The sequence below is a fragment of the Chelmon rostratus genome, chromosome 9 (genome assembly GCF_017976325.1).
Source record: "Chelmon rostratus isolate fCheRos1 chromosome 9, fCheRos1.pri, whole genome shotgun sequence".
In the NCBI taxonomy this organism is placed as follows: domain Eukaryota; kingdom Metazoa; phylum Chordata; class Actinopteri; order Chaetodontiformes; family Chaetodontidae; genus Chelmon; species Chelmon rostratus.
This window is the reverse complement of record NC_055666.1, coordinates 9,943,177-10,009,186: the sequence shown is the minus strand read 5'-3', so window position 1 is coordinate 10,009,186 and position 66,010 is coordinate 9,943,177. Positions and strand designations below refer to the sequence as shown.

Below are 66,010 nucleotides of genomic sequence, written 5' to 3'. Positions count from 1 at the left end.
GAAGTGGAGATGAATGCTCTTCCTGAGGACTATGTTCATCTTCTTTAATTATCCCATCGGGAAGTCTGCTCCCCTGCTTAGCCCTTGTTCTGTTTATCAATAATTCAATATGTGGCCAGACAGGGTTCCAAGCCTGCTTTGCTGAGACCGGCTACTCAGATATTATTTACCAGTATTAAAACTGGTAAATGTGCACAAAATTAAGCACAAACCTCCCACAGTCATTTCATGATGTTTTGCTGGTGTGAAATTGTGGACTTCATGGGCCAAATGACTTCTTTCAGCTAGATTCTGAAGTCTGATAACTTCAAATAAAACCACAACATCATAGATAAAGCCAGCTGACTTACTTCTTTTATCCACCACAGAAGAGATAATCATCTTTACAGAGGAATTTAAATAACATCGATGGCGACGTCGCAACTTCAGATTTCAGGTGCAAGTGAAGTGCAGAGACTAAGAGATGCCATCAGACTTCCTACACAGTTTCTCAAACTAACAAAAAAAAAAGGTCACATCAGTTTACAGCCTCTGCAGAGAGTTACAACACAGTTGGCTTTCCCATATTTACCATAACTCAGATTACAGTGTTTGGGCCATCTGTGGAGTTTAATCCCCATCGCATGAGTCCGTGCGAGTCAGTATTTGAGCGTATCTGCGTGCATATCTCATGTCAGCGAGCATGTTATTAAGTTACCAGAAAGTGTTGGAGGGCTAGGTCTCCTTCAGTGCAATAGAGGCCATGGGGGAGATTGATGACTCACAGGATCTCAGGAGGGAGAGCGGGCACACAGACCTGTAAGGAGACACGGACAACGGTGAAGGCTACAGATGGCACTGCTCTGCAAAGGCTCCAACACGGGGTAGAGACCTCCCACGGGGCAATGTATAGATGTCACTACAAGGCGCTTGTTCAGTTGACATTGTTGTTTCCTATCTGAGTCACTTCAGAAGATAAAAGACGGATCTAGTCTTAAAGTTATGGTACTTTGTAAGTTTAGGCTGAACCAAATCTGGGGAAAAGAGGACCGTATGTACAGAATGTGCAGTAATACAAACAGTAACTAGCATGTAAGGTCATGCTGTTCTTCAGTCTCAGAGGACAGCAGCAGTGTGGAGCCAAGACGTGTTCATCTAATGCCTTTAAAAAATCATGTCAGCGCACACAATACTAGGCTGCTGCTGTGTAGGGGGTGAGGAGAGTTTTCCAACAATAACACCCTGAGAAATAAAAAATCCACAGGGTTGAGAGTTAGAGACAGAAAAACACACAGGGTGGGACAGAGGGAGAAAAAAATGTTTTTCAAGCCTTAAACATTAAAAGAAATTTAAAAAAAAATCCTGCAGTCTATCGTTCTCATTTCTACGGTGACTTCTTCCCCTTGTGGCCATCAGGGCCCCAGATCTTAAAAATGAAAAAACGAACAAACAAAAAAACCCCAGCCATAACCCCAGAGAAAGCTTTCTGTCTTACAACCTCAAAGCCAAAGCTTTTAGGTGTGTCTTTATGCTTAAATAGGTCATGTTGTTTGGCTGACCTGATTGAGGGGCATGTCTCTTGAAAACAAGCCGAAAGAACGTAACAAAAGACAGAAACTGCTAGAGGTGGGATTCCTCTTAGCACAGAGGACGACAGGTCTGCCTCTGTGTGTGTGTGTGTGTGTGTGTGTGTGAGCACACATGTTTCAGTGAAGATCAAGTTCTCCCATTGAGGAACCTGTCAACTTGTTACTGTATCTGAGCCTGGATTTCATTGATCAGCACAAAGAATGGACTTTACAGCAAAGTGATGAAGGCCGACTGGGTGCCTAACTATATTATGATTGTTAACCCTGCACGCATCATAAATAAATACAGTGAGCAGATAGAAATACAAGAGTCAGAATGATAGTCACAAAAAAAAAGGTGTTCTGAGATGCAGAACCTGAAAATCCACAGTAAAGATGGAGGACAGAGCGGGGATTGTTTGGGGGAAACACACCTGCTCCACAGCTTTGAAGAAGAGATGAAAGCAGGTCCTCTAATTACAGCACTTCGAACACAAATATCAGTGCTTTTACTCCTCTGGCCCGTGAGGTGTGTGGAGTGAAACAAACAGATCTCCTCTCACTCTCGCCCTCTTTTATTTGTCATAGCTCACATTACAGCCACCCTTGTGAGAAGCGATCCTCAAATGTGAGTTTTTCTGCTGTGCGATGAAGCGCGTGCTGTATCTCAGCTTCACTCCTGCGTGCAGTTAGTTGGTGAAATGTTCCTCTGAATCTCAGTTTGGCCTAACAGGCTGGGACAGGAGAGGAGAGGGCCAGTGAGAAATCCCAAGCTGGCTCTTCTGTGTCTTCTTACACAATGTCTGACTGCTTTGTTTTGCCTGAGACACATTTTAACAGGTTCACTGGATTCATAAACTGCACGATCATGTTTAATGAAATGCCAGTGTGATAAGTAATTCAACGGAGAGAAGAGAGGTGAGGAGGACGGCACAGCACTTATTCTCAAGCAGATTCAATCTTCCTCTCAATCTGAGCAGAAACACATGCAGTGTTGCTTTATGATGCATGTATAAGGACCCGAATGCCTCATGCAACACACAACACTGAACTCTACAAATCCCCAATCCCCAAATCGTGCCATTTACCACCAGCACAATGGAACAAGGCATAAGAGTTTCATCTTTTATTCACTACAGCACTCATGATGAATTAAACAGACATTATCTAAGAGCCTGTAAGGATGATAAGATGATATGTTGTTACCTAAAGTGTTCTGAAATGTCTTTTAAATGCCAAGAATAAGTTTATTAATATGAGAGTAGCCAGGACTGTTTGGCCTCGTTGAAATCAGTGAGCAGCAACAGATGGGAAGCTGCTACACCTAGTGGATTTATGACAGAACTGCAATAGGAGCAGGGCTTATGTACTGACGAGCTGATTGGATCTCTTTCAAATCAAATTACAAGTTCATGAAGAGAAAATGTAAGATTTCTCAATTAGATAGAACAGATCAGTAACAATAGAGTTTTTTTGCACGACGTACGGGTGAAAATAAAAGTAGTCCTTTAAGGCAACTGCGTATGAAAAGAGTTATCAGCTGCTGCCAGGTGTTGCTCCTGCCCATCCATACAGGCCTGAAGTGATCGTCTCCCAAAACGATTACAGTGTAAGAAATGGGGGACAAAATCCACAGTCCTGCAAAAATGTATTCTACAGTTCAGCCAAAGTTTCAACCGTTTAAGCACAAAATTTCCTCTTCAGGTTAATGGAGCAAGAAAAACACTGTCCAGGCAAAGACCTGGAGGGAATTTGGCACTAAAAAGGCTGTAATTTTGCAAGATATGCACTTGATTTGTCTAATTCAGACTGCTGAAGCCTCATAGTATCATCATCTGAATTCTTCTGGACCCCTTGCTCTCTTGCCTGAGGATATAAAGCTTGCATGACTTCAGCTTCCATTAACCATACTGCCTGTGAAACTCAGATTAGCTCAGTCAGTATTTAAATGATTTCTCAAGGACTTTTGGGAAAAAAAACAAATGCAATTTGTGCTGATTTTGATTCATTTTACACGTTTGTATATTTATGAATCCAGTCACTCTAAAATCTCGCTTTTCTTTAGCAGAGGTCAGCTGCTCCACTTTGGGCGGTGATCATTTTCTCCACCAAGGTTTCACACTGAAAACATCTGAAACTGGAGGCTGGGGTTATTGGGTAATCAAAGCCATTAAAGACCTCACTATCAGAGTAATGCCGAGTTAATTTCAAAATGGAGGGGAACAAATGGACTGTGAAATATGTGCTAATGGTAACAAGCTTTTCCCAAGTTTACAGAAGGGGAGAGAAAGGGAGACCATAGAATGCCCTGTGCTGTTATCACTGAGTCTACACATGTAATTTCACAGAGTTTTGGAGTCAGAATTCAGGGACAAGGACAATTAAACCAGGGACTGCCTGCTATATAATGCTGTGTTGTAAAGTTCACAGAGAGAGACTGAGGTCATTTAAAGTATACGGTTTAAAAATACAGCTCAGATCAAACGAATAAATCCCAACCTCTGTGATATCCAAGAGCAATACGAAAACACATGTTTGCAATTAAGACAATGTGAGATGTGCTATTTGCCGCAAACATTCATCTTTGCAAACATAATTTCACATCTTTAGAGGAAATTTGGCTGAATAAATATTCATTAAAGAGTGCAACAGCACCTCTCATTCAGGCCACCCAGTTCAGCATCCACCCATACGATACATACAGCGGATCTGAGCTTTCCGCCTCATACATGTGAGGTGCGGACAGCCATACAGTATTCAACCTACAGCTTGAAGCTCTAAAGCAGATTAGTGGGTTGAATAGTTCAATGGTTCAACTAATATGTTTTGGTTCGCCGTGCACAGCTTCCTTACTTCAAAGGTGCAAATGTTTTACTATACTAAGGTGCCTTGGAGTATTTTTGTTTCAGTTCATCTTAAGAATACAACCACAGCAACTCGCTTAATACGTGCTAAGTATGTAAGATTGCTCCACTGTTGTTAGGCCAAGATGATTTACTGATTATTATAGTATGGACAGCTAATCAGCTTATATTATACAATAAACTCTAAAGTGTGAACTGCAAGTTTTGCATGCTTTCACAAACAAAAAATCCTGAGTAGAGAGAGGAGATGCAGAAAAGGTGACCAGTCTCCACAGCAACCTTTTATGATCAAGAGTTAAAAATCCAGCATGTTGTAAAGGTCTTTTTCCCACATTACAATTTGACATGTAGGAAAAGAACATAACAAAGTTAATGTCAGAACGTCATGGTTTACTGGGCTAGAACGGAGCCATTATTAATGTTGTTAGTAACACTTGTGCTTTTTCTACTATGAGTTGAAATGTCTGCTGTGAAAACTGTAAGCCCATAGGAAATGACAGTGATCAATAGCACCAAATGTCAAGAAAAAATCTGGTGGAGCTCACAGTGCTGTGAAAGGGGGAAACTCTATGACTGCAGATGCGACTGATCTCAAGCATGTCTGTTTGCCACAGAGATCTGATCAAGAGGCTTCCTGCCACCATTTCTAACCGCTCTGAGCATCTGCAGTAAAAAAAAAAAAAAAAAACGCAGCTTGCTAGAACCAGAGAGCATCTTTGCTGGATGTGGAGCACAGAAGAGGAGGCAGCTGGAAGTCAGGAGCAGAAGGAGCTGAAACTCCCTTTAAAGGTTATGTATCATTAGACAACTGCATAGTATGCCACAAACAAGCAAAGAGAACAAAACAGAGAGTTAACGAAAAGCTTTAATGTAATGTGACAGACATAAAATATTACCTTTTAAAAATGTAGATATGGATCATGAAATATATCAATCTAAGGGCTATAATAAATAAATATGCGTCATTCGGGAATGCTTTGGCTTTTAAGCAAACATGCACTTCATCAGGCCAGAATGTCTCCAACAGCAGCCTCTTATTATTTTTAGGGGAGTAGAATATAAAACAGCCCTGCATATTCAAGGCTACAAGTGAAAAAAAATAGTCCAAATGCCATAAATATTAAACTATTAGAAGAGAAAGAAACAAGTCAAAAAGGCTACAATACATGCAATCGGGTATTCAGGCCAATAATCAGACACATGGGGCCTGATCAATATTCCATTCATGATCAGTGACCTCTGCTGAATCAGCATTGGTAAACACCAAAGAAGGATCTTTGAGATGCTGTATCCTCGTGCCTCTCTTGTGAAAAGTAAAAGGACTTTCAGAAATTCTCTTTGGAACTTGAGACCAGTGAAGATCATGAAGCTTCAGCTCCACTTTAGGTCCTCACTCAGGTCTTTTATAAGGTGCAAGACTTCATGATACACTCTTGTCCTCAGATCCACAGCACTTTGTCTGTGCAATGCTGCTTCCTCTCAGGAGAGGTGGAACAGGCTGTGGCCAACCTGCGAGGCGTACATGGCCAGATGTGCAGCAGGGAGAATGGGGCTGCGGCCGTACGAGCAGCCCAGTCCGTAGAGCGCTGCAGATCCAGCCTGCAGGTTAATACTGAGGGGGAAACCGAAGGATGAGATGCCTGGGTGGAACACAGCTTTGGGCCCGATGCCAGCCGCTACTTTGAGTTTCTCCACCTCGGCCTCCTGAAGCCTCTTGGCTTTAGCTCGCCGGTTTTGGAACCAGATCTTGACCTGCGTCTCGGACAGCGACAGGGAGGAGGAGAACTCGGCCCGCTCGGCAATGGACAGGTACTGCTTCTGACGGAACTTTCTCTCCAGGGCCAGGAGCTGCGTGGTGGTGAAGGGAGTGCGAGGCTTACGGTTGGTTTTGTGCTTTCTCAAGGGGCAGACTGCTGGACTGAGCTGTCCTAGAGGACATAGGAAACATGTGAGGCGGAGTTTGGTGTCCAGTTAATTGCTAATATACTATTTCATTGGTTTAATACCCACAAAACTGAATACGAGCTAAAATGATTAGTCAATTATTCAGTCGACTGATAGAAAATGACATGGCAATACATTTGGATTATATCTTATAAAGGAAAAATGCTAAACCTTCCCTATTGGCTGCTTCTCAAAAGGTTTGTTTGCTGCTATTTTAGATTTTATATCAATAAAAATGATTTTCTTTGAATTTTGGAGTTGCCTAAACTTCAATTATAAAAATTTGATTAAATAAATGTACTTATTATGAAAGACATGTCATCAGACACTGGCCTAAAGAGAAGTAAAAACTACGAGAAAAAGTTATGAATATTTAAAAATTACATTCGAATATACAAATTATGTTTTGTTCTGCCTTTCCTGTGTGTACTCCTTCACTTGCTTACTTACTTCCTGTGTACTGATTTCTACATTTATTAGACTCATGCATATCTCTCCTTAAGTATTATGAACTCAGAGGCAGGGATTTTTAACTCAAACTGTTCACACTTTGGATTCTTCTTTGAGTGATTTAAGGAACCCAAAGACGTCCAATGATTATATAAGCCGTTATTTAACGGTAAATCCGTATCATATGTTTGAAGACATTACCCCGGATCACTTACGGGGCGGTGTTGACATCTTAACGGGGCTGGGTATCCAGGACGCACAGTCCCCTCGTTCCGATGGCTCTGATTTGATGGGTACTAAGTGTCTGGTGAACTCTTCCGGCCTGTGCGCCTGGTGATCGGTCACAGTGTAACTTCCCTCCCTTCTGTCCGTCGCCTTCAGCGGCCTCCTGTCCGACATGAGCGCCTCCACGCTGAACGGCAGGCACGACACCTGCGCCAAGCGCTTCTTCAGCCGCGGTGGCTGGACACCGCCGTCTCTCCGGTCTCCGGGGGAAGCCATGCTGTCTCGCTTGAGGCCGAGATCGATGTTTATTTCCAGTCCCGAAAACACATAACTTTTCAGCCACGGAGTGCAAACATTCAGCGTGCGCAAGTTGAGGTGTTACAAACTTGACGGAGTCGGTGCTGGAAAAACTTCGGGAGGCGCTCGGGACTTTGAGCCAATGATGCGTCCTGATCCCGGGGTCGGGGGGAGACTTGTGATTGGACGGTGTGTTTGGGGTGCTCTGCATCGGATCCCTGCGGTGCCACACCCCCAGCTAGACAGCCGGTCAGCTGCACATCAGCCTCATTTAGCAGTAATTACGCTGGGAGAAGATTGTTTCTGGAAAATAGCTCACACTGTTTTATCATAATTACTGACAGCAACAGCCTGTATTTTATGCACTCTGCAAACTGCAAACCCTTAGTTGACACTGAAAGCACGGGAAAATAGTCCTGAATTAATGTAAAGGAATTTCGGACGAGGCTGAGGCTTGGTATTTTGTGTGAAAAAGCCCTGCTAATAGAAGTAAATCAATCCCCTGTCTGCTAAACTCTACTCCATCCTGCAATTAGGCTGCCGGATTGTCCTGGCAGTGTCTCCGAGCATCAGCAGCACCGGGATGAAAAGCATCAGTGTGACATCTGAAGAGCTGTACTTCCACTGAACAAAAGCTGACAGAGCTCCTAATTCAAGCCCTGACTCGCAGGACCTGACACACCAAGTGTGGGAGTAATCACAATGGTAATCAATAAGAATCACAGTGCTTTTAAACTTCAGATATCACTGTGCAGCAACCACACACTTAAACGTGAGAGTCAGTTGGGAGATGGATTATGGTTTTGGGCAGGCTTTAAAATGACTGTCATTACATTGTTATTATTAACACCTTGTAATTAGGCCTGTGGAATCCGGTTCTTTTAAGCAGGATTTAACAGTAATGATGGAAAATTGCTACCTTCCTGAGGTGTATGGCGCCCGCTGCGATTAGTCCCAGTCTCTGCTGTCGGTGGAGACAGAGGCGTCTCATGACTGTTTGAAGCTCATACCTGTAGTGCTCCAGAGTATTAGGAAACATCAGCAGCAGCTATAGACTTCTTAAACATGGCCCTCTAAACACTGACTGACAGGATAAGGCGATGCAACATCCTGAAAACCAGCCAAGGGCAGGGATGTTACAACTGACGTAAAGAGGTGAAGAGCAGACCCTTTAATGTCACTCCGAGAGAGATTTAATGCTCATTCAGCCAAGGAAAGACGTGCACAGCAGCTGATGCAAAATTAATGTGCTTACTGCATGCTGTGCCCTATAGTCTGCTCCCAGTTTCTATCTATACTCTCACGTCTGTCTCCTCGTCTGCTGTATGTGTCTCTCTCTCATATACAGATGCCCACGCATGCAAAGGCCACCTGTGAGGTGACTGGAGTGTGCTGTCCAGAGCTCTGTGATCTGTGTGCTCTCTGTAATCAGCAGGATTACAGTGGTATCAGGGGCTCGACTCCTCAGCGTCTCAACATCATTAGTCTCCATATGAAGCAAAGCACTCGCACAGCGTGAGCTCACTCTCCTGTAAACACATGCAAATCAATTAAGGGGCCTGACTGTCATTTCAGTGTGCTTCCTACAGATGGGTTTATGGTGGGCATGGACACGTGTGTGTGTGTGTGTGTGTGTGTGTGTGTGTGCATGTTCAAAATTTACAAAAAACTAATAAGGACTTGTTGGAAACGTTTAGCCACAGGTTGATACAACAACTGTATTTCTGCAGAATCCAATTAGCTGGAAAAATCTAGTTCAGGGGTAACAAACAGTAAGGTGGTTGGAAAAAAATATTAGTATTTTTTCAAAATCACACTGTATCAAAACAGGAATGGTGAGCACTGCAGTTTCAATTGGGATTTAAGATCAAGTTTTCATGCTACATATTATGTTCTGGAAAATAAGTACAACATTTGCAACATGTAATTTGCTTTGCATACTGCCAGCGGTGAAGGGGTGGGTGGAGACAGGGGCAGGGACAACGTAGATCCAGCATACTACATGAAGCATAAGGCACATCTAAGCCAATGTAAGGAATGAAGGGACACTTTGACGGTTTTTAGGGGTTTAATCAATGTCTGGAGAGAAAATCAGTAATAAGCAAAAATGGATTGACTTCTAATTCCAAAATAGAACATACACTATCAATGCATTTTATCACTCAATACTGGGACAGGATAGGGGGACACACTACAGAAAAGGTAAGTAGCAGCTAAGTACCCTCCTGTGAAGACATATGTCAACATTCTGTGGATTTCTGTCATCAGTAAACATAAGTCACAGAGACTGCGTGTCAGCGAGCCGTTTGATCCAATTTCTTGACAAGAGGCAGGTTAAATTGGACACCTGAACGAAAGCTGTAATATCATTAGTTTAAATAGTAATACTCACACTGGTAGATGAAGTTAGGGTTTTGGCTATCGTGACTGAAGTTACAGTACCTGCAGTAGAACCAAGGTTAGCAGTAACAACAATAGCAGTATATAGGAGTTTTGATTAGCAGCAGGGAGGTACACTAAGGGTAAGTTTTTTTTTTTGTTTGTTTTCAGTGTTTAATCAGAATATAATCTCTAAGAGTATTGATGTGTTTGATCTTAATTAGCTAGTTAGCACATTTCCAGACAACCAGAAGAAAACCAGATTTCTAAATAATTTGAGGGTGATCCAGCAGTGCATAAGATGCCCCCTATGATCTTCCACCAGTGTAAGTTGTCTTTGTAGTCTTTCCTGCAGTAACCAGGCCCAAATAGCTTGCTGCTGTCCACTGGTCTCAGCACTGGGAGAGTTCCTGCTGGGTTTGTCTCCCATTGTGGGGGAAGACACACAGGGGAAGTCACTGACAGAGCTGGTGCAACCTGACCATCCAAGTGTCTCCGTACAGAGCAGAGCAGCAGCAGACCAGAGAGCTAATGTCCTCGGCTCACACTGATCGCCCCAAACACCAATTAGCACTGCTCTCTCTTCCGCCTAGCTTCACCTGTATTAGTTCTGCTAGCAACAGTGTGGAGTACACACACACACATGCACACATAAATGCACACACACAGTTAAAATGTGTACAGTATGCAACTGTAATTCTTTGTTATCGTGAAAGTCAACACAAGTGCTCTTCTATAAAAATCCACACACATTTGGGGTAGCTAGATCATGAAAAAGAAGCTTTTACAGGCACCTTTTATCTATTCTCTATTATATTTACAAGATACAGAAAATTGTAACCATTGAACCATGTTGTCATGTGTGGAATATTCCTGAATACAAAATCTTGGTCCTTGGTCCACAACTTGGCATCTGACATGTGAAATATGGTCATTAACCTTCCACGCAATTTTTCAAAGTGAGATTTGCGTGTACTTTCCGGACATGCTTTATCATGCTGACAAACTAGTATGACACACTAACTACTGCTTCACACAGCAACCCACAGACTTTTTCGCCGTAGCAATCGCAGGCCAATCAAGACAGAATCAGTATTTCATTTTATAAACTACTTATAAAAAAGAGAGGGACAACCATGGACAGCTTCAAGGTAACTGATGTTTAATGTCGCTTTAAGTATAGGGTAAGATAGCTTACAGCTAAAAGTAAAATTAGCTCTCAAGCTGTTTTCCTAAACCTAAGAAGAGGAACTTATTCGGGGTGCATTTTGACCCGCATGCCCTTAGATGAGTGTTATGAAGCTGACACCCACCACTCCCAAAATCGTTTATGTACTGCAGCATGGTGGTTAGTGTGCTGTCTTCAACTGCAGTTCCATTTATTAATGCATGTGACTACACCGCTATACTTTGAAAAAACACATTTTGGACATCATAATAGTCAAAGACACAGAGAAGAAGACTATCATCAGTAGAAGCGGATTTTAGTTTAATTTTTAAGTTTAATCAGTGTCAGATAGTGAACTCCCACAAGGATCCATGGTGGGAATTGATTAGGTTTTTGCCTATATCTAACTTTTCCAGACATTGCCATACAAATGAAAGTTGAGACACAGGACCATAGTCTGGCACTATTACAATTTAAGTGAGGTAACAAAACAATTTGAAGGTGATCAGATGTGGTTTCTCATTACTGCCTCTTCAGGCCCCTCAGTGAGTGCAATCACAACTTCACGGCTGGTTGGTGGATCTGTCAGTCTGTCTGCCTGTACAGTAAATCCACATCTCACCAGAACAAATTACAGTCACGCAAATGTGAGTGTGATAAAGTATCTCTGAGTGTTAAAGTGTGTCAAACTTTTAAAACCGAACCCACATTTACTGCAAATCGAAAACCACAAAAAGATTTTCAGTAATATGACCTCACACATTTATCATTCAAAACCTTTTCCTGAATATGAACTGAGGCTTCATTCACACTTATGTATCTTTGAAATACATTAACAACCGGGAAATGTTAGTCATCGTGCGATTAAGATCATAGGTGAATATTACACATGCGACTACACTGAGTGTGTTGCTGCATGGTTATTTAGGTTGAGGAATGAGGAAATAACAGTAACACTCTTTCTCTACCACGTGAAAATATTGCAGCCATTACTACTGCATATGGACTATTGCTTCAATCCAATCCTACTGAACATTAATGAACATCGTTAGCCATAAAGAGAATATGTGTGCTACCACATGTAGACAGAACGCAAAGTCCATAAAATAAGCAACGTCCTTAGTTTCGTTTAGACCTGAATGGTATTTATGTTTTCAGTCTCTTACCCCCACACACACAAGCACGAGCACCATCTGCAGCGAGTGAGAGTGGCGCCCCTCTGCATGGCTTTGCCGGCTCCTCCGGGCAGAGTGATTACACTGTAGTGTAGCTACAAGCAGGTGATCCACAGCTAAAACATCATCTTTCCAAATCCACCTGGCCCTCAATTCTCCAGGCCTCTGGAGATGGTTTTACAAGTGACAGAAAGAATTCACAGTTACAACACACTAAAATATCCAATAATAACGGTACCTGGAAATCAGTGTCGTACCCTGATAAGAAAAGAGTAAAGACTTTAGAACTCATAACCTGATGCTAAGTACCACATTAGTATTAAACTTCCTCTGTTGCTGTTCATCTCTACAAATTACAAAGCATTAAATAAATCTATGTATAAAAGAAAATTTTAACTTAATTTTTGTGGTAAAGATAAATCTCGAGATTAAACATAATTGACAAAAATATAAATCTATTGAGGGTTGTTTCAGCTATAAGGGTTATTTGTTAGGTAATTTTGGCAAATTCTTGAATAAAATTAATTTCTTAGTCTGAAGTGAATACTGTATAATGGCCATTAAAATGAAGAGCAGCCTTCAAATTAACCTGTTTATAATCATAAGAAAACATTACCTATCAATTGCATATTCACAGTGATTGAGAAAAGGTTAAAGACAACATGAAACTCAGATCAAAGTGACACATCATTGTACTGTATTTGCACTGCTGTGTGTCTGGAAGAAAGCCTGGTTGGTTAATGTGTCTGTTCCCAGCAGATGCCACCAGAGCTGCAGGAGACACATTAGTTGAATACTTGACAGCAGTTTGCTCTTGGCTTGCAAAGTGATGCTGCCTGATAACTAAATTAAGGCTGATGAAACTCAACCTTCAAATTTCAACACCCTGAACTCTGTCTGGTAGAAAAAATAATTAAATGCTATTAAGGAGCTGGTGTTTATATAAAACACATGAGGCACCACAATCACACTGTGGTTTAGCAAAATGTGATGATGAAAATTCTTTCATTCTGTCAGGGAGGAAATGATATGAAGTGCTGAAACACACTTGCAAAAATTATCTGGCTGCTTCTGCTTACTTGTTTGGTCTAGTGTTAACATCAGAATAAACAAAAAAGAGAAGTTAAATCAAAACCTTATGTTAAACATTTAATAAGAGGGTGCATTTACCACGTTGTATTAGCTATATCAAGACTTATTTCTAATGGTCTAACAGCCCTGGGGATTTTAAGATTTTTTCAAACATTTTTTTTTCCTCTTTTAAAGCTATTCTAATACATATTTTTAATCACGCTAGAAGCTATGCTGCTACTACTGTTTAGCTACCTGCTAAACAGCAGTATGGTAGCATTGATACTGTGAGCATGTTAGCATGGTGATGTTACCATCTTAGTCAAAGCACCACTGTGCCTAAGTACGACCCAGCAGAGCCACTGGCATGACTGCAGACTCTTAGTCTCGTGTCAACAATGGATGAAATGACTATGTGTAATGGGACAGGGGGACCTGTGGTGACACTCCAACTGACAGTTATCATTGTACTTCGTACAGCCAGCTCTCTGGAGCATTTTAGCATATTTTCAGCCATTGTTTAGGTTTTACGGCCAGTAACTTAACTGTTTTGGTTCACTGCCATTGCTGTCACCAGTGTTGTTTCCAGACACAGCAGACAGCTGTTTTCAGCAAAAAGATCTGATAAAGCCACTGTGCACTACTGGCCCAGTGTCAAACAGCTGACGAGCAAAATTAACAACTAGCTGGTGAACATAGTGGAACAAAATACACAATTATTTCACTCAGGAGTTGGTGGAGACCAAAACAGAGCTAAAAGGAGAGTGAAAATTGGACTTTGGACAACATTATTAAACTCATCTATCCACTAGATAAAGATGTACACATCAGTAATCAAAGAAAGGAGAATCCAGCTATAGGCCATTTACATTTTGTTCACTCAATTTTGTTCTGTTGTCACATTCATATAGATATTGCAACAAGGGAAAAACAATCTGTCAATGTCAATGGAGACTTTGGATCTGCTGTTTGTGATGAAGACAGTGTGACTACTTGTCAGTGGAGGTTTAAGTACTTAAGTGAAAACGTTTGACCAAAATGACAGCACTTGATGATTTACTGAGTCAAAAACAAGTCATCGCATGAGCTCGCTTGCCTGCTGCTTATTTTGCTCTGTGCCCACAGGTGGCTGGCTCTGTTTAAAACTGTTTATCCTGTCAGAGTCTGCAGTGTAAGAACACAGCTCTGAAATCTGCTGACATAACCAGGTCTTTCACTGCCATTATCAGGTTTCTCACACTGAGCCATTTCAGTCAGGATGTGGTACAGTAGGTGTTAAAAGCTAATGATTCATCCATCATTATCGAAACACCACTATGCTGCTATGTAGGATGCCAGCATTTGAATAAATCCAGAATGGACTCCAACCTTAGAAACCTGCTTTGCAGCCAAAAAGAGGCTTCACATTTTACAGCTGCAACAACTCAAGGCAGATTTATATAAACAAGAATTCTCAGCTAGGCCCAAACAATACTTTGTACACACCATACTTTATTGCTTTACATTACATTTTATAGCTCAGTGTCTTTTACTGGTCTCCTCTCCTCCACTGATTCTGCTGACCAAGTTGTTTTCCAAGCAGGTCCTGTACAACAATACCAGCTTGTTTCAAGCTGCAAACATCCTCGGGCCTCTATCCATGTAAACAATGCAGCAAACCTCTGGTCAACAGGCTTCACAGTGTGGTCTAGAGGTACAGTTGCCACAGTCTGCCAGTCTCCTAGCAGACCACGGCTCTGATTAAAAGGCCTGTTTAACTGCTAATCACCATCCCAACAGCCATTTATCCTCAATGCTGTGAAAGCATATTCTATAAAGTGCCTGTTTACTGATTCAAAACCACCAGCTGTATTTGCTTCAGCCCACGAACGAAGATTTGTTTGTGAATCAGAAATAAAGCATCTTCTATTTTCTGTGTTGAAGCAAACTGAATCTAGCATGAGATGATTACATTACTCAGTATGTCCAAGCTGCTTGTGGTTGTATTATATGAAAGGAACTGATAAAATCATGTTCTTAAATAATGTGTTATTTAAATCAGCTGTGCAGTTTTTGCTGCAGACCTTTTAGAAAGCAACGAACCTGAGAGCACAACTCATCAAACTTGTTTTAAATAATAGGCCGCAGGTGCAGGTAAAACATGTTCCATTATAGTGACACAAGGATGAGGTGCTTTGTCATGATAAAAAAAAATTGTAAAAATCACATCAATGAATAGGTGCCAGGACAACACACATGTCTTAAACGCAATGAAAGTGAGTTATCTATGTGATAAGCCTGTTCAATAAACATTAAACGGTACAACACATTGGTCAGCGAAAATTAGTTGAAATTATCCTCAGCTCTTGTCAAATATGGGTCCTCTAACTATCTAACTGCAGTGCTTGTACACTGAACACCTCTCTGAACTTTAGTGAGAACTCTGATAAGGCTGCCATTTTTGAGTTCAGGGCAGAGAAGGATCAAATAAATAAAAGTCCTATAAACACAGAGGCAATGAGGCTTATCAATCTAAACATTAAGAAACAATTTAAAGCAAATTGTGCATGGTTTAACAGCAATTATTTTACAGTTAAACTAATCACAGCCATATGCTGCTCTCAAGCTGATTTACTAATATAAATCCTGATAAAAGGAGGAAACTTGAAACCTCTGCTGACAGAAAAAACACTGAAGCGTTTGCTCAGCATTTTCAGGTCAATACCATTATTTAATATTATTCACCATTTTGGTAACCACACAAGCTGCTAAATTAGGTTAGCTTTCAAGGCAAACTATATTCAATTTAGCCACAGGGGAATATTCTTGATTTCATATAATTCATAGAGGCACATAACGAGGTACTATTTGAAAGGTTAAACACGCAAGCAACAAATCTAATTGATTTACATTTATTAATTTCTTGATGTTACTTTAAAATTGTCTCATGACATTTCTGTGAGAGGGCAGTAAAAAAGAGTGAAAGTATAGACGTACACTGTGTTTTAACTGAGAACTACCACAGCAGACATTGATATCAGAGGAGGTGCTGCCCTCTGGTGGATAATTAAGTTTTACATCAGATAACATGTTCTATGAGTTAGTGGACTGCATTAATATGTATCAATAAACATATGACAGCTGTCGGGTAAAATACAAAACCAATTTGAATAAATGCTTTAGCACAGCAATTTGAATATGGACTCTTTTAATAAAACATATTTCCCACTGAACAATGTGTAAAAAATGTTCTATTTCACAAATACATTTTTTATGCAGATTGCTTTATGGTCTCACAGCACATTACCAGTTGAACCAAAAAAATGTGACTCATTGTATCACTGGTTTTCAACACTGCATGCTTCAGGAATAACATGTTTCCACCAATTCGAACTTTGATGTGGAGAAACACAGATGATGTCTTGGATAAAATACCTGCTATGGTTGTGGGCCATTTCAGAAAGTCAGTGCAGCTTCAGTTGGCATGGCTGAGGGCAGCCAGTCTCTGCCTGATGAGCTGGTTCTCCTCCAGCACCTTGGAGATATTCCTAATAACTGCAAGCTTGGCCTATCCAGGACAGGAGATGCATTCCCAGGAAAATAAAGAGGGAATACATAAACTTGGTAATCTGGTTCATGGGTACAGAGGATACAGTGTACATGTGTGTCTGCATGGTGGATGAGGAGGAGCAGATTCAGTGGTTTTATCAATAGGACCTTTCCAGGAAATCAATTTAATTTGTCATAGAAGGAAAAGCACAGGCAAAACATAATGATGGCTCTGTTCAATTCAAATGTCTCAATGAGCCATTAAAGTGTATGAAATGAAAGCCAGCCATCATTAGTTGTATAATCTATGCCTGTGCCTTTTCTACTGTGGCTTGTCAAAATATTTGCGAGAAAGGTCTGTGTTGCCAAAGTTTGCACTGGTTTTAACAGAACACATACTGACTATGATCCATATTGGCTAATATTCAAATACTGGTATTGAAGACCAGATGAAAGGTTAAATGAATGTTTCCCTAGTTATACATTATCAAAACCAATACTTATAATAAACAAGTTAACATCACACATATAAGTCATCCATCAAAGCTAATGAGTGGGCTCAACATAGTTTCTGACTATGACAAGTGGTTTAACTTAAACTGACTGTGGCAAACATCGTTAATGTTAACCTCGAAGATGCTGCCATAGAAGAAGATACACTGAACGGTCACAATAATGCTCATGTTTGGTGTGATGAGTGATCAGTGATGAATGAATGAGTCATCCAGGCACGTATAATCTCCACTGTCACAGAGAAAGCTCAACAGGGAGTTGGTCATCTTAAAATTAAGTTAGACCGTCAAATGTGTATACAGTAATGACTTGTTAGTTCTGAAGAGTATTAATGTACAACGGAACTGACATGTCACCATGTTTGTTTGTTATAAAGGAGAACCCAAAATCAGGTATGTAAAGTATACATTATGTGCATGGCTGACAGGAGAAAACTATGAACAAAAGAAAAACAGTACACTCATTTTGTAGAATGATTTTGGGTTCTCCTTTATAACAAACAAACATGGGGACATGTGTCAGCATTCACCATTGCACATAAGGTATACTTTGCATAGCGCTTACCTTTTCCTTCTGGTTTACTGCTTTGCTGGAGGGTACTTGGGAGAAAAAGAAAACGTCTCCACCAGCAGTGTCAGAATCAGTGCCAGCACCTGAAAACAACACTAAATGTGAAAACGAGGCCTCTGTTAACAGTGAAGTCTACCCACACAATATACAGTACTACTAGCTTACGTAGGCTTAGTTTTGCCAATTTTAATAAAGTGGTTCTGTGTATGTTATTTTATTGTCTAGCTAGCTACATTCTTGATCTTGATAACTTAAAACATGGTCACCCAATTTTGAGGTTTTGGCCTCTGGAAGCTGATCTGAAAAGGTTTGTGTGATATTAAATCTGTGTGGTTAATTTGAGGTGAAACTGATTTTAACTCTGGAGGTGGATACAATAACTGTTTAATGAAAACAATTTAATGCAATCCTGTGCGCAACACCACAAACAATAAAGGCCAAAAATTGAATAATACAATATAAAAAGTTTTACAACAGTAATTAGCTGCAGGAATACTGTACTGAATTGCAGTGGCTCCCAGTCTTTTAGCTTGTCCTAACAATGACGGAACAACTTATCTACATTTGACCTCAAATTACAGGTCATTAGTTATGAGCAGCCGAACCAAAGTGGGATTTCAGAAAAACATTGGTAAAAAACATAGTTTCTTCATCAAACATACTTACACTGACCATGCATTTTGATCAGCATCACTGTGAATGTAAGTGTTAGCCAAAGGGCTAATTTCAACCTCAAGGTTTCATGATAACCTCCAGGTTGGGAGCCACTGCCCTTTAGTGTATCATGTGCTTCCCTTACTGACTCCATCCAAGATAAACTGCTGTACATTTTGCTGGAATTAGTCTGTTCCACAGGCAACAATTACTGCTAGCTAACTAGCTAGTACTAGAACTTGCCTAACTAGCTAACTTAAGAGAACCTGTTAAGCTAACATTAACTGCAACATTACACTGTGCTCCTCTTCCTCCGCCCTCAGTTGTCTTGGTTTTATTAGCCACAGGTTCTAACATCCATCTTCTCTGTGTTTTCTCCTCCTTTGTGGCCTTCTTGTTGAGCTTTGGTAACTTGACTTTTAAAATGGAGCGAGTTTTTTCACCGGTAACGTTAGCCCGCTTGTTCCCGCGCTTGTTCCTCTGGGCCTGACAGGAAGGCTCGGTCTGGTCCATTATGTGCTCTGGTTGTGGTTCATCTCTTTGACCGGGGCCCTGCTGTGAGCCAAACCAGGGTACGTACTTTGTCCTCACCGGCGACATCTTTTTCTCTCTGAACTCCCCTTTACAGACCCAGTTGTGTTTACCTGAACCACCTGGCTGGACTGTTATTTCTCTGTGGTCCCGAATTGTGCTTGTAGTGCCGTCAGCCGGCAGGTGGCAGTATTGTCCGGATAATATGGCGTCAGAATTGCGGTTCGCGTGTCTGTGAGTCTCTTTGTAATAATCTCAAAATCTCTGTGTAAAATTGAATAGTTTTTCACTTGTTTAAATTTAATCTACAGGCCTGTCTAAAAAAAGCCACAAGTACGTTTACAGGCTGAGAAACAACAGCAGCTTTCCCAAGAAGCAGTGCAGGCGGAAGTATTCAGAATTATTAGTAAACTGTCCCTTTTAGCAACATATTATAGGATTTAATTATTATTGCTGATCCATTAATGTGTGAGTAGCGTTTTACTATTGTTTTTGATAAAAGTGGAGATCATTTTAAGTCACATTTACTGCAGCTTTATCTATAAGCAATGAATGTTGAATCTTAATTTGTAACCTAACTAGTAACCCATGCATATGTAGTGATGTAAAAAATACATACTCCTCTGAATTGTATTGATATTTAAGAATAGCATTAAGCTTGTTCTGAGAACAGTTTTAGATTGGGGACAAAGCCACGATTTGGAAGACCTCCCTGATGTGAGGAAGTTCAGTTCTGAGACTTCAGCCTCTTCATGTGAAATTCTGTTGATTGTAATAGGGCTTTATTGCCCATGTGAATTCTTCTCACTGAGAAAAAAAGGCTTTCACAGAGTAGAAATGGTTTTGTTGGGACAAAAGACATGAGGTTTAGGTGAGCTAAATAGCATCCACTAAGGCCTGAAATAAGCCTCAGCCTATAAATACCTCTGACCTGATTCAACTGAACCCACCAGCCAAAAAAAAGTGCTGTCACACAACAATGGCATCAGGTGTGACATTTACCAGAAAACCCTCAGGCGGCAAATCAATTAACAACGTCCTCTCAGAAAATACTGACACAAAGCAAAAAACTGTAATTCTTGTGAATCAGCATTAGGCATATAATTCTTCCTCACAGCCGTTTTATTCGTTCAACATCTCACATTACAAATACTTCAAATGTATGCATACAGTTACAAACAGTTGGCAGCAAATGAATATATGACATTAGATCTTTGTTTTACTTCAATACTACAAACCAACTATAAAAACTGACTTCTGTATTGTAGCGTAAATTAATCAGGGAGAAAATATAAAAATTGGAACTTACGTATAAATGTGAAATGACTTAATAAAAATCAAAATGATATCAGGTAAAAAAAAAAAGTTAATAAATATAACCTTCCCAGCATACAATTAAAAACTATTGAAATTTTGCAATCAAGTAATACTAACAGACATAATCAATATTCTTTTCATCTGAAAATGTGGAGCACAATACAGCAATTAGAAAAACTAGACACAACGAGTTTAACACATCACCCCAAAAATATAACAAAAATCTGATCAAAATGATAGTTATACATTTCAATTGAAAATATAGCAAATGCTAAATACATTATCGACCTAGTATATACAATGTTTTCAATCACAGTAGCATGGTAGTAGCAAAATAAGTAAATAAGCACAAAACTAATGTTTAAAAATAAATTCAGGTATAAATTACTTATTTTTTCTTGCAGACATCAGCATGAACAATAGGAAACAAATAATGTGTACATGACTGCATGGTTTATATGGGTTAAATGACTTACACTGCGGAGACTTGTTTCTGGAAAGAAGAAGTATTGCACATAATGGCTCAAAGTTAACTTGCAACATTAAATCACATTCAGGTTATGTCCCAAAGCATGCCACATCACAAAGGGGGTCAAGTGATCAAGTCTCCTCACCTATGTCCTACTGAGTGTCCTCTACATTACAAAAACGCATCCAAAGTGTTGTCACTGTGTAGATTGCATAAACATCATGTCTGTGTAAGGAAGGCAGACTCCATCATGTAAAGAGAGGCTACAAGAGAGGTGATCTCAAAGAGATAAGGAAAAGAAAGTTACAAAGGAAAAAGGAGATCTAGTGCATTACATTAGGTCCTGCATGAACACTAGCCATGTTATTTCTGTATTACATTATGCATGCCAAGAATAAGTAGAACTTACAGGCAGTCCCAGAAAGAGGATCTAAATACTCAAACAGCTGATATCCACTCTGGTGATAGAAGGGAAGTTTTCACATTGACCAAAGCCAAAACATTTACCCTATTGATAATCTTACTGACTACAGCTAGGAGAGAAATGTCAGAATATATTTTCAAGACTATCAAAATCAGTTTAGAAAGGTCTTGTCATGCCTTAGGATCCTGTAATTATGTTTATTAGGACAGAGGAGAATCCATATAAGACGGGCTAATGATAGCCTTATTTTTTTTTTTTTATCTACAGAATCACACCAATGCACCAGACAATTTTCAGATTTACCAGCACTTAAATATATAAAAGCTAATTGAAAATTATATTAATATCATTCATTTTCTTTTTTAAATTAAGTTTACCATAAATGCAGATCTCTTAGTAACAAAGGTACAAAATTATTTTTCACCAAGTGAAAAAAATGAGGTATTGCAAAAGGAGTTCTCCCATCTGTGAAAAATGTGCCTAAAATGACTATTGAAAAAAATATTTAGAAAAGTAGTGCATAATAAATGTATATATGTTCATGACAAAATAATCAGCTATAAAACACTGTACAAAAATCAGCAGGCCATGTATAAAATAATATCTTTATCTCTGTGACAGCAAATTCTAGCTACTACCATATCCAACCACAACACTTGTGATAGAAGCTCCAGTCATGGTAGAGCGTGCAGTGGTGCACCATGAGGACAGCTCAGGGAGACTGGTCTGTGCATTCCCATTTGTTTGTACTACATTAGCATGTCAGCTTCCAGTGCTAATATCCCTGACAATATAAAGTGAGCAAATACTACTGCCAATACCTGAGCCCTGAGGGCTGTGTCTTTATTAGCCGACACCCACAAACCGAAACTCCAGACTACTCAGCCTGTCCTCCGCCGTACGGCAAGAGGACACAACATTATCCTGAAAACCCTCAGATCAACATCTGCTTTTGATGATGTGTTTTAGGCCAATCTTTGGTTTGCCCTTTCTGGTTACAAAGTGTCGACTTTTAAACCAAGACCTAAAAACGCATGCCAGCAATCGTTACAAATCAAGCATGTGTGTCAGACTGAGGGGAGATTTTGTTTTTTGTGACGTGGCCTGATGCTATACACTGAGCTTCTTAAAAAAACTCAATCGTCCGACCATCTGAAACGGTGTTCCTCCTCTGTTCAACCCAACCATTTGCACTCCTCAACCTTTGGTAAATGGTACAGTTGTTCTCTAATCCTGCAAGCAAAAAGTAAGAAAATGCACCCTTCTTAAACTCAACTTCCATAGTTAGTATACTGATTTAGGTATGATGAACCTCACTTAAATTTTATGTTACTCTTGACAACAAATGTAAGCAGCTTTGCCAGCTAACACGAAAAGAAAGTACAGTCAAGTCAGAAAACATCTAAATCCAAATCTAATGCATCCATATGCTCATGCACACTTAAAGTCAAAACATAAATGGGATTTCACTCTCTTCTTAGCATTTACTTCTTTTAGAAGGCCGAATTAAAAATAAAATAAAAAATAAATTAAGTTTGTTTTTGTTTGTTTTTTTTAATTTAAAAGAAAAGTGCATTTATTTTTCTTATCGTAGCCCGTACCCCTTCCCTAACTACCCCTTCCTCTCAGTCCCTCCCCGATCCTGCGTTGTCTCCCTCCCCTGCCCTCTCGCCTCAGTTCCAGCGAAAGGAGATGTGTCGTGGTCGGTCCCCTCCCTCCTTCACCAGCGGCTTGTGGAACTCGCGGCCGGCCCGAGAGTGGATGGCTGCCCAGCAATACTCACAGTAGTACTGCAGACAGGTCACGTTGGCGCAGAAGAAAGGAGCAAACTTCCCCCCACAGCGGGTGCCCTGGCACTCATCACACAGCTGGTCGTCCAGGACATATGGCTTCACTTCCACCTGAGAACGAGAGACGAAATGGATGACAGGAAAACTGTTAAAATGGAGGTCGAGGAAAAACTCCAACGCACGCACAGCAGCCTGCCAGATAGGTAGGAATTAATATTTCATGAACATCCACGCTTCGTTTTTAAAACCTGCAAACATCGGATGCACTCACCCGTTTATCTATCTCCCCGTGCTGCAGTTGAACAAATCGGGCACTAATGGCTGCAATGTAGCTTTGCTGATTGGAGAAGGCTACTCGCCCCGCCCCTTTTGGATACTTTAGTTCAGGGTCTGTGTCAATCCCAGCGTAACATACTCCCCCATACAGACGGTCCATGATCATGGCAAGCTCCACTGGAAAAGCCACACACAACGCAAAGTTAATGTGATCAAAACAGTTTCAGTGTGCAACACATTTAGGCATCACCAGACACACACACACCTGCACGCAGGGGACGAGGGACACCTCCTACAAAGATCGTTTTCCTCGGGTCCAATGGCTGAGAGCCGTCCATTACAAAGTCACTGTCATTTAGGTTCCAGGGCCGGATCTGGACCTACAAAAACCAATATACAGAAAACCTTAATGCCCTCTCAATCAAACGCTACTGCTTTGTGAGCAAGATACATCCTGGAGTGTGATAAGGAAAGCAGCTTGCTGCTTATATAATGTGGATTAACACATTTCTTCAGTTCACCCCTGGAGTGAAATACTGTAGCTGTACCCACGAAGGGGTCACCATTTATACATTTGTGTCCTTCTGTACTGTGGGGCAGGATACTGCAATATCTACTGTACGTATATAACTGAAGGAATGAACTGACCAAACAAACATTCCACATAAAATGCGCTTACAATAGCTCTTGATTACTTGTATCTCACATGGTTATCAGTCCATTTTGAAAATGAGCAGTACGCAAAACCTACACACCTGTTCTATCTGCCAACTCTGATGGATTATCACAGTAAAGTCCTCATTTGGCCACAAATGCAGCTGTACTGAACTTTCCAGTTTTCGGAGATTCAGTGATCAGATACACTAAAACAAACACCACCTGTGCGAGGCTATAAATCTAACATTTGTGTTAGTGTTGTTGTCTTGTTGGGCAAGATGGATAGCATGCATATAGCAGCTAAACAGAAGAACACACTCACAGGCTTGTCTTTGATGGTGGGACTGGAGACACACAGGTACAGCTTGCCGTCCTCCTGAATGCAGGCATCAATCAGGGCCTGAACAGAGCTCTCGTCTTGAAACAGCAGGAATGCATATCCTGGAAAGGATGGACATGTTGAAGAATGAGTGTGCACATCTGAGAAACTACAGTAGTATGCAGTATGAGTCAACACATTGGCTAGAACGGTCATGTTCAACTGGTTTGACTGACCTTTTGGTGGAAAATAGGACTTGCTCTCTGCCTTATGGGGCCAGTCAACAAACAAGTGACCAAATCGGCGGAAACTGGCAGTGATTTCATCTGAAAAAGAGAACTCAGTTAGGAAATTAATCAGTATTGGTATTTAGTGCTCAAAGCCAAATTGGATGTTGTGTTTCATACACAGTTTAACTAAATGGAGGCACTAGAATTTGTGATATTACCACATTTACATCATTTTCTGTCAAAAAAACATACAAAACTTGCCATAGAACACAAAAAAAGAACAAAGTTCAACACTATAGGTTAGTCATAGTTTTTGACCTGCGACAACGTAGACTGGAAAACAGGAGCTAGAAGAGCATCCTCTGCAGCTGTGACATGTCTCTACCTTCATCTATGTCCGGGGGCAGCCCTCCAACAAACACCTTGCGAGAATATCGCTCCACGCGTTCACCGTTGAGATGGGGGAAGCAGTGGGCTGAACCAAGGCCAGCAAGCCCCTGGTCACCTGACTCGTCCTCTCCAAAGGAGCGCTCGTCCTCCATGGGGAACAGAGACGAGTGGCCTGGCGGAGAGAATGATCTGGATTACACATATTGGTTCACCACAAGTCAGGCTGAACCACAATGCTGTTTTGAGACTGTATTAATACTACAATGAACAAGGCATTTGATTAGATGTAAATAAATCAAATAAAGTCAAGAAACACATAGAAAAGCAGCCACGAGTGCTATTTTTGATGGCACAGTTTGAAAGCATGAGCATTATCACTACTAGGTCTTAGCTAGCAACCTTGGAAGGCTTTCACATCGTACGGAAAAAGGGGCTTAAACCCTGACAATATTCAAGGCACAATAATCAGTGACAGTGAACAGGCAAGCGGACAAACACAGAAGCAAAACCACAAAGTCATTATTTCAGGGCCCATTACTGCTTTTTAAATAATGAAGAAAACAAGACACAATCACAAGCTTTACCTCGTCTTCTGCCATAACTTCTCGCTGCATGTAAAACAACACAAAACACTCTTGAAATGGCTTTTTTTAAATTTATTTTCATAAAAAAGGCACACAATAAAAACAACAAGTACAACACTGCCAGGGCTTGAAATTAATTTGTTGGATCACTGGCCAACATGGTCACTGTATTTTAAAGTTACAGCCATTTAGAATTCCCACTAACCAAAATGCTTTTCATTAAATAGAAATACATATACCTTTAGAATAAACTGCAGCCAAAAGTGCTAACAATAAATATATGTGCTGCATAAACAAGAGGGAGTTGAAAGCATTCATCATATAACATGGCATGTAATTGTCCCCCAGAGTAATCAAATGCCTCATTAATCACTTCTGCATGTAAAATGAAGGTGACCTGCATTTTCTTGTGCTACATGTTCAGTAACTCCACATATGACTGAAGAAACGCTGCGTGAATCAACGTCTTCGAAAATAAAATGCTCATCATTATGCATGGAAAAACTGATGACTGGATTTTCGTTACCACCACAAACTTAAATATGATTACAAAAGTACATCATCTGCCTTTGACAGCGTGTTTGTGGTATCATTTATTCACTCTTTCCTGTCTCTGAACGTTCCTGACAACACTGTTATTTTCCCGTTCGAAGAAGCCAGTCTGCTCTGGTCTGGTCTCCTTTCAGCGAGCCATTCTGGACGTGTGCTACAGTGACTATCAAAGCAGTTTTGAAAGGTATAAAACAAGTGACATGTCTTGAGTCATTTTATGTTTTTACCACTTGTTTCATGGTGCATGGTTATGACATCCAGAGGTTTCTCTTTGGTTGTTTATTCAATGTGAGCAAAATCCATTCAACTCCATTTAAATGGCAATGAAGTTCTGCGTTTTCACTTGGATTCTTAAAGAATTTTTTATCTGCATTTGACAGACAGTAATTACAAGCCCTGACTTCTGCTACAGCATTGTGCATTTGCATGCATGTCATTTACATACCATTCATAGGTAGAGGCCCGTCTCCACCCTGGTGAGAGAAGCTGTAGCGTCCTACATGACAAAAAGAGGAGAAGCCTCAGACAACATGTCATGAAATGATTGCCAGCAGGAGTAATATCACAATAATTTCCCTTATGCACAAATTGCTCCCCAAGCCATTGCCATTGTGTGGAATAGTTGAGACAACGTGTTCTGTGTCTCAACTAATGCCTCAAATGTAGTTCAGGTTATTCTTAGATATAAACCAAATTGCGCATTAGTGTAAATTATATGCAAGAAAAATAGTGGAATCAGCCCAGGAATGCGTGTTAGAGTCAACAACTGAACAAATTATAAACAATTTTCTTTTATTATTAATGAGGAAGCCGGCTTGTAAAATTAGTGATGGAAAATACCCTCATGACAAATGGCAAGGCAGCTGCCATTTGTCATAAACAAGAAGTTTAAAAAAAAATGCACGAGTTGGCCCAGATTAGCACCAGCAGAGCTGGCTGTGATGGAAAAAGGGTTCATTTAAGATTGACTGCAACAAATCTGAAGTGAAATGTTTTATTAATGAGAGAGTTAGTTGAGATCAAAGAGTCGCTACAGCAAAAATGCTGCAGGTGATTGTTTTCATGAATTATGGAGAGTGAGACAGGAAAGTACTGTGATGTATGACAGAACTGTAACCCAACTAAGTGGGTCTCATTCATGATATGTGCACACACCTCTGATCATACTTTTGATACTTCACTTTGAGAATTATAACCATCCTTTCCCACAAAAATAGACACTGGACAAAAGAAGCCATATTTCTTAAATGTAAGGGCTTTTAAGTAACGCTGCCATCAAAATACAAATTTGCCTAAGTAAAGCACTCTAAAATGGGCAAAACCCATTCTGAAAAATGTATATAAAATCAGTAACTATCTGATCAAAGAATCTATCCAGACATGCAAATGTCAGCGTTTGGTGCTTTTTGATACTCACTGTGAAACACACATTATGCTTTGTACTAAAGAAGTACTGATGTTCAACATCCATCGATGCTTATGCTGCATTTAAATCACATTCTATTGAAATTAAGAGGGAAAAATTATATACAGGGAGATATCTCACCATTGTTCAATACTAAATCCAATATATCATACATTTTCAGCCCTTGCATGAAAGGTCGATTATGCAGCGTACCCTACAGGACAGACAAGAATTTTTAAAAATGTAACATCTAATACCTAGAGCAGCTTAGCTAACCGAAATATTTCTCAAGAACCATATTGAAAAATCTGGAATGATGCCAAGCCCCACAAGAACACGGCATGAAATATAAATATGGTGAAGCTTAAGAGTTTTTACTTTTATCAGTGCCATTAGTGTGTTAGTTATGTGATACTGTGAAGCAAAGCCAAAGTCACATGACAACACATGCATCTGCATTAACAAAGAAGTGCTATCACAAGGACACACTCACTAAAACTGACTGAAAGACAAAACAATGTATTAGTTTGACAAAACTTCAACAAACACTATGAGCATCACCAAACTGGTATCTACCACATTTCTGTTGTTTTGCTAATCCACAATCAGCTGTCAAATTGTGAAAATACCACTCAATTTCTACTTGATGTCAAATACATGAAATAAACGCTTGTATTTATCTACAGTCTGCAGTGAGAAAAACTATCCTTTCCTCGCTATTGTTAGTGTGGGAACCAACCTTTCAAGGAATCCTGCTCAGCCCTCATAATGTCAATCAGAGAGTTCTCCAGAGAGTGCATGCTGAAACCATCAAAGGACCGTGTTCTCTCCTGCTGAAAGAGAGGAAGACAACAATTAGCGTCCTCACTTCCCACATCGCCGTCTAAAGCAGCACAAGCTGCAAGAGCCCTGACAAAGTTTGCTATGACGCCAATAGCTAATGAAAAACTGCAGAGAGTGTCCCTATCACAGAAAATGGAGCCCAGAGCATGTTACACAAATCACATCTTTCCACTGTATTTGACAGCATCACTTGAAGAGCTAAAAAATGCATCCTTCCATTTTGCAGCAATACAAATTCTAAATGAATAGCCTAAGGTAAAAAGATAGATTGCCATTTGAAACAATTAAAAAAACACTATGATGAGTAATGCATAACACGAGCGAGGCTGCTTCACTGTATCTAAATGAGTTGAGAGCACACGGAGCTGCAGTAAAACACAAGACTTCTCAAATCAGGACAAGAGGAAGGCCATGTGATTAGAGCAGATGATAAGACTGCTCTCGTTCACTGAAATGATCTAGATAAGACTTCAGACACAAAACACGCACAATAAGTTTCAATTCATCCGTTTAGTTGGCACAGTTGTCACATTTTCTGCTTTGCTCAATGGCTTATTTGTTGATTTTGATACAGATGAGTGTGTTTAATAGGATTAACTTCATTTGACCCTGAAGGACACGCTGGCAATATTTACAATTTGCTGTCATGTAGCACCACAGCCCAAGTCTATTGCCACTTTCAAGTGAATGTCAATTCTGAGTATTTCCCTAAACACCAACTTGAGTTTTACCTATGATAAGCTCACCTGGAACGGGTAGACACTGTCGCTGCGGCTCATACTGTCCTCCACCCAGGCCTTGTGATTGAAGGCAGAGTTATTTCTGGGGAACTTCTGAGAGGGAACCTGTAGGACAGTTGGATGAGTTTAAGACATGTCTCCTGGCCAAAAGTATTGTGCACCATCATATCCATTAATGCAACGATCTACTGAGATTTATTATGAGATGAACTGTGAGAATCTCATCTACCTGGTTGTTAGGAAAGGACTTCTTCAGCGGGGAGATTGAGTTAAGACCCGTCATCCCTCCACCTACCCCCCGCCTGTACTCTCGAACCCCCTGTGTGCCACCCCAGCCACCGTACCCACCGGGGCTCCAGGAGGTGGATGTGGGAGTGGAGGGGCTCTGGTAGCTTCCCCAAGGTGAAGGGGGTTTGCTCTGGGCAGGAGCGAGGTGGGGCAGCTGGGTGAACGGTCCAGTGCGATGGGGATGAGGAGGAAAGGAGGGCTGGGGTGGGTGGGGGCTAGCTGGGGAGCGCCGGTGCTGCTGAGGAACCCCCTGACCATGAGGGTGGTAGTGCTGGGGGTGAGGTGTGGGTGGGTGGTGCTGGGAGACTGGTCCAATCTGCGGGGAAAAACTACCTCCTGCTCCAAAGCCAGGCCCGGCGTGGTGGGAGAAGTTCTGGAACAGCAGGGGAGGTCCATTGGCATTTGAGCCAGCTGGGCCAAAGAACCCGACATCTTCCCCTACCACTGGAGACTGGGTGGATGGGACAGCAGGAGACCAGTTGTTAAAACTGGTCAACGAGGATGACGAGGAGGTGGATTGTGCACAGCTCGTACCCATTCCCAGGCTGTCTTGGTAGTCGAACCCGCTTAGCACCGGGGACTCAATCCTGAGCTTCTCCTTCCCACCACTGCTCTCCAAAGAGCCCTTCTCCAATGAGCCGTCTTCAGGAAGAGCTCCCTCAATCTCTCCTAGGCCTCCCCCAGCCTCCTGCTGGCCAGGAGACAGGGCCTGGGGTTGGGCCTGGACCTGAGACTTCTCTTGCATGTCCTGGAGGTCCAAGGCCTTGGACTTGTCTGACTCCAGAATCTCATCTTGCATGTTACTGTGTTGGGCTACAGCAGGGAACAGCCAAGCACTGCCCCCATTGGTGGAGCAGGTGTTGTTTACGAAGGAAGGGGGGCTGGGGGGGTTGGAGGGGTGGTGAGGGTGCTGGGGTTGGAGGTGAGGAGGGATCCTTACAGGGAAAGCAGATTTGTTACCGCTGCTGTTCTTCACCAGAACTCCAAACCCGTAGTCCCCCATTTAGGACACCCAGTAAATCTTCAATTCACTTTTGGCTTTCACCGTCTTCTTTATCCTAAAATGTAGGGGGGACAGGGAGGGGTAGGAAGGGGTGACATTAAGGCTGTTACACCTCAACTTACTCTGGCTTATGAAAAAACAAACAAACAAATCCAAAAAGCAAGCCTCGCCAAAGCCAGAGAGCGTGCCTGGGCTGCACCCTGTCTGGTCTTGTGATGCAATCAATGAGATTACGTTAAATCATTGACTCGCTTGGCCATGGGAGGCCTGGATGAAATATAACACTCGAATAGCAGGCAGGCAACCACAGAAAACACCCTGCCTAACCAGCGTAGGCAGCTAACAGTCCGGGCTGGTGAGGCTGACGTCTCCAAAGGTCGTTACGCAGCTAGCAGCAAGCTAACAGCTGCTCCGCCACCTTCCATGTGCCCTATTAATCATGCAGATCCCAGCAGTCATTTTTAAAGTGCGTTTATACATTACAGTGCATCCGTGAACGCTCGGGCGCTGTGGTGGCTCGCAGCAGGGACACTTACCGAATAATCTTCCCTTTTCAGCAATGACCTCCTCATACGCAACCATTTAAATACAGGAAAATGTTGATGACGTCTCCTGTCTGTTCTGAATCTAGGGTAGTTCCCTTCAGCAAGCCGCTAGGCTAGGATAATAGCCGATACCGCAGAGACGCTTTAGCATATTGCAAACCAGCCGGGAAGCGACAAACGAATTCAGCGGCTACAACGACCCTCGAATGTCCACTAACGTACACGACACCCTTATCAGCGACAACACGGCGGAATTTTCTAGCACACGACTAGCTAATTGGAAATGGTGTATGGCTCTTTAGACGACCTCGTCTGTTTCGTGTCCTGTATGTTCAATGTCACACAGCCTACCAATCCTTGTCATCATTTTTACATCTCGAAATACCGTAACGCAACCTCGACCGCCGTTGAAACGCATCGAGAAACATATGTATTTGGTAATGTGTCGGGCATAGCTACCTTCAGTTCGGCGTCATGACCTTATCGTTTTGATGTTGCCATATTTTAGCGTTTTCCCTTTTTCTGCATTTCCTAGGCAGCCGGTGTAAATGGTCTCCTCTCTCTTCTAGATGACAGCTGGACCAGTCGGGAGACACTTCCGTCTACAAGCCCCGCCCTCGTCATAATCCACCAGCCACTGTGTGTCAGGATTTCCCCGTAAAGCCCCGCCCACTTATTCCTGAAATCTGACATGTGATTGGGTGATTACCCTGATGTCCGCCCACAGCACCCCTTCTCAATGAATGGCACATGCACCCAAGTCGTTCTCCTCCCAAATAAGGGTGCCTTGAAATCAATGGGAGGAGTTGCTCCAAGGGAAATACATAAAATTTCTGTCTAAACCCTCAACCAAGACCAAAACAAGATATTTTAATGTAAGAGTAGTGTGAGCCAGTAAAACACAAAGGGTTAAAGTCCAAGGGCCAGTATTTGCAACCGTTCTAAATACAGATGAGTAAATTTGGCTAAGCAAATGTTTATTTCCTCCACCTCAGCCTGTAGCAGTTGTTAAGGTGGCAGGTCAGGCAGGCCTGGAAAAAGCAAAAAAAGCAAAGGGATAGATAGATAGATAGATAGATAGATAGATAGATAGATAGATAGATAGATAGATAGATAGGATTTTGTTTGATATAACATTTTGCTTTGGCCTGTTATAACCCAAGGCCAAAGCAAAATGCTGCGTAGCAATCTCATTAAAATAAGCTGCTGCTATTTTAAGCACATGATCGAGCTAGAGAGCTTGATTAATTTTACTTTGGTCAGATCTGTGCTGTGATCTGTTCATACCACCATATTATACCTTCACTTAGTAGAATGTAAGTGACATCTGTATGTGGCAATGTGGTCTTCCTCATCTGACGTCTAGCTGCAAGTCAGAACTTGACATAGATGTGCTTTTCCCTTTGCTAAAGCCAATTCATTAAAACCGTAATGATCATTCACCGGGAGAGGAAAGCGTATCCTTTTCAACAGAAGTGCTCCTGCTAGATTTGCACTTTCCATTACTCAAGTGGGAGTAAAATCACTTGTGTTAAAGCTACTTAAACAACCGTTCTCGTAAAGCTAATTGTGGTCACTATAAAAGGAAATATGTGGGGCCCTCACTGAATCCATATTAATATGAATACTCAAACAATAAATTCCTGTGCAGCTCAGTTATGCTGTTGTGGCTGGTGACCAGTTTATGTCGGACAACATTTGAAATTGTTGCCTTATTAAGGAAAGGAGTTTCAAAGAACTACCTCATGTGCCATAACACAGCAACTGTAGACTGCTGGATGAGCTTTTTATTATTATTTTTTTCTAAAAACAGTTAGTTAAATCTGTCATCACAATGAACCTGCAGATAAAGGTGGGCTTACTGGTTTGACAATGTACTCAAAAAGGCAAAAAAGGACCTGAAAGAGTGACCCAAATTCAGTTACTTTCCACCCCAGTCTTTCAGAGTATTATTTTCTGCTTACTTGTTGAGTTGGTCTTGTTAACTCCAGTCCCCCAAGGCAGACCCACCCTTCATTTGTATCCTGTAGTAGTAGCACACATAACCCCACCCCACTCCCATGTGCTGCAGGGCCTGTTGGGGTGGTTTAACAACACAACACTGTGTCTTGATCTTCTGGTTTCTTCTTGAAAATAACAGACTGCTAATCCCAGGTTTCTGGTTTGCTACTTTCAGGCCAGTATCTACCAACCAAGTGAACCATTGGTTGCTAATGCCACTCTATTGACTTAATACAACGGGGATATGCACAGTGTGTGCACGTGTAAGGTTGTGTGTTCAGATGTGTGCTGAGCTCCACCATCTTGTGTAAGCTGCTGCCTGCTATAGGTCTTTTGAGGCTGACAGTAACTCGAGCACAGCGAGTTGTGTCAGCGTTTTCTTCCCTGAGAGCAACACACTCTGTATTCCCCTGTGAAACTGAGCCTTGCTGCTGAGGTTCCACTTATTTTATGCAGCTAAACTGGTAGGCATGATTATTCATCACACAGTATATTCATTCTTTGTTGTACCAACCAAAGTTAGATACAGGATATTTATCTTTCTGGGGCCAAACAGTAGACAGAAGTGGGGTGCACCCATTCACCCGAGATGGTTCCTAAATGATTCATCCATGGAACTTAGGCACCCAGTCATTAATTCATTAGTTCACACTGGAGCCCAGGATAGATGTTCACAAAGCACCCACGGCTGACTATCTCAGGTTTCTCTGCTCAAAGACGCAGTCTCACTCCCTCTCTTTCTGCTGCTGCTCAGCCTCCTCTCAGATGTGATCAGTACTGCCTCCATATTGATAGGGCTCTGTTGCCATACCAACATGCAAGCTGGGAGATTTCTGGTCCAGCCAGGAGCCCATTGTTTGGCCAGGAGGTCATTCATCTCAGACTCCATGTATTGTTGCAAGCTGAGTGTGACACAGCATAATTTCTCCCACATACTGTAGTCCTAGTGAATGTAGCACACCGCACCCTGTGGCCTCGCTTATCAGCACCCTGACTATACTGTGACACCAACCGCGTGCAGAAAACAGTGTCAGCATACTGTTTAGTGTTGGCAAGTAGCTCACACTACCTTTTCCAATTATGGGCAGGGAAGAAAAAAAATTACAATGCAATGGCTGATTTAGTGCAGCAGTTATATTATAAGGTAGACTTTATTAATCCCCAGCTGGGGATAATACATTATTCTTTAGTGTAATAATGATGCCAACATATTTGGAAATTAGTAAGTAACATGCAGTCATTCCGACAGTGTCTTTTCTGTTTAAACAAGCAAAGTTGTAGTTGAAGACACAATTTTTGCTTTTCATCAAATGTATAATCAGGTTTAAGGGCACTCCAGTCATTTTGTTTTCTGGGTCAAAGATTTCCTATAATGCAACATGAAAGTTTTTCATTAGATCCACCTTTTTTTCATGCCCTGCAACTCCAGTTTGTATCTGTTAAGAATTGTAAGTCTCAAGCTAAGATGTCCCTTATGACATCATCAGGGTCATTTTTTAAACTTTGGAAGGATCCACCAGAGCCACCGAGGAGTACTTGTAATGACAAAACCCAGCTTCATCGGTGGAGTCCTCCGAAAAGAAAACGTAATAGAAACACATCTGTTGTTCCTTATTAGACTGTTTGAAGACATACTGTTCTTGTGTAGTTCCTGTAATCTGAAAGGAGGACAACAGGAAGTTGAGACGTGTTAGACATCAAATACATAAGTATTTGAAGAATATTAGATGTCTCAACTTCCTGTAAATAGTTATTACAATTCAAAATCACTATTCCTATTATCCAACTATTCTAACTATTTATGTCATGTTATGTTAAATGTAAGTTTCTGTAGCCGCAATCATTCAATTCAACTCACACCTTTTGAAATTGTAATACTTGCACCTGCTTCCACCAGCTGCCTTTACATCAATAAAAAGAGAGATGTCACCACCCAGTGGTCATTTCACGTCACTACACATTCAGACATCACTTGGTAAATGCTGTGGCAGAATGTGCAAGGCTGCTTCACAACTGCAGATATTACAGAAGCTGTATGATGTGTTATGACATGGCATGTAGCCCTGCTTCTTCCCTGTCACACTGTGGACACATTGGAAAAAATAGAGGTCAGGATTTGTGTGTCAAATTCCCATATATGGCCAGAGCAAACGCACCTCAGCATACTCAACTTGACTCTAGAATGACTTAAAGCTCCGAAACAACAGTTGGAAGTCTACCTTTCAAATCAGAGCACTGTCTAAATGTTTAGTGAGGCAATGTACACTGTTGGGTCAACTCATAAAAACTGACACCCTGAACACACCCCAAGCATTGAATACAATCCAGTGCTGCTGACGTAAATGTTTAGGTCTTTCAATAGGGGGGATATTTCCAGTCCTTGAAACTTTAATCACAGCCCGTATTTCACTGTCAGAGACTAGGCAGCAAGTCAAACGAGAATAGGGTGTCTTTTAACTTGTGTGTATACCTGAGACGACGAGGCCTTCTCTGCTAACCTGCTCCGAGCTTGCTGAATGTCTTAAAGTCACTGAGAGTTCTGTCCTCTTGCATGAATTCTTTGTGGCACAAGAATGTGCTTGTCATGATGTTTATGCCGTGACTTTATGCGGCTTCAGTATAAATAACAACCATATTGACAGACACAACATGTACAAAATACAGACAAACATATTTTAATGATAACAAGATACATCTGACTTCATAAGTCCAAAGATATTTATAAGATCATATGCCCAATGTCTTACAGGTGAGTTACAAACTTCTAGACCATGTTCTGTATTTTCAACGGTGAAAGCAGAGTCTCTGTGCTTAACAGAGGAAAACACATAATGTGGTGATTGAGCACTAACAATACAGGAAACGTGGTTAGTTTTATTTTCCTCTGAACACATAAAGAACAGCCATTCAAGCCACTACATTATTACAAAAAGCCATATCAAACCTAATGACAAAGAGCTGAAACAGATTGTCACTTTACACACATACAGTACATTCTCAATAGGATTAGCTTATGTCTCGTGCTGGGATGTCACAGGAATCCCAACTTCCACAACAGAATAAAAAAAGAAAAGCCTGAAAGCCTCACGGATGATTCAGTCTCTTGGAGCTTATAATAGTGACTAAATAATTCGGAGGAAAAGCGTTGCCTTACTGTAAGTACATCATGGGGAAAAAAGTGAAAACCCCCTTAACTGAGCCACAAAATCTGAGCAAGTTTTATTTTCTTTTTGCACCAATCGCTCCCCAGCATGTGGTGTAGCATGCTCCCAAACTGCACTTCCACAGCTAAAGCATGTGACTGGCCTGAAATGGTCAAAAGCTTGTGTCTGTGACCTAAAGGAGGACGAGAGGAAGAGTACTAGCAGAAGTAAAGATGGAGTGAATCATCACGTATATATATATATATAAAAAAAGGTTGAGCATGTCTCTCTCCTTCTCGCTCCACACTCCTCTCTGCCTCTCTGTGTTGCTGGCTCTTGGCTGTGGCCCAGAGGAATTCTCTGGTGGCCTCGGTAAATATAACATTTAGAATAACAGCGCCAGAGCCCCCGTGTGTGGACTTAACCCAGTTCCTGGGTCCTTGCTGTGTTGCCTGCGGCTCTAACGGGTAGAATAACAGGCCTTCATGCCTCTCCTGACCTAGGTAAGGGACCAGAGAGGAATAAGGGCTAATTTAGGGAGCCAGAGATCTGGAGGGTTTCTGTCAAGCCTCTTTCCTGCCCACTGGGACACCACAAAAGAGTAACATAACTCTTCTAAAGAAGGGGCTCAATCTGGTCCTAAGGAGCATGTGGGGATACAGGACTTGCTGTAGGTGCTGTAGTTAGTTAGCTGAGTAATCAGGGTGGCCCGAATGAAATATCCTATACAGTAAAGTCCGATTAGAGGGCGACTGCTCTGGGAACCTGGCCTTACGTCTGAACCTGCAGCAGTCCAACACAAACTGACAATCATCCAAAGTGCAAAATCTAAGACTTTTGTGGCTCAACGTCATCCTCAAATTGTTCGCAAATGAAATGTCCCCATGACACAGTGTCATCCATTCACTTAAATCACAGAGAAGCGGTCACTGTGGACAATAACAAGTTTAGGCACCTTGATGTGTGTGATTTTACATTTGAGACGACTCAGCATCAAAGCCTGATGAAGCGTCCTCTCTTTGCTGCACTTCACTGATAGCTGATGGTTGGATGGAAAAGCAACTCAAAGAGAATGTATAACATTTGACAGTTCAGTTATGATTCGTGAACAAGAACAATAATATCTCCTGAAGCTATGAACATGGCATTAATCTGTAATGTCATGGAGACACAGTTTCTGAGGCTCTATTAACAATGAATGAGAGCGATGCGATACGTTCTGCATCCCCACGAAACACGTCAGAGTTGCACTATGAAACAATAGTCCATAAGACCGCACCTGCTGTGCTAGGTCTCCCATTCATTGCTGCCCAGAGAGCAGTGCTTGATGACATCAGAGATCAGTCTTGGCTCTCTTATTTCTAGCTTTGTGAGAGACCTATCAATACATACAAGTGTGAAATAACTGTCCATATTCATAGTATTACATTTGCATCCTCTTTTAAATGGATTTTCACTTTAAGAATGCACAAGTTTGTTGGCTTGGTGGCCATCATGCACTACAATTCATATGTGCCAGAAGTGGACTTGAAACCTGTACAATTTGTATTTAACCATCAAGTATCTATAATTATAATACACATTCCCACTCTGAAACAACAAATGGTGTATGTTACATATCTACAGACCAATGTGTGATGGGTGCAATACTGTGAAGAGAACAACAGACAGCACACCATATACTATGTCATCTATAGTATATCAGTATTGCATATTGTAACTATATTTATACATGTTTATATAAATATAGATAAGTATATTTCTATGTACATTTTGATATTTCAACATTGCATAAAGAATAAAATAAATAATACAAATATAATCAAATCTTACAGTAAGTATGATTTGAGAAATGCTATATTAGAGCCAAAATAGTCCTAACAGTTGAAATAATCATGATAATAACAATTATTATTCCATTTAAAAAAAATCGTGGCCTACAGTCTGGCATAACAGTACAAGCTACACCACAATTACCCTGCAAGTTTAACGTGTGGGACTGCTGGAATGACTGGAGAGGGTGGAATAAGGACAGGAAAGGTCGGGGCTTGTTTCCTTCTGCTCAGTCTGTCTGGGAATTTGTGTGTGTGTGTGTGTGGAGAGCAGTGTGTGTGTGTGTGTGTGTGTGTGTGTGTGTGTGTGTGTCTGCGAGGGTGTGTTTTTGCGTGGAGGTGTGCATAAGTCTGCAAGTGTGGCTTTTTTAAACGTTGTAGCGGGTCAACAGGTGGGACAGTCTCCTGCGCTTTCACCTCCGGATGTCAGTGGCCTTCTAGGTCTTCCTGCTCAGCCACCACTTCGGCCTCTGGACTCTGGCGGCGCGGTCCCTGACTGCGATTGCGTGGGTGAGCGTTGAAGCCCGCCTTACCGGGTTTGTCCTTGTCGCCTTGCCGCGGCGGGCGAGGGTGCTCCGGCTCAGGGTGGGAGGGCAAGGGGCGGCGGTGGTGTTCGGCGGCAGAGCCGGCGGGAGAGGGAGCCAGGGAGGAGCAGAGGCTCAGGCTGTCGCACAGAGCCCCCCAGTTCTGCTCGCACTGTAGCCGAACGCTCCGTGTCAATGCCTCCTTCACCTCCTCTCCGCAGCTCAGGAGAATATTCACCAGCTCCACATATGGACTGAACAGAGAGAGGCAGATAACTCAAGCTTGTGATTTAACATTTGGAAGCACAATACATCTGGGTCTAGGAAGTGACAGGCGTACATGGGATGGTACTATTACTATACATGGAAGAACAGGACAGGCTTAAACTGGCAGAAGAGTCCAGGGAAGATAAACAATCAGAGAGGAAAGAGAGGGGACAGGCTGGAGAAAATATATTCAAAACATGCTCTCCAGACCAGCCACTCACCCTTTAGGGAAGAGATCCTGGAAATGGATCATCTCCACCATGACGGCAACATTCTCCTTCGCAGCGGAGCAGAGGTTGTGTTTGATGTAGCACTCTCTCTGGAGCTGGAACACCATCTCTTTGATGGACACACACTTCCTGCTGATACAGCTGAACTTGTGCCGTAGACCGTGCGCCATACACTTCAGAGCATCCTTGATGAAGGACTTTCCCTACGGGAAAACAGGGACACAACTGTTGAGTGAATGCTTGGTACTTTGGAGATGTTGTGCACCTGTTTCAGCAGTGTTGGAGTGCATGTGTGGTTGTGTGAGAGCAAACTTGTGAATTTGCAACTACACTCTTCAGACACAGAATGGGGTGATGAAGTTCTGCGTAAATAGCACTGAATTGTGTGTCTGTAATCTTCTGGATTTGCCTGCCATAGATGTAAGTTCCTAGCGTGTGACACTTGAGACATATTAAGAGCCCAGTCAGGCCTGGCTTGGCAGGGCTTCAGCCTCCGCTATGTATGAAAAGGGAGCTAACTAGGCTTCTGGCCAACTGGCTTATGACCCTTGGTCCTAACTGTACATGTACCAGTCCTCTGAGAGGGAAGTGAACTTCCCAAGAGAGGAAAAGAGATTATGAGATGTGTGCATGTCCGATCGCACTTCTAGAAAAAACCTGATATGTATGTAGAAAAGTAAAAAGCACAAGTAAACAAATCTGTTCATGGATGAAGAGGGTGGAGCAGTGAATCAGTGAAAGGGAAAAGGAATGTTGCCTCTGGTTATACCATTTTTGCAAACACACAGACAGACTAGTTTAGTACCTGAGAGTCAAATTTGCCAGCGTTGTGCAGGAACGTCATGCAGATTTCCTGCAGCCCTCGTATCTCGCAGGAGTTATTCTCAAAGCACTCAAACACACCACAGCCGACATCCCCTGCACTCACCAGGCAGTGCTGGATCTCAGCTGGAAAGAGAGAACAGGTTAGGGGAGGGACCTTATCATCTGTTCACAGCAGAGACGGCAGCAGATTGTTGCAGGCGTGTGGGCAATGAAGACCATACGGCTTGAAGGCACAACTCCACTTCAGCACTGATTGCTGCGCGAAATCACAAAGCCGATGTGGCGTGTAGCTATTTCCACAGACGCAGGCGGTCGTTCGTGTGTTCATGACCTAGAGTCTGAGAGAGAAAGGGGGATGCAGGGTGGTGGCGGCGGTGGTGGGGGGGAGAAGTCTAATTTCCCAAGCTGAGGGGTTCCTGCAGAGGAACACTTGGTGACAGATATTACTGTGTCATTCTGCACCACAATCCATCTGCACTGCCTAGCATTGAGATGGGATGGTGCATTGCAGATACAGCCTTGACTACTTGTGGAGGAAACACAAATGCAGTCATTTCTATTGCCTGTCAACTAAATGTGCATCAACAAGTCTCTCGTTATTGCATTTGCAGATGAGCTGAAATACTTAAATTACATCATTAAAAAGGTGCTTTGTTAGCTACATGGAGATGGGTTGGGGGCATGGGTGGCAACAGCAGCAATACAGGCACAAAATATGCAAGAATATACTATGTGTGAATACATAATATCAGGGCCTATAAAACATATGACAGAAGACAGAAATTACCATGAGAAAGTCTCTATTTTAGCCCCAAATTGCTCTAAGAGCGTGCATGAGGAGACATCTTAATACCAGAAGGGAGCCTGTCACAGGAACGGCTGCTTACCCGACGTGACTTCGTTGGGAGAGTTTCATTCTTAAGTTAATATGACAAATTGCATGTTGTGTTGGGAGCCAGCAGGCCGCATAGTGTTTCACTTTGGCTATGAAAACCCAAACTGTAGACCTAAGTAGAGCATAATTACACGCGTGATTTGTCTTGGAGCTGATAACTGATGCGCGCAGGAACATTCGTCCCTTCAGTCGGGAGGTGCGCTCCGGTTGCGTAAAGAACACCGTCTTGACCACAGAAAACAATTTCAGTGTGACTTATTCGAAAATCACGGTTGTCAACAAAGACCCTCTGTTGGGGGGACGGTAGTATGGGTGGGTGGGTGGGGGGGAGCGCTGCTGCGGGGTTTGTAGGCACAGAGTTGAACTTTAGTGCGCAGGAAAAGTGAGCCGCTGTCAGCAGTGCTTGTTTTGGCATCACGGGAATGTGCTTGGATCGTACGAGCTTGGTCGCAACGTGCATTGAATTACACAGTGGTGTGACCGGGGTCTCTGTGGGAAACCTGCATTGGAGGTTGTCCCTATTTTTTCAGCGTGGAGGCGAGATAACAATTATGCTGTAACATTCTGACACGGGCTCACATGGTGGGTCGCAAGTCATGCTGTGTATGAGGGGGGGGGGATCAGCCAGTGTAAACGACAAGTTTCTGGGAAGAGGCGACACTCCAACGCGGTGTTAGTGCTTCGTGTTAATAAGGCGGATCACACTCGTCTTTTGGTGGGATTTAGGCACGATCTCCCCGGAGGGACTGGCTCGATGAATAAACTTGCCTTCGGCGCTGACCAACCAACACGCTACTACAACCATAACTGCTCCACTAACCTGCTTGCACACATCACCCAGCATTCATTTCAAGAGGCAGCCTTCAGCCAACGCATGCAAAAGCCAGATTTCCTCCAGAAAACCCGAAACTGTTACCTATAACTCAAGCACACACGTACACCAGCGCGCACGCACATCTAGATGCGCTGCCGTATACATTACCTATTACCTTGTGCCGTTCTATTAATAGTTTACTAACATATTGGATTTCTGTCTGAGAGTATTTACAAGATATCGTCTATCTGGGTAATCGAAAAGGGTCAGGGGTGCGCACCGCAGCGCCGGGATTTAAGTTAAAAAAAAGCGGATTGCTCAAATCGCCCGGACGAGTGCCCAGCATGGTTTTAATTTGCAGCCACAGAAACACGTGTACGGACAAACCCCACGTAGACGTGTGAGCAGCTGCAGCAACCAAGAAACCTCCACATTCCTATCTCCAATGCCACTTATTTCTTACCTGTGTTCTGCAGGGAGAGGCGTCCTTTCTGGCTCGCAGGCTTCTCCGGGAGGCTGTCGTGGATATCAATATTATCCGATCCCACCACTTGCTCCAGCACTGACAAAACCAGCAGCGCCACGGCCAGTTTGACCAACATTGCGTCTCCGACAGCGCGCTTCGATTCCCAGTAAAGATCCGGCTGTGTGGGAGTGTATGTGTGTGTGTGCGGTGTGTGTGTGTGCGCGCGTGTATGTGTGTGTGTGTGCGTGAGGGTTCACCTTGGATCAGTGATCAGCGCAGCTGCGGCTTGGTGTCTTACGGGGCAGCTGTGGGACTGAATGCATGAGCTGGAAGGGATGCTGCCTATATTTCTCAGAGCCCCGGGTGTCAATTTGGATGAAGGAGTTAAGCAGGTGTTGTCGGTTGGGGCTTCACAACCAATCAGAGACGCAGACATCCACGTCCAAGGTTTTAGGGGAGTGTCCAGTGAAAGTCCCCTTTTTGCAATAAAACTGGCGCCATAAAGCAATATTCACGAGTAAGTTGACTGTGACAGCTCTGAGATGAGTGTTTCACCAACCATATTTGCAAAAGCCAACCATATAATGTCCAATGGAGACCTCCAGCAACACACAGAGACATTATTATGATCTATGAGCAGCCCATATGTTTTGCATACATTGCAAGATGACTGTAACTGTTTGTTGCGGCAGTGAAAAGTCAACAGAAAGCTTGTTTTTTGCCACAAAACTGGAGCAATTATTTAGGCTACAGGGCTAAGTATGAAAGCAGTGGGAGAATCAAAAATACCAAGCTTGCCAACAAACTGGAGAAAATTGATGTCCAAGTGCTCTACATAAAATGGTCTTAACTTGTCGGTCTACAACCAAAGTCATTAAGTCAAAATAGTAGTTAAATTAATAGCAGCTTCAACTGTGTCTGCAGTCATTGCTGTCTCAGAAAGTGGGTGAAAAGTCTGCTAGAACAGAAACATTCAATGAATGTGTATTCAACTAATGGTCATACAAAGACAGCAGGATGTCACAACTGTATATATAGTCCATATTGATTTTGAGATCACGCTATAATGACTGCATAGTTACAACTGAAAGCTCCTATAAACAGAATGTCTTTAACTAACTTTTTTTATGGGGAAGTGAATATGAAGAGGTCTGTTACACAATGCCTAGTTTAGTCTGTGACAATGAGGTCTGCTAACCACTACTACAGAGAGTGATCTAAGAATAGAGACCAACATTGGCAGGGTTGCACATTTGGAGACGTTAGAGGAATCTTTTTCAAGAGCAACACTTGAGGATGCCGTGTGGAATAACTGTGAGCAGACTGAGCCTGGTGCAGGAACATAAAGTCCCTGTCTTCGAAATGTTTCCAGTGACCTAATGGCGTTACTACGCTCAGGTAAGGTCTATAGGGGCCAGTGGTGCGAAGCAAGCCGGCAAGTCGCTGTGTCACTCGCCATGCCATGGGGATACTCGTGGACAGGAAGCGGTACTGATGGCAAGAACTGTCAGGGTGCAGGGTGGGCAACTGCAATTGTGTCCCAAGCCTCTAGGGGGCCCACTGATACTAATTGTTTCTTACCCTCCTTAATTACAGCGTAGCAGTAGACCAACCTCGCCATAATAAACCCAACATCCAACTGTCTACATTTACAGGCAGTGACAGAACCAACACACAGGCAAATGCATTCACAACTACAGGTGGTGTAGATTTTTGATTTCACTGAACCTGCACTCCCTGCAGGAAACCCAGATGACATGAAAACTCCCACACTCAGTGGCTTTCTTGTCAGGCAGTGTATTGATAAAATTCAGCAGCTTGAAAAAAACTTCAACCTCCATCGTAGGGTAGCAGAATAATGAGGAACGATGAGGTGGTTTAGTCTCTGTGTGTGACTGGGTTTGTGTGGGGACCCCAGTAAAACCCAGACCCTGAGACAAATATGCTACGCCACTGCTCAGGCGCCCCATAAACGAGCATGGGGAGACGATTGGGCGTGTGTGAAAGACAGACACGAGAAGAGACAGACAAACAGGCATCTGATTGTGGCCGGCCGAATTTCATAGATCTGTGACTTTGAAATCTGTTTATCATAACATGTCATTTATTTTCATAAAATCCTTGAAGCTCTGGCTTTGTCTGCTGGAAAAACTTTAAAACCCAGGCTATATTTAGACAAAGCTATCAATGAAATTAGCCCAAAGCAGGACTTGGACTCCCACTCTAACCTAACCAAAATGACGATCACTTAGCTCTAAATATAGATAATTATTATCAGTATCTATCGTTTTAATTGAGGTTTTAGTCAGTGGAATGAATTTTGGAGAAGTCACCACAGCTGAGAAATGGGAGGTATTTTGGCCAAGAGATGGTGCAGTGTAGAAAACCTCAACATTTCAATATTCCCATTATATTCTCATGGTGGATGTGGTCTTTTGTGGCATGAATATGATGATCTTGTCCTACTTTTGTCTTCTGTCCTAATGATATTACTTTAATACGAAGGTCAGCTTTGATGTGATATTGGCATGGTCTAATCTGAATCTAATATGGCATCACTACAGACTTTGTTCTCCTCAATAAAAAAAGTTGTTCCAGTATGTGTGCCACAAATTGGCTTAAGCTTGACGAGCACAGAACGGAAATTGCAATGCAGCAGTATTTTCAAAGTCCACTGGATTTCCAGCAGGCTCACACAGGAGGCTGAAGCATACTGTGGCACGCGTCTGGAGATGGGCTTGGTGCGTTTCCACTTGTGCCTATACCACAAACTGGAATCTCCGGCTCAATTCACGTCTGTTAAAAGTTGCCCACGCTGTGAACACACCCTCGATTTAGCCCAATCAGTGTGCTGCAGTGGACCACAGGCTCGTAGCTATTAGAGTGCGTCACTGCTGCCTACTGGGGCTGCATTCAAGTCGTATGGGACAAACTGCAGGAGGTCTTCAAGACCAACGGCCCGGAGGTATTCATGTATTATAGTTACTTAGAGACTTTAATGTTCCTGTTATTTGTATTTTTTCTAGTATGATAACTTACATAGCAGACTTTATTGAGTTCACAGCAGACCAAATACTGAATGAAGAAATGAATTCTCTTTAATAAACTTCAGCTAGCTTTTCTGACAAAAAAAATCTTAAGGTCCACTTACTATCTTTTTCCACAGTCTTCCACCTCACTAGATGGAGAAAGTTCAGTGATCTTGAGTATCTACCAACTTTTCTCAGCTATCTCCATGACAACAGAGCAATCGGCTGAGGAACAGCTGACTTCTAGGTGTTTTTGGTTAAACTACTGTTTCCAAGATCAAGAGTGATCAGTCACACTTTACAGTTAGCATATTTTACTTTGTTTACAGCATTTAAAAACCAGTCTGGGTCCAGGTTTTGGTTTTCTCATGCGCAAGAGAACACACGTGCACATGCACGCAAGAGACTCGATACGCCTATGATCTACAGGTGGATCAAATGATGCACAAAAAAGGCATTTAAGAGAAGAACTGCATGCAAGTAAACATGGACGTAAACAATACAAGCTATCTTTGATTTGTTCATTTTTAGCAGTGAGGATGGCCCATTGAGAGCACCGAATAACTATATCTGCAGTCATGTCTCCACTACAATATTTCGTTACAGAGGTATTATGTTCCAGGGGTGTATTTTCAGAAGCTACTGAATAATCATAGAAATATTATAGGAATATTGTAGGAATACTACAGGCAGCACTGTGTCTCTATGATCCTCTTGATCTTTAGCGACTACACGCTGCTGCTTGTCACTTTGATCATGAAGGTGACACCACTCTGTAGAGCGTATAGGTTACAATAAACAATAGTATAGGATTGAGTGTTTATAGTATATAGTTTAGAGAATATTACAGATCTAAGATGAAACTGAGTGAAGGGCGGGACTGATAAAAATCCGTCTGCACCACCGACAGCACAATGGATTTAGCAATACACAGCACAGTTAGGCTACTGATATTTCAGAGCCTTGATCAGGGACATAGTTTCTCACTTGCACTAACCTCAGATAAAGGATCAATGACTCATAAACAACCCCTCTGCCCCTGCTACTAGAGGCAGGAGAGGGAGGATGGCAGTTTAACGGGGAGGATACATTTTGGTCATTTTGCTAGCAAGGGGATGGCATCCCCGCTCAAATTGCCTACTCAACATATAGGATTCCCACTTTTAGGAAAATAATTGCTTTAGAAATGTTGTATGAGGAAGGAAACAAATTCAGTTTGTTAGTGCGCAAGAATACACCCAAATTCATTTTGAGTTATAACACTGAATGTAAACATCACTTTTGTTTGTTTACAAGAAAACTCCAAAGGCAACCTTTAAGGCAGGGGAATATGTGTGCGACTCTGAACTAGGAACTGTGTAGTAGGTTTGATCACAAGGTGAATGGTGCTTTTAAAATCATTTACCACAGCAAAACTAAAATGAATTTCTGAAAGGAGGAGAAAAGTGGTACTCTAAGTGCCATTCATATTTACTGCTTCACTTGAATGCAACACAAAATGCCAAGCACTGGCACTGAGAACAAGAACATTCAGTGGTTTGACTGACCAAATGAATGAACGTCATGATTTGAAACTTTATTCACAAGGTTTAAAATAATCTTTGAATTCATGTTTTCCAGACCAGCTTGCAATGAGGGCGCAGGCAGCTTCCAATTACTGGTTTGAAACATATCTATAAACACATTTATTTAAGTATTTAAGTAATATGACAAAGCGGTCTCACATTGACCTCAATTTAGTGGCTATTCTGGAGCTTTCAATCAAATCACATAATTGTCATTACATGGAGTTGTACATGTCGACATTTCCATTTTTTGGAAGACATGACATCTATACTTTCCTAAAAGTTAAAAGGGTTTAACTGTGTGTGCGAATTGAACATTTTGTGGGGGAGTCATAGGTTGATGTTGCGCTTTATATGAAGACCCTCAAAACACTTGTCATTCACAACTTGGCTGCATCTGTTTCAGCCACTTGAATATCTGAACATACTGCAGAGCTGTCAGTGCCTATAATGACAATCATGTATCTAAAGTGTGAGGACTGCCGTGGTCTGTGTGCTCCGGTTGGTCGCGTGACAGCTGGAGTGCTATGTTTTTTAATTTTCTATTCAATCTGCCTGTTTTCAGAGGTATTTAGAATCTATTTCATGTTTGTGCTGCATAAAGGCATTGTCTCTTTTTGTGACACAGTCCAGAAAATAGACAGAAGTATGCTTTGACAGCAGTAACATTCATTCACTCTGACTGCTGTACTGTAAACATACAGAAAGCAGACATGTGTTCTGAGTTGGGACCCCTGGGGCCCTGGCAAGTGATCAACCGATGAAACCACAACAGAGAGGCCAGCCTGGGGTGTGTGTGTGTGTGTGCGTATTTGTGTGTGAACGGGGGGTCACTTCGCTGGGAGGGAGGCTTCTGTAACAGCAATTAATGCAAGCAGTTTACAGACTTCTTACAGTACTTCACTGGAAACATGGGGGTGTAATTTGGCTACGAGTTCAGGCTCAGTAGTGGAAAGCTGCTGGACAATAACTCTTGAGTGACCCCACTGAGACTTCATTCAAAAACTTGTAGTATCCTCTCCATTCACCCTCACACAGTGGGTTTTTGTTGTCAGACGAGCGACACTACAGATATGTTCAAAAAGTGGCCCCAATCTGACATTTTTCCCTTGTGTATGTAAGTCAAATCCCTTCAGCATGTGCAGAAACAAGTTAAATCCAGAGCAAAATTTTTCTCTGTGCAACTATAATGGAGGTATTTGCCTCAATGCCAAAACATAACAAACAAACACATTAAGAACAGCTCCAAGTAGTGTAAAAAGCTACGGGTAAACGATATAAAGAGGAATAGTTTGATGTTTTGTTAAATTCACTTACTGGTATTTCATCTGTTAAATATGTAGCTACAGCTGGCAGTCGGTTAGCTTAGCACAAAGACTGAAATTAGGGGGAAACAGCCTGGTTCTGTCCAAAGGTCAGACAGAATCAGCCTACCAGCACCTTTAATTTGTTGTCTACTTTGTTCTTAAAGCACTTGGAAAGTGCACTAATTCGCCGTCATGCTGAAAGTTAGATGAGAAGCTTGATACCACTCTCAAGTTTCTAGGCTAACAGTTACATCTATGAACCTATAGCCAGCTGACGTTAGCTTAGCCTAGCACAAACACTGGAAACAGAGAAAAACAACTCTGTCTGAAGGTAACAAAATCCAAATATCTGCACCGCTAAAGATGACTAATTACCACTTTATATCTAATATGTTTGTTTCATACAAAAAAGTAAAGAGCGGAAACAACAGGTTGTGATTTTAGCTAGCCAGCTGTTAGCTGTAACCTCATATTTATCATATAGACATGAAAGCGGTACCTGTCTTCTCAGTTAACTCTCAGGCTGAAAGTGAAGAAACATTTTCCCACAAAGTCAAATCATTTATTGTTGAATAATCAAATAATAATGAGAATTTAAGCAATAAATCAGTGTGACAACACGTGGCCTCTTTTTCATTTGCGTACTCCTGCTGGAGAATGCCAGGTGTTCATTCTTTGCAGTAATGCAGTTATTTGGCATTAGACAGTCAGTTCAGACTGATGCAGGATATGGCCACGAAAATATGATGTGAACAGTCTAAAAAAATCTGAGCAGTAGAAAGTCTCGCAGTGTAAACATAACTTCTAAAACCCCTCGAGGAGAAAGAGCATGAGAAGGGAGCAGTGTTGGGCTGTGAGAAGCAGGGCCGTAAAATATCAAATACCGAAGTCTTCGAGGAACCTGAAGATGATATCTTCGTTTCTAAATTTGGCTCAGTTTATGACTGTGTGCATTTGTGTGTGTGTGTGTGTGTGTGTGTGTGTGTGTGTTGGTGGTATCAGGTGAAAACCTTGTATCTCCAAAATGCTGACTTCTCGGGACCCAAATGTAAGAAAAACATTGCTGTTTTAACAGGATGACAGTGCATTTTTGGCCTCATCCAACAGAGTTTTATGATTCTAAGGAGTTGAAAAACTGTCTCAGCTCATTAAAGAGCGTGCAAACTTGACATTTTTCACAACGAGTGTGGGTACGACAACAGAAAAGCACACTTTTTGTATGATTGCGCTGCAAAATCTTTCTCTCTCTCCCCTGCATTCATGCGCTTTTTGGTGTGTTAACTCACCTGACTCGTGAAAAGAGAGGTTTTACTGGCCCAGCTCAGCAGGCCAGCTCTGGGCTCTCATTCCAACCGGTGTGAAAGCGCCACATCTCAGACCCTCACTTAACTCGCCTCAAACAATGTGCTATTATAGAGTTTGCTCTGTATGGGTTATATTGCTACAGCGCTGGCAGATTACAAAGTGCTCCGTCTCATTACTGTCCATATAAGACCACAGGCCTCGCCAGCACAAAGGAGTGATTGAGTGATAAGGGGAAAGAGATGGCCTGTAGCTGCCCATGAGAGCCCTCACCTTGGCTGCTCTGGCCTCGATGAGGGCAGAGGTGATGTCATCATGGCTGGAGACACAGGGGTCGACCCCTCTGATAGGTGGGCACGCTGGGACAAAAGAGAGCAGCTGGGACACAAAGGCCCCATTTAATGAGAGTGAGACATGGGGCCAGAGCGGACTCCGTGGGTGGCACATAGTGTCATAGCTGCTGAAAAGACCGGTGAGCAATTAATCATCTGATTCAAGAACTGGGCGAAGGGCTTATTATGTAAGGTCAGTTTAGACAGCATCAATGAGGGAAAGGGAGTCTTTCTGGGTTACACACCCCAAATTTTACTAGATCCCATAATACTGGATTCAGGGATGCTATATTTATCATGATGGTCAGGTCCAACAATTGTGCAACATAATATGACACACTTACCCCTCATTAGAGATGAAGGGTCCTTTGTGGCAGCCTGACAATCATTAAAACTTCTCCCCTGGCTTGGCTTGTTTACTCTGTGGTAATTACCAGGTGATTGTGTAGCCTGTGACCCACATTCAGAGTCAGGTCAGCCAAGACATGGGGGATAATTGACAATGCTCAGAGAAGTGCACGTAGAGAAAGAGTGTTAGAGTGGATAGTCATTTGTTCCTGCCTCATTAGACTGTGTTAGAAGACAAGCTGGCTCACAGTATTCTTGCAGTGGAACAATACCTCTTTCCACTGTAAGAACGTGGGCTCTGGTGTGTAAATGTGTTTGAGAGGGCATATGGCAGCCTCATTTATCCATTTATGCATTCATTTATTCACTCACTGGTATGGAAAATAAATGAATAAACTGACTGTGTAATGTATATGTCTTTGAGGTGAGCTCATTTTGAGCCAGTATAGTTTCTGAGGCATTTTTGGACGGCATGCACGGCTCTTCAGCTCCACCCATTTCACCTGTGTGAGTGAGTACACCACTTCTCCTGGCAGCACTCCTACCAATCAAGTGATTGACTGCCCCCTTAAACACACACACACACACACACACACACACACATAAAACCTCTGCCCCATATATATATATATATATATATATGTGTGTGTGTATACTACTGTCGTCATCCCAGAGGTTAGCCTTCCACCATTCAGTGGTTGTATCCTTACTTTCAAGTTTATGAATATGGTTTTACAAATCTGAAAAATCTGGTTATGCTATTCAGTGTGTTTATCATGCGATTATCCCACAAAGCAACACTGGCCTTAAAAGCCAATTAAAGCTAAAGCTAGCCCAACCACTGAAAAACAAATAGCATGCCCCCAGCATCACCAGTGCTGGCAAAATAAATTGTATTTGGCGGTGCTCTCAAATTTCTGTTGCTTTCACTGAGAGGCCTACTCGCTGTGAACTTAGGTCTGTTTGTTTAAAGGCATCCACACAATAAGATCGAGCATAAAAGTAAAACTGGAAGCAGACCCGAGTCTTTAGTTCCACAAAAAAAGAAGTAAACAATTAGATGAAGGCCAAAACACCAGGCTCAAAAGGACTGAATGCAACAAAATGCTACAAGTCACATGACATTGTTGACCAGTTGCAGGTGAGGGCATGTAGTGGGATGGTGAAAGAAGTTGTGTAAAAGTTGGAGAATTTTGGGTCATCGTAGCTTGTTTTTGGTTGCATCATGCACTTTTGCCAGTGCACAAACACCAGATTTGATTTAATTTGAAGTACTCTAGAACCAAGTGTAATAAACTTTGGGCTAATGCTATAGTGGTCTACATGAAATTAATGTGCATGTCTAGTTAATTTTCTAAACTGTAAAAGTTTTAAAGAAATATTAGTACACTGAAAAGAGCACCATTAACACATTAAGGTAGGGTAATGTAATGGTTCTGAGACAAACCCAGTATCACTCAGTTTCCAACTGTTAGCTGTAACTCTGACCGTGGCCATAACTCCAAAATTCACAAATGGTATGTTTGATGGAGTATTTCACCTCAGTATGAAATAAGAAATTGAGTTAAACTTGTGTTAACCACCAACATAATTTCAGGCTTTTGACCAAAGCCCCATTTAAATTGAGAACCAGCTGCTAAAAAAGGCTAAAACACACTAACTCACTGCTCGGTTTTAGCGCCAAAGCCCCAAAGTAACAATATTTAATTTCCATTTCACCAGCTCGTCAGTTTGGTTTCATGTGGTTTTTAGAAGTCATATAAGAAGTCAGATTCTGGAGGAGAAATATCCAAACTTCAATTTGTGCCTGATATTATCCAGTGCTCCTCAGACACATCTTGGACCCTGTAAGACTATGCATTGGTGAGCAATAATAACCCTTTTAGGTAGCTCATTAGAAAAGTGTTATTTGACATGGCCTGATTGGACAGCATTGTTTCTATACTGGCGCCTGTGTTTACAGAAAACAGCATTGGACTATTATGGCGATAATATAACAGCCTTATATAAGACTACCTGTCTGTAAAAAATCAAGCATTTTATTGTACCGTTGAGGAGTACCATATGCATTTAGTGTTTTTTTCCTTGTTTGGAAAAAAAGGAAGAAACTATTCTCTGATAGTGGTATAAATAAAGCACATGATATATTTAGAATAGTTGAGGTTAATTAGCCAGCTCATGAATTAGTGGTTGGGTCCAGATCAAACCAACATGTCACAGATGCTTGTGAACCTCAGTGCCATGAGGTTACAATTGTAGGATGTTTTGGGATATTTGTTGTTTACGATGTGTGTTCTACAGTTAGGGGTAATTGATTGCTGTGATGGTGTGTGTTGGAACATGTTGTATTTTTCCGTAAGGCCAGCGGCTGAGAGGGGGCTGGGCTGCTGCAGCAGATAAAAAAGCCTTCTAGGACCGTCCAACCTTCCCAGGAATTCCCAGAATTCCAGTTCCTAATTATGACATTCACGGAGCAGAGGCCCAACAACCCCCCCAACCCCCCAACACCCATTACAAACACACACTTGCATGAACACACGCACGCACACACACAGACAAACACAGGCACACATTCCAATTACCCCGCTACTAGCATCATCACAGACGAGAGACAGAAAAGTGACGGGGAAATGGAGGGAGAAGATGAAGAGCCTCGGAGGAGAAACAGGAAGACAGGAAGGCAAAGGCGGAAGAAGAGGTAGTCTGTGAGGCAGAGAGTGGCTTCAAGTTGATAGTTCAGTACTTTACTACTACTTTCTGTCTTTCTGGAGGTCTTTGGGATCAAATAACAGGTTTTCTTCAAGGTAAGAAAATGCATCATCTCCACATGTCAGGGTCTAGTAGTTCGTATACAGAACGTTCACAAGTTTGTACCACACAAAATTTGAACTCATGATCGTTTTTGTTTTTCTAAACATGTATAACTGTATTCATCCGCCCTGACATTTGGTGGATGTAACTGAAAGTAGAAAAAGTAGGTGTACTTGTAGTAGCTATACTTTATCTAGTTTAACCCTCAGTCCATTCGAAAGAGTGAATAGCATTCGCTCTCCAAGCAGAGCTCATCTAAATAAGATCATTCAGTGCAGTCAACACAGTGCATTTGCCTCTCAGAATAATTGAAAAAAAAGAAGAAAGTGCCAAACGGTTTTTCACTTCAGTTAAATCTGCACTAACTAATACCGTTGGCCACTTGGGAGCAGCAGAAACAAGCTCTAAACACTATCCTGAAATGTTATCACCTTTTGACCTGACATGGTGAACTTGTTAGCAAAGAGTTGCCTATCCTGCAGATATATGATGAAATGTTACTATTCATGTGGAGTCATGTGTCTGGTCACTCTGAGAGGTTTAAGTCCGGTATTCACTCTCTTTTTAGCTCTGTTTTTGGTCTCTGCCAACTCTTGAGGGGAATATCTGGCTCATTAGCCGCTAAATGGTCCACGATGTTCACCAGTCGCTATTTGCCTTTGTCAGTCGGCCAGCTAGTCTGTCACTGTACAGCCATTTTTTTAGAGCTTTTTTTAAAAAACTAAAAATGGCTGCCGTCTGTGCTCGAGCAGTTAGAGAAAGATATGTGACAGCGGTGTGAGGGAACCAAACAGTGATGTTGTGGCTGAAATAATCAAAACAATGAGCTGAAAGACAGTAAAATGCTTTCGAAAGCTGATGGGAACTGCAGAGTCAGGTGATTGTTTTCTGTGGGTTCATCACTATGAGTGACCCCTTTCACATATAACCAGTCATGTGATTCATTGTTGACATAAAAATATATACACACAATAAGAAGAATATTCAAATTCCTTACAAGCTTTTCGCTGTCAAGCCTCACGCTCCACCATTTCCCATTCACATCAAGCAGTGTAGGGCTGGTTAATTCACATCAAGCAGCGTAGGGCTGGTTAACTGGTTTGTCCGTCAGCTTTATGTACAGCCTCTGCGTTTTGCCAGAAATGCTTTGGGACACAAATTTCTCTGGTGCAAGCCGTGGGAGGTACGAACTGAGCACGGGTGTTTCTGTTTGCTCTGTACATTTGGTTCCTTGGGGAAATCTCGCTGATTAAGTGCTACTATTTTGACAATATGTCAACTCACAGGGAGTGAAGAAGAATTTATGTGCTTGGCAGTTCTGTAAACAGCATCGCTGACCAACATGTTCCCAACCTCATCCCAATGCCGTATGAAAAAAAAGGTCAGAAGACTGCCTATTTTAGTGCTGCTGTTAGACTGTTAAACTGTAATGAATAGTTTTAATTAAAACCCATGAAGTGCCTCCTCTCTTTTAATTTCTCTTCTAAATAAATCTTTGGTGTAGCATTTGTGAGTGTGCATGAATTCTCTATGACAGAAATATACCAATTCCTAAAATGCATATGTATGTTTCTTTATTTTTAGGTTGGAGCCCCTGGCCAGACCACTCTGTGAGTCGCCGTGGGGATAAAAGGGCCCTTTATTAGAGATGGCACACAGGGGTCCTTCATAAGGCCCACATGGGCACTTTATAACATCTGACATAAGCATTTGTGAGTGTGGTTACCAATGCTTGTGGTTCCATCACTGACGCTGCGGGACTGATGGAGTCCAATCTTATGGGGTTGGAAGGCTCGCTCTTACTCACTTTCTCTCCCCTCTCAACTGCCCTCCAACCAAGAGAAAGAAAAAGGGGAAAGAAACAGACGGGTAAACATAGAACTGGAGGAAAGAGAAAGAAGAAAATCAAAATCTAGTGATGCTGGACCAAAAACACACAGAAGCAGTTGGATAAACACCATGAACTTTATATAAAAGCTCTGAGGGGGCTACTACTCATTGTTAGCCAGTGCTAGATTAGAGCGCATCAGAGGTGTTGGCTGACTTTATTATTGTTTTATAGAAAAGCAACTCCAAAACAGCTCATATGGGCATTTTTTGATCCTGTGCCCCATATCGGCAGGATGGCACCTTAGTCAGTGCTTTCCAAACCAACATTTGACTGTTGCAAAACTGAATGATGGTTTCATTTGATCAATCCAGTTGGTTAAGGTTGGGGGAAAATTGTGCACTGGGACAAAACAAGGCCATGCTAGCCGCTCTGGGAGGGTGAGGTTAGCAGTGCTTCGAGTGAGATGCTAACATCAGCATGACAGCATGCTCACAGCATAACACTCTGCTATTTGGCAGGTACAGTATAATGTCTACCATGTTCACCAACTTAGTTTAGTGTGTTAGCATGCTAATATTTGCTAAAAGCACCAAACACAAAGTATACAGTAAATTATGGTTTATCCTCTGAGTATCTTGAATGTTTGTACCAGATTTCATGGCAAACTATCGCCGTCGAGACATTTCACTCCACCACAAATGTCACCCTCATAGTTGCAAAAAAAACTCAAGTGATCACTAAAGTCATGGTTCATCACCTGGGAACCAGCAATGTCCGTAGCAACCTTTAAGTCAATCTATCCAGTAGAAGTTGAGATAATTCAAAGGATCACCAAAGTCAGGGGGATTCATCCTCTGGAGACTGTGAATGTATGCGCAACGTTTCCAGGCAAACTATCCTGTATTTGTTGAGATGTTTCATTCTGGATCAACTTGGTCGACTGACCGACCAACGGGCTGACGTTTCCATCTCTAGAGCCCTGCCACTAGCATTGCTAAAAACGTCTTGGTCAAGGTTAGAAAAATATTATCATTTGGGTTAAAAAAAAAACAACAACTATGTGGTTAAGTTTAGGGGAAGATCATGGTCATAGTAAAAAGAAAACAATATTGACACCAGTGAAAGGGGATGCAAACAGCAGCTGCTTGTGTCACCCAGTCGTCCATTCAGACCTCTTCCCAAAGAGTTTTTTGCGGTGCTGTAACAACATCACGCTGCTTCCACCTTTGCTTCTGACAGACAACAGCCATAATTCGCACGGCCGCACAAGGTCCCTCTCAGAAAATCCTAAACAGAGGTCATTTAAGGCATTTGAACAAACAAGCAGCGCTGTATTTTTCTTGTAAGGACCAGTCTCCAAAATTAGCCAATGTCTTCCAGGTCAGGAATGTTAGATAACCTGCTACCAGTTTTCAGGCCATGCCCAAGTGTTTGTGTTTGTATCCGTATGTGTGAACATTCCTTGCATGGCCAAGCATCAGAGCTGAGTGCACAGAGGGGGGTCGGGGGAGTGCTTGTAGACCAACTCGGTGAACCCTGGAAGGCCGGTTCATCCTTCATCATTACCTTGTGCTGAAAGATCACAGCAAGAGAGAGGGAGCAGGCTGCCTTCAGTTGTTTGTGTGCACACAGAACGCACTTTTATCCTGCTCACAATCCCTTATCTATCCCTTAAACCCTCACTTATCCATTGCCTCTGAGCACATTTTATTGAGTCATGTAATAAATCTGCTCTCTGTATGGTTGGTTGGTTGGATTTCGAGGCAAGAGGCTAAAGTTATTTGTTATTTCTGCATTAGAATTTCTGAATCCTTTTAACCCATATTTAAAGTCCCTGAAATCTATATGTTATATGTATCTCTATGTTTTCAAGAACATAGAGAACAATATATTCGGATGCATTTAAAACTCCTGATCAATAAACAAAATATATCAGACATTCATGCATCATTTTAACAAATCTCCTGTGACCATGTTTGCATATTAAACAACCACAAATAGCATTTCGACCCCAAGGTTTAGAACTCTGGGATAAACATCTGAAGCTCTGCTGCTCTTGTGCAACAAGTTGAAATAAACTGGACCCATAAGTATTTGTTGCAAAGTTGATGTCTTCCTCCAGCGTGAACCTCGCGTTTGGCTCTGAACGCTATGTCAAGGGAGACCACATGGCAGAGCGAGACATTTTTAAGGTCCAGTGAGCATAAGAGCAGCGAGGTGCAGCTTAGTTTTCATGACATTGCGATGGTGGGCGCCACTCATCTTCATGGTTGCGGATTCCAACCCCCAATCTGATGATTACGCTGTCTTGGCCATCCCAGCATGCGTAGTCATACCTGTGGGTTGGATGGGAGCTGCAGACAGCTAGTGAATTGAAGTTGAGCAGCTATGGTGCGAGAAGAGGGCCCACGGTCTAAACATGGTCTTAGTGGAGTCCGTCACGGTAGGTTTGGTGAGAGACGCAGACAATGGCTCCTCCGGTGCCTCTGTGGTTATCGGCTCCTGCGGTTGGAGCTGAACTGGGCTGCGGTATCACATGATTTGAGTTATCTTAAACCTGAGTGTCTGCGGGCTAATGCCTCTGGTTAACAGTTAGCCAGTTTATATGTGTTGTGGGTTAGATTTAGCTGCTAACCCATGGCCAGGCTTCTTTGTAAGGCCCGAGCTGGCTGAAGTTGCTGGGCAGGCTCATTGCCGGTCGACTGTGCGCCGTTGGTTTGGGTTAGAGGGAGTTGGCCTTCGGAGCTAAGGATGTAGCAGACATGCACAGTGGTGGGAAGTATGTGGTAATTATTGTGTTCAGGACTGCCATCTGTCAACTCTCCCCTTCTAGATATTTACTGGACTCACATTCCTCCTGCTGGGTTGGTGGATGGGATGCACTTTGTAGTGTGTGTTCATGTGTGTGTGTCTGTAAATGCATACATGCAGTAGACGAAGTGGTGCATATGGTGTGTGCACCAGATTCTGAGCCCTGGGCCATCTTTCGTCATCATACCTTACTGTCCAATTCTTCTTCTCTCCCTCCCTCCGTCTCTCTCCCTTTCTTATTTTCTTGTGGTTTATATCTCTTCTTCACATTCAGTTTGTCTTATTGAGTTATTTACATTTTTTAGAGACGCAGTTATTCATTGCATATACAAATATAACTCAGCCTGTTTATGTGTTGTGTGTATGTTAGATTCCAAACATTCTCCTTGTAATGATGCGCAAAGTATTAGGCGCATTAGCTGTGTGTGTTTGCAGGGGGGGTGGAGGGCGGGGGTGAATGCTTTCCACTAGAAAAACAAAATCCTTTTTGCATTTTTGGTTTGTATACTTACCCACAGTGTTTCCAAGAAAAACAAATAAGAAAATCTGGAAGGTTTAGTTTGTCTACACTGTTGGTTTTAAGTGTACCTGTCATGGTGTGAACTGGGTTCACCTCCACAATTTGAGCAGCGCTCTTGGCTTTGCTAATGGAAATCAGTCCAGAGCTTATACATGGGCATTTGAGTTTTCTGTTTGTGCTCTATAGTTTTGGAGAAATCAATTAAAAGTTTGTGTTTGAACTGATTTGACTCTGCAGGGAGGGATGAATAAATGAATACAGATGAATAATGACTTGCGCTTTACTTTCTCTCTGTCACTTTCAGGCTCTGTCTCTCTCTGTCTGATAAAGGAACAGTGGTTCTGGTCTCAGGAAGGAGTAGCTTTAGTGGCACTGCCTGTGGAGCCAGAGCTGACTTTGAGGATTATTATAATCCAGTTAGATAACAAGGATATTATTTCACAGAGAGCTGAGAAAGCCTGTAAAATTGTTATGGCGTAAAGGAAAATAATGCATAAGAGAGACACGTGGGACAGACAAAGACAGACAGAGGTGATATGAGATAGGCAGACATGAGGCAAGTTTCACCAAACGTCTCTTTCTCAATGACCTGCCTACATATCTAAACACTAGGATGAACGTGCATGCACAGCTGCCTTGGTCTGAGATGGTTTCTTGGAGCCCCACACAGGTCTACCTAGCATCCCCAGACTGAGACGTGCGGTGATGTCAGAGGAACGACTTATGTCCGAGGGCTGCTCTTGGCAACAGGCAAGGCAGGTCGGTCAGCAAACACAACCAGGGTCCCCTGCAGTGTGTTTGATGTTTGGAAGTATATACACAAGGCAAGGCCCGAGCAGTGGTCTTGGCTGTCTTGGTGGGACCCTTGAAGGAGTCTGTGTTGTTGTAGGAAGGGTCCCAAGCCACGGCATTAGCTCTTATTCCCCACAGCCACTCATGACAAACCAGCAGGCTTCAGATGTGGCTTTTCCACACACACAAGAGCAGAGTGGGTCAGACTAATATTTTATAGACCTGTAAAAACAGCACCATAAACAGAGGCTTCACTGAGTAACACATGGGGGTCTTGCCCTGTGAACCAACAACTCAAAGAGGCAGTGATTTCTGTGTATATGTGTGCACATGTGTGCAGCCGTTAAAATTCTGTCATCATGATGCTGAGTGTTGAACCCCCGTCTGTAAAATGAGCTGTGTGAATTTACATACAGTGTGTGAACTTGGCTGTTTAGAAGGCCTGGCAGTAGGTATTGTGCATCTATCGCATTCAGCCTGGACGTAGCCTCCTTAGCACTGTGTCAGGGACGACTTTACTGACATCTCAGCTTTTCCTTAAAGTTCTGTGTTTCTCATGGCTACAAACTTTATTTGTTGGCTGCATCTCTCACTGGCTTTACTTTCAAACTCACACTTTCCTAAATCAAAATTTCCAGTGAAATATAGTTCTCTGAAATACTGTATAGTGGAGGTGTTCCCAGAATATGCTGTTCCTAGAAAACTGGGTGCTAAGTCTCAGGAATGCATCTCAAACCAAAATATGGGTGGAATGGTTTCTACGAAAGCCAAACTTGGAAACAGATTGACACCACGACTTTTGGCATTATCAAAATAGGGCATTGTAGGGGGAGATGGGATGGTGAGGAGCACAAGGGAAGGGGGGGGGGGTGTCTTATAACAATCATGTTGCTCATGATTCGGAGGGCTGAGATGATTGATCCACTGAGCGAGCATTCTCCGCTCAGCAACCTTAGGCGGTGGGCACTGAGGCCGGCATTGTTACCCGAGTCACACGCACGCACACATGCACACGCGCGCACGCTGCCGCGCAAAGCCAAGCATGAGTGCCACCACACATGAATGGAGATAAACGCAGTGAGCGCCTGAGGTTTCCAACGTGGCTGTGTTATATGAGTAAATGATTAATCCGCATACTTGGACCCTGTCTCCTGTCCGCAGCAGCATACTCCAAGGCCACACAGCTGGTACCAATTTGCGTGCCCCCGCCACATCGTGATCCAACTGCATGTGTAGGAATCATGGCTTATCGCAGCAGTAATTCACTCCTTCCTCTCATGCCGAGGCTATTCTTGGCCTTTCTGCCTCTTTATTTTTAGTCACGGCTGCTCCTCCGGGTCATTGAAGTGGTCTCGATGTGTTGTGTCAGCTCAAAGCAATGGACCCTGGGTCCCAAACTGTCATGAATCACCTTTGGGATGCATGCTTCAGCACAGACACAACATCTCTGACCAATACAAAAACTGCTTCGTGTGACTTTGCTCCTCTTAAAAGCTGCAGATGTTCCCACTCACCTGGATGTGGTGGGTCCAAGGCTGCATCAGATTTTAGCTATGTTGTGTGCCTGTTCAAGGTTGGGTGTACATTTACATGTAAGAGTGCGTGCATGTTTGACTCTACCCCTCAGTGCATCAGGTTTAAATGGCATCTCCCACATTTTCCAGACTTTTGTCTGGAAAATCTGGGCCCCATTAAAGATTTGGCAAATGAAAACACAAATAAAAATAGACTGGACAGTCTCTGATAAATCTTCATGTGAGCGTGTATTCTTTAAAGACATCAAAGTGGTCACTCATAGGACATGTGTTGTATTTCCAGGCTGCGGCAGACCCTGAGGTGACCTCGTAGGAGGACGGATGGCCCCCGGGCTCCTCATTTGATGACCTCATTCACCGTATGAACTCCTCTCCCCGTCCTCTGTGTCTTGGCTCATCCCCGGGTTCCTGGGTGGACTGAGAGCTACAGGGAACATGGAGTGCATCCCAGATTAACATAATGGAGTTAATTGATCAACTAAAGTTCAGTCTGGGGACAGTCCTTGAATGCACTCACTCCTTTTCTGTGTGTTTCTCACTGAGGTCCAAGATTACCTCACTCCATTCATTGCTTCATACCTGAATCTGAGCTCCCGGGTCACGTCAGATAGTAATGACAGCTTCCTTTGTCTGTCGCCTTTTCTTTGGTTAGCTCTCTTATTACTGTTGGGGTCAAAAGAAAACCAATGGTAGATTGGAGACAGTTAGCTCCAGTTCTTCGAGTGAATGTAGATGAAACGTTTCTAAGCATATTAAAGGAATAGTTTGATACATTGAGAAATCAGCTTTTTTGCTTTCGTATTGAGTTAGATGAGGAGATGGTCTCATTCGTACACTAAAAGCTACAACCAGGAGCCTGCTGGCTTATCTTCGCATAAAGAAGAACAAATTACACAACAGTCACTTGAAAAATGTCAGCAATTACCCATCAATCACATAAATAAATTACTCATCAGCAAAATTTCGTTCTCGACCCAGCTTCATCAAATGTGCCTTCCAGCAACGTCAAGGCAATCACACGCACACATCTCATCTTCACATGCAGAAATAGAAAATGAGACTTTATAGGTGAGCGAACAAGGCAGCCTACAGTCAAGGCGAATTCACACACCACCGTGTTTGGTGGAGTATTGGACTCACGTCATCGCTTTCCTTCTTTTTTGGCTGGCCGTCAGTGGGCGGGGGCTTACAGATCAACTCAGAGGCCCAGGTGTACGACGTGCTAATATAGCAGCACTGAGCATTAAGTTTGTTGAGCTACTGTTGGCGTAACAGAGGGCCTACACCTGTTTGCTACTTGTTTTTGCTGAGAACTGTGGAGCTGACTTCCTCCGCAATTTTTCTTTTTGGACTAACCACAAATTACAAAACCTGAACAAAAATGCCTTCAACAAACACCATTTGGTCTGGCAGCTCGTGGGGCCTGAGCTTGAACTAGCTGTTGATGCTGACCCGAGGTGAAACCCCGAACATCCCACTGCCTGCCACTTTTCACTTTCCTTCCGTCAGTCATCACTGTTTCCACACACACAAACTTTATGTTCAGCCTCCACACTGAAAGAGCAGATTGCAAGTCATTCTTGTAACAGCTGACAGCTAACTTAATGTCAGCCCCAGTGACAAAACAACAAATATTACATAAATAAGACAAGATGTGAATGGCTGGGAGCAGCAGCCTTTCTCCTCCTTTGGAGAAACATCTAACTGACCTCGGCTTGTCTTACTTCAGCACTGATGCTGCTCTGAAGAGATAAAACTGGTATATAGCCTGAGGATGGAGAGGAAGATGAAGAAGAATGAATGGCAAAGCAAAGCAAAAATAATGACCAATTTTCATAACGCAGCCGATGACCTTTGACAAAGACTGAAGGAGAGAAAGGGAGATGCATGAGAGGAAGTGTGAGGGATGAACTGAGGTAGCGTCTAATGCCCTCCTGCTTACTGGCTTATGTAGATCAGCGTTCCCTCATTAAAATATCTCCACAGGATGAACCTCGTCCTCAGCTTGGGGAGCAACGACAACCTCTTTAAAGGCTTGATATCAGCTTCAAATTAGCTTAATAATGTGTGTGCATGCATGCGCAAGTGTGTGTTTCTGGAGCTACAGGGATCCGTGTGTGAAAATGTGGTTGTATGAGAGAGAGACAGAGAGAGAGAGAGAGAGAGAAGGTTTTCCAAAGTAGCTCCTATTGTGGCAGATAATCTGCCACCAGCTATTCAGGGATTTACCAAGATGGTGTTTTTACTATCAGTGTTACCGTTAATTACTTCTAAAATTTCAGAGGAATATTGAATTTGGACGTTGGTGCATTTCACATGCTGACAAACACTTGAAAGAAACAGTTTTCTTTAGTGCCATTAGCCATTGTGTGAATGTGGAACCAGAAATGATAATAAGCTTTGATGTTATATGTTAAATATTGTTCCATCCTATTATTCTTTTAACATAGGAATGGTTTTAATAACCAGTAATAAGTGGAAAAATCCCTTTTGGCTTGTGTCTATCCACCTTCAACACAACAGTTTTACTTTCAGGATTTTTAATCTATTGACTATTAACTAACTACTTAATGAAGCAGCTGTGGAGCATTCAAACCAAAATGCATTCAATAATATATTTTGAACATTTATAATTTTATATTTTAAGTTTATTTGTGGTGTAACAGCCCTTTATTAGGGACTTGTTAGGCAGACTTTAGTAAGTCATTAAAAAAAGCAGGGCTCCCCCTGTTTTCTAGGACTTTTCCTGGATCATGTAGCTGATATGACAGACAGGCATTGTGCTATACAATAATATGTTCCTCTCTGTGGGAGCCTGATTAAAAGATTAAAAGAGTTTATGGGCAAAAACATTTTAATGTCAGTACTTTTATTACTATCTCCTCTGATGATATTATTGTTTTTATTGTATGTTATTTTGTTTCTTTAAGGAAGCCTGTTGTGCTCTATCCTTAGCAAGTGCTATGCAAATAAAATTAACCATTACCATTATTATTATAATTATCATTAATCTCTATCCTGAATCTCTTTTTTCTTATGAACTATATTAGGCATTGCTGCCGGAACACCAATAACTAAAAGCATCCTGTGGTTTCACCTGCTGACAAATCGAGACTGAACTGAAAGTGGAGTTTGCCTTGATTATTAACAGCCACTGACTCTCATCCATTCGTCATGCCATACTTCAGCCCTTCCATATGAAGTGGAGACTTTAACGAGGCTAATCGAACCCACTGTGTGCTAGTGCTTCAATAAATTAACATTCTATATCATGGTCCATTTACCTTAACCCCTAAATTCCACCGGGCACGGCTGAGCTGCGTTCCAGCTGCAATGGATGCCGGAGCTGATCGCTGCCATTCCAGACAATGCTTGCAATTCCGCCATGGCGGGTTTCAGAAGTGTCCCAGAAACATCTTTGCACTCTGCTCTGTCGTTCAGATGCTCTGTGGCCTTTTTACAGAAGGAAAATGATTTAACTATCAGAGGGATCTTCCTGAAATATATTTGGTAAAGTCATGCAGCAGCAGGGTAAACTGTGTCACTGATGAATGAAGGGTTAAAGGAGTAGTCCAACATTTTGGGGACTACACATGCTTTCTTAGAGTTTGAAGAGAGGTTCAATACTAGTCTCATTTCTGTATGTTAAGAATGGAGCTGAAGCCACAAGGCTCCAGCTCCACGCATAGCTTAGCATAAAGACAGGAAACACGACACAACTCTGTCAACTGTGAGGCAACCAGCAAGACTTTTTGAAGTCAGTGTGCCTGGTGTTGGTTACCAAGACTGTGTCCAAAATCCAATCCTTATTTACTATATAGTGCACTACAGACTAAGCTGTCTGCCACATTAGTAACTTTGAAATCTCACTTTCTGCTGACTTTTATTACTGTCTGTTATAAGATGCAAAATATTAATTAGTGATATTTAGAGGTGTTGGTAGGCCACTTTCAGTACTTATACTATGCTAAGCTAAGCTAACAACCTCCTGGTTGGGTGACCATGTTTTCAACCCCCCAAACTGGGACACCGCAGGCATTTTGATTTTATCAGCATGTAGCACACCTGTCAAGCGCACCTTTCAACACCATGGATGCCAAGCACGCAGCATTTTCATTGCTACTTGGTACTGTTTGCAGGAGGGAGTACACTTCCTGTAGCTCAGCTTGGGGAGAAAGATTGGCCTTGTCTTCAGCATGACAGCTAACCATTAGCATACAGGTTATCTCACAAGGAGCCTATGACTCACAGGTGAGCAGCAACCTTAACAGTGACACATTGATTAACTGACACACATACAGACAAATCAGTGTTGAATTCAGGCACATGGTGCATTGTTTATGTTTTTATGTTGGGTTTGGTAATAGTGGTTGGGACGGAACATGATAAATGTTTATATAAATGCTGAAAACAAGTACAATAACTTTTATTTTAGTTGTAGTGAAAACTGGGAGATTTTAATGTTTTACAGATATATCTCGGGGCTCGGTAGCCCCTGCTTGAAACCAGGACAATCCTTGACAAACAAGGATGTCTGGTCACCGTACTTCTGGTTCCAGCTCCATATTTAGCATTCAGATATGACAGTGTTGTACTGGTCTATCGAAGTAAATAAGAATGTGAATAAGCATATTTCCTGAAATCGTTAAACTCTTTCTTTAATGTATTCTTTTTCAACCATTACTGAAGCCGTATATTTAGTTCCAACATCTCTTAAAGTATGGCTAATTAGAAAGCGGTTCCATGAGGGTTTTGCATGTGCACGTGTGTGTTTGTGTGTGTGTGTGCGTTTGCACCAGCCTGGATCTCAAAATGAACCGACACATCAGTCAGCAAACCATCCACGACCAACCTGAAACAGTCAGAAGCCAAAAGAAAACCTAATTTGGATCCTAAATCATTACACCTGTGTGTGACAGGCTTGGACCTCGCTGGGCATTGTGTGTGTGAGTGTGTGTGATTGAAGGTTTGCGTGCTGCCAACGCTTCAGTTCTTCCTACGTCTGGCCAAGCACAACACTGGCATGGTAGCAAAATGGCCATAGCGAGCGCCTGGCAGGGGCATCCAAGAAGAGAGCGCCAAGCTGAGGCAGCAAGAATCAAGTCTATGCAAAAAAAAAGGTCACACCCTCACCTCTGCCCCACAATCCACACTGCCACAACACAGGCCAGACTGACAAATTGACGTCTCAGTTTAGTAGCCATTAACACACCAGTTCATTAAGTTACACCACCTATACAGCAAACTGGTGATCTCTAATGATGCCGGATTTGTGCTCATATCAGCTATTGCAGCCTAATGTTTCAAGAAAAAAAGTATGCAGTGATAGGAGCATCAGCTAAATGTAAATTAGGAGAAGCAGAGGTCCCAGACCGCTGGCTTTGGCCTCTCCCTGAGCTCTGGCACCAACATCGAATCATATCGCAGACATTGAGCATTATTCAAATTGAGGAATTGAAATCCTTCCTGTACGTTATAATGACATTTGTACATTTCTTCTGGTCGCACCATAACTATTTAACTGTTTTCTGGGAAAAAGAAGCACTGGTAGATATTATTTGTCAAGTCCAGTTTTTCCACCATTCATCACAGGGGCAGGGGTAATTGTGGAGGGTACAGCCTATGGAACATTCCATTGAGGGAGGAATGATGGGGGTGGATAGATTCAGTATCTCTCCTGTGCTGGACACAGCCTTCTAACTGTCCTCCATTAAGGCATGTGTTCTGATGAGTGATTCAGTGTGTCTATATTGGGCAGGAACTCGAAACAGTGACATGAAAACGCAGTTGGCAGCAGCTTCACAAATCCCACATCAGGCCCAGGGAAACCATAATCACCACTTTCGTTTTTCAGCCTTGTTTATTTCAGAGGCTGGGGTTACAATTAAGACCATTTGCCTTGCAATTACTGTGTTAAAAATAATAAAACAATTTCGGCCTACCTAAAATACCTGCATTTTGTGTAATGATTCAGGGCGTGCAAATTGAAATTGCAATGTTTGGACATTGTCAGAGAGCTGTGTGAAGCTGCCAGAGTGATAGAACTATGTTTATCTGGATGTTTGTCTGCTTCTGGATTGCT

The 66,010-nt window shown here is 42.3% G+C and overlaps 3 protein-coding genes across 6 annotated transcripts; all 3 read right to left on the bottom strand.

Annotated features, from left to right (window-relative positions):
- Positions 1 to 5,291: 5,291 nt before the first annotated feature.
- LOC121611686 (homeobox protein MSX-2-like) lies at positions 5,292 to 7,418 on the bottom strand. Its single transcript, XM_041944349.1, has 2 exons — positions 7,021 to 7,418; positions 5,292 to 6,339 (listed from the first exon to the last, which is right to left on the bottom strand). The coding sequence occupies exons 1-2, from the start codon at positions 7,304 to 7,306 to the stop codon at positions 5,891 to 5,893; spliced, it is 735 nt and encodes a 244-aa protein (XP_041800283.1). The 5' UTR covers positions 7,307 to 7,418; the 3' UTR covers positions 5,292 to 5,890.
- Positions 7,419 to 22,771: 15,353 nt separating this feature from the next.
- On the bottom strand, positions 22,772 to 31,315 carry LOC121611463 (cytoplasmic polyadenylation element-binding protein 4-like). Of its 4 annotated transcripts, none has more exons than XM_041944033.1 (12): positions 31,208 to 31,315; positions 29,142 to 30,258; positions 28,919 to 29,017; positions 28,069 to 28,162; positions 26,370 to 26,420; positions 25,373 to 25,396; positions 24,784 to 24,960; positions 24,405 to 24,494; positions 24,172 to 24,290; positions 23,458 to 23,572; positions 23,188 to 23,369; positions 22,772 to 23,027 (listed from the first exon to the last, which is right to left on the bottom strand). In XM_041944033.1, the coding sequence occupies exons 2-12, from the start codon at positions 30,201 to 30,203 to the stop codon at positions 22,800 to 22,802; spliced, it is 2,241 nt and encodes a 746-aa protein (XP_041799967.1). In that variant the 5' UTR covers positions 30,204 to 30,258; positions 31,208 to 31,315; the 3' UTR covers positions 22,772 to 22,799. The 4 variants fall into 4 exon arrangements, with proteins under 4 accessions (XP_041799967.1, XP_041799968.1, XP_041799969.1 ...); XM_041944034.1 differs by having other exon boundaries at positions 28,069 to 28,159; XM_041944035.1 differs by lacking the exon at positions 25,373 to 25,396.
- A 4,135-nt stretch (positions 31,316 to 35,450) lies between these two features.
- stc2a (stanniocalcin 2a) lies at positions 35,451 to 42,044 on the bottom strand. Its single transcript, XM_041944231.1, has 4 exons — positions 41,743 to 42,044; positions 39,551 to 39,693; positions 38,737 to 38,948; positions 35,451 to 38,502 (listed from the first exon to the last, which is right to left on the bottom strand). The coding sequence occupies exons 1-4, from the start codon at positions 41,879 to 41,881 to the stop codon at positions 38,151 to 38,153; spliced, it is 846 nt and encodes a 281-aa protein (XP_041800165.1). The 5' UTR covers positions 41,882 to 42,044; the 3' UTR covers positions 35,451 to 38,150.
- Positions 42,045 to 66,010: the final 23,966 nt, after the last annotated feature.

Excerpts from the sequence above, each read along its gene's own strand:
- stc2a (XM_041944231.1), bottom strand. The coding sequence starts at position 41,881 with ATGTTGGTCAAACTGGCCGTGGCGCTGCTGGTTTTGTCAGTGCTGGAG. Across the intron at positions 39,694-41,742 it reads CCTCTCCCTGCAGAACACAG|CTGAGATCCAGCACTGCCTG; the intron begins GTAAGAAATAAG and ends CTCTCTTTCCAG. Across the intron at positions 38,949-39,550 it reads CTGGCAAATTTGACTCTCAG|GGAAAGTCCTTCATCAAGGA; the intron begins GTACTAAACTAG and ends GTTTTCCCGTAG.
- LOC121611686 (XM_041944349.1), bottom strand. The coding sequence starts at position 7,306 with ATGGCTTCCCCCGGAGACCGGAGAGACGGCGGTGTCCAGCCACCGCGG. Across the intron at positions 6,340-7,020 it reads TAAGATGTCAACACCGCCCC|GACAGCTCAGTCCAGCAGTC; the intron begins GTAAGTGATCCG and ends TATGTCCTCTAG.
- LOC121611463 (XM_041944033.1), bottom strand. The coding sequence starts at position 30,203 with ATGGGGGACTACGGGTTTGGAGTTCTGGTGAAGAACAGCAGCGGTAAC. Across the intron at positions 25,397-26,369 it reads CGGGCCTCTACCTATGAATG|CGAGAAGTTATGGCAGAAGA; the intron begins GTATGTAAATGA and ends TTTTACATGCAG. Across the intron at positions 23,370-23,457 it reads CCCTCGTCCCCTGCGTGCAG|TGGAGCTTGCCATGATCATG; the intron begins GTGTGTGTGTGT and ends TGGCTTTTCCAG.